Source organism: Antechinus flavipes, chromosome 1 (assembly GCF_016432865.1).
Source record: "Antechinus flavipes isolate AdamAnt ecotype Samford, QLD, Australia chromosome 1, AdamAnt_v2, whole genome shotgun sequence".
NCBI classification, from domain to species: Eukaryota; Metazoa; Chordata; class Mammalia; order Dasyuromorphia; family Dasyuridae; genus Antechinus; species Antechinus flavipes.
The window spans coordinates 677,212,187-677,270,031 of NC_067398.1; the positions used below are offsets into that span (position 1 = coordinate 677,212,187).

A 57,845-nucleotide genomic window follows, 5' to 3' on the forward strand; every position below is an offset into this window, starting at 1 on the left:
GGCTCCAGCCGTCCGATCGCAGCTGCTTCTGGCCTCCCGAACAGATCCCAGAGAAGACTGCGGGGCGCAGGGCACAGGAAGATGGGGACCCCCCGACCCCCTGAGGAGCCGGCACCTGCCTACCTGCCCAGAGGGAAAGGGATGTCCCGGACCTGCAGGCTCCGAGGGCGCAGGGAGAAAAGGAAGGAAGAGGAGAGCGGCTCTCCAGCTGGCACTGGGCTGGCGACCGGACTCGCGGTGGCTTATATACGGGAGGCGGCGGCGGCAGCGCAGACGGACTCATTCACCGCGGCCGCAGGAAGCCGCCCAGCCCGGCCGCCGCCGCCGTAATACTCCGAGTAGAGCCGCCATTGAATCCCCCCCACCCCAAGCCGGGGAGCCCCCGCACCGCCGAAAAGTGGGGACGGGAATCGAGGAGTGGTTCTTGACTTCCGCCCCATCCCCAAATTCACGGTAGGATCCTCCCCCAGAAGGAGCTTTGTGAGGACAGAGAGTCGGTGGGGGCGGCGGGCCAGATTGATGAACTGAGGTGGGCTTGGTGGGAGAGCCCTGTTAACTGGAGTTAATCCGAGACTGCGGCACCAGATTTATCTCCCAAGACCAGGCCTCCTCCCAAGATTTCGAAGGTGGGGGGTGGGGAATGATTCGGGGGTGCACCTCTCTGAGAGGTCAACTCTGTCCCGAGCCACTGACCCTTTGTTTCTGCCCGCCAGAGAGCTCAAAGGCATCCTAGTGGAATATTGGATGTCGTAAATGGAAAAGTGCTTAGAGATCCCGTGCTCGTAGAATGTTAGAGCTGGAAAGGACTTTAAAATATTGAATGTCCACAACTGAAAAGGACTCTAGAAACGATCCAGTCCAACTCCTTTTTACAAATGGGGAAACTAAGGCCCCGGGTGAGAGAAAAGGGTAAAAGCTTTTTCTCTTGCCTTCTGGTTCAGAATCCCCACCTCATAGGTCAAGTAGTTGAAAGAGATGGGAGCCCCTCCCTTCCCCTACCCCACCACCAAGTCCAGGCCCATCTGTAGGTCGACCCCAACCTTACTTCTCCGTCCCCTTCTCCTCCTCTCCCCTCCCCCTACTCTCAAGGATCAGCCTCGTCTCTAGCTAGAGGTGGGGGCCGGGAGGAGGGTGAAGTTGTTCCGTTGGATTGGACCCGCCCCATCCCGGATCCTAGGGCGAGGCTGGAGGATCCGATTTCGGGACATCACAACCTTCCCGTGCCGGACCCCCACCAGACAGCCCCGCCCAGCGCGAGAGGAGCTGGAGTCCATCCGGACTTAGCCCCCAACACCTCTCCGATTTCTCGGAGCGTTCGTTCTGGGAGCCGGGGCATTGGAGAGGGGAGGGAAAAAGGAGGCCGGGTCCTTGAGCTCGAGTACCTGCTGCTGGAGATGTCGAGTGGCTGCCAAGAGGCTGCGTTAAAGGCTAGTTAAAAGGCAGCAGGAGAGGCCCCGAGGGTCATGGGCGGGGGTGGGGGGAGGGAGAGGCCGAAGCTCCCTAGTACCCCTGGGGCAGGCTGGAAGACTGAGGCTGGGGCGGGTGGGAGGAGCACCTTTGGGCGTGGTGATCTGGAAAGAGCCAGAACTTGGAGGCTAGTCCTTTGGACAAATCCCTTTTCTTCTGAACCTCAGTTTCCATCTCTGTAAAAAGCTGATAAAAGGTACTTGCACTCTCTGCTTCGCCTTAAGGCTGCAGGAAAAGCTATAAACTGTAGCGGTCCGTAAAAAGGGAAGTTATTATTTTCACTCTGCCGCCACAGACTTGGGCAAATCAATTTCCCCTGGAAAATGAGTGGGTTAGCCTGATGATCCTTAACACAGTTCCTGGGCAGCTAAGTGGCCCAGTGGATGGCATGGGCCCGGAGTCAGAAAGAGTCCCCTTTCTGAATTCAAATCCAGCCTCAGACACTCACTAGCTGTATGAACTTGGGTAAGCCATCCTGTTTACCCCCGTTCCTCATGGAAAATCATGCCAGTATCTTTGCCAAGAAAACCTCAAATGGGATCACAGGATATGATTGAAAATGGCTAAACATGGAGAAGAAAACAGTCCTTGAGATCCTATATCTCCCAGTGACCCATCTTCAGTGTCCCAGTGCCATCTCTCTCCCCCCCCCCCCCCACCTCACACTACATTTCAGAGTCATAGAGTAGAATCTGACTCAGGGCTTAGAGGGAAGTTAAGAAGAAAAAAGATTGGAAGCCAGAGCCTTAAATGTCCTGAGAATATTGACTATCAAAGCCGGTCTCAGCCCTCCCCTGTTCTGAAACCCTCCTCCTTTGATTTTCTCCAGGAAGCAACAGGTACAAAAGATAGAATAGTTTCAGGACCTGGTCTCCCATGTGGCTTTGTCCACTTATTAGCCGTGTGACCTAGTGAACACTCCTCCCTGGGTCTCAGTTTCCTCTTATAGTTAAATTGGATGACTTCTGCAGCTCCTTCCAGCTGGAGATTTTTGATTCTATGACCCCCAGTGCCTCTGAGATAATGTAGCCAGTCCAGTGGGCCTCAAAAACTTCCTTCTCATCATCTTCCTCTTCCCTCCCTTCAGGGATACAGCGGAATACAGTGAGCTTATGGCCTTTTTCTCACTTTGCTCCCTTCAGGAGCTGGGCTCCAACAACTACCACCAGAGCCAGGATTTGGATCCAAGCCTTTTATACCCAGAACCACCCCTCATAACTTTCCATGGTACCATAGTGTGATTGCTCATCTGACTGAGCTCTGGGAGTCAAGTTCTCCATGAGAGCATGAGGGAGCTCCTAGACCAGTAGCTAAAATAATTCAGGAACCAGAAGGTTTTGTTGACCTCTGGGATCTGCTTTGTTTACCTACTTCACTGAAGCTAACCAGCTAAAAAGAATCAGGCCTTTTTTTTTTTTTTTTTTTTTTTTTTAGAAAAAACCTTCCTTCCTCCTTTCACTCTCAGGCTGTCACCCTGGGGCCCACTCATTACTGGGAACAGGTTTTCTTAGCCCTAATACACTATGTTCAAAGGTCCCTTCCAACTCTGAGGTTCTGAGTGCTAAGATTGTTTCCAGATCTAGTGTTCTATGTTCTAAGGTTCCTTCCTAACACTGTGTTCTAAAGTTCTTCTGAAATGTGACCTGGGGCTGCTCTCATCAGTAGGGCAAGTTTTCTTAGCCCTTATACACAATGTTCAAAGTCCCTTCCAACGCTTAACATTCTGAGTGCTGAGATCCTTTCCAGATCTAGTGTTCTATATTCTAAGGTTCCTTCCTAACACTAAAATTCTAAAGTTCTTCTAAATTTGACATCTTTCTAAAGTTTTTTGCCTCAGGCAGAGAACTGGGGGTGATTACTTCCCTTCATCCATATACTCCAGGATACTGAAACCTGGCCCCAAGATTTCTTTCCCTTTGACAGAGCAATGCTGGGCTGAACCTGATCTCTCCTAATGGTAAGGGGGAGAAGTTCAAAAGTGAAATTTCTATTCAATTTGTTCTCCAAACAGGAGCTAGAGGAGGAGTTGGGGGGAGGGAGGAGTTGTCAAGTTGTACTGATTTGAAACATTGTTCTCTACAAAGGGAAGGGAAAATAAATAGGTCCAACTGATGTGGTTCAATGGTTCCCAAGAACTGTGGCAGGATTCCACATCAGCTGAGCAAATTTCTTCAAGGCTTGGGGTCAGCTGCACAACTCCAGCCTGGACAACTAGCTTAAACCAGACAGGAGCCTAGAATGTGGCAGGGGACACTCTGGACAGGCTTCCAAGAAACTAAAAGGTGGTAAATGAGAGGTCCAGAGAGAGTATCTCAGCCCTTCTAGAGGAACAAAGGAATTCATCAGATCCATCCTGGTATAATTAGGGAAGTTCTGAATTCATGTCATAAGACTTGAGTTAGAGCCCCAGCTTAGTCCTTACTCTGTATGTTTCTTTTTTTAGATGAGCGATTTAAACTGCATTTTCTCCCACATCTCCCTGACTGTATCCCAAGGGGAATCCTTGAGTGAATAAGTTCTACTTAGATGCTTTGGTTTGTTCATCTATCAAATTGCTTTACTGTGACCCAGCCACGGAGGGGCAAATGTTGTGCCATCTCTGCTACTCCTTTCCTAGCTCCCAAGGGGCTTTGGGACTCCATTCTCCTTTTCATTTCACTACCCAGACAGTTGGTTTTTTTAAAAGCAGCTTTAGAACTAAGATTCTCTGGGCAAGTGCTGAGGCTAAGAAACTATTGCTTTGTTAGATTTCTTTCAATAAAATTTCTTCCTCCCATTGCTAGGAGACCGAGCCCACCTTTCCCTCCTTTCTCTGAGCTGATACACTGACAAACTGGGGGACTAGATCTAGGCCTTGGAATTGCAGCATACCTGGGGGAGATGATGGGGAAGGACTCTAATCCAACCAATGCTAGATAATAATTATTAGGGTAAGGGCTCCAGCATACCAAGGTCAGCTGGGCTCAAATAGCCTTGAATAGTGGGAGCTGGGGATGGAGAGGAGAAGGTGGCCTGGTTGATTTCATTCTCAGGTGAGAAAACTCCTTTTACTAATACAGGTGGGCACCTTTTCTCAAAGCTTATAGTCTTAGGGAGCTACCTGTAGCAATGGTATCAACCTCAAATAGAAATACATAAGGATCCCTGCAGCCATATATCAACTTAAGTTTTTAAATGTAATGTTCTCTAGGTTTTATTGTATTTTAATTTATTTGGTTAAATATTTCCCAATTACATTTATATTTGGTTCGAGCAAGAGGAGAATATTGTGGACTACATCCCACTGAAGTGTATTTGACACCTCTAACCCAGGGCATTGAAAGAGTAAGTGAATTACTCATATTTATCAGCCAGGATTTGAATCCAGCTCTCTCTGACTTCTCGTCCAGTTCTCTATTCACCACACCAGCTGCTTTTGTGGAAAAACATAATGAGGGGGAAAGTTGGAGGTAACATTGGGAGAGAATTTGAAATAGCCTTGGGTAAGAAACTGGAGAGCTCTTTGGGAGAAAACTGGGGATGTCCTAGGAGAGAGAATTAGTTACCTTCTGTGAGAAAGTTTTTTAAAAGAGAAATTGAAGTGCCCTTGAGAGAAGTTGGGGAGTCTGAGAGAAAAGTCAAAATGTCTCTGGAGAGAAATAGAACCTTTTTTGAAAGAGAAATTGGAGTATCTTAGAATACGGGGTAGTCCAGGAGAAAAATTGAGGCAGCTGACTCAGTGGATAGAACACTAGGCTTGAAGTCAGGAGGACCTGAGTTCAAATGTGACCTCACATACTTACTGGCTGTATTTTATCTCTGCCAGCCTTTCTGTACTGGAGAAATGACAGACCACTCCAGTATCCTTGCCAAGAAGACCCCATGGACAGTGTTAGTATATTATGGTAAAACAGGGTCATACACAACTGAACAACAACACAGAGAAAAGTTAGTACCTCTTAGAAGTTGGAAAAGATTTTTATGCTTGTTTTCTGTTGGTTTCTTTTGAGAGCAATTGGGGTTAAGTGACTTGCCCAGGGTCACACAGCTAGTAAGTGTTAAGTGTCTGAGGTTGAATCTGAATTTCTCCTGAGTCTAGGGACAATATTTTATCCACTGCACCAACTGGCTGTCCTGGGAAAGGTTTTTTTAAAAGAGAAATTGTGGTATCTCTTGGGGAGAAGTTGGGACAGTCTTTGGGAAGGAAGTTGGGCATGTCAGAACAAAAGTCCAAGGCATCCTTGAGAGAGAAATTAGGCCAAAGGATGATTTCCCCATGAATACTGATTAGGGAGATTTTGGAGGGCCAGTTTCCCCTAAGAAGCCCTCTGTACCAAGATCTCCATAGCTAAAAAGCTCCCAGAACTTTGGAGTCAGAAGATCTGGGGTTCACTGAGATGAGAACAGAGTTTCCGTTATCCCCATCTGTGAAATGGGCATAAAAGTCATTCTCTTACCCTCCCCCCCAGCAATGCTGTAAGGACAGTGATTTGTGAACAGCAAAGCCTGTAGAAGTCGAGACAGCACAGTAAGAAGAAGAGAAAGCCAGTCGTGTGGCCCAGAGAACCCGGTTTCAATCCTGCCTCTGAGACATACTGGCTGTGTAATCCGAGGCACCTTGTTTAGTCTTTCAGTACTCTGGGCCAGAGGGGTGCAGCCCACAGCATTGCGCCGTGAGGTGAAAATGCAATTGGGAAATATTTAACAAAATAATTAAAAGACAACAAAATATAGGTAATGTTCCTATGTGGTTTTCTAAGTCTGTATTCAGTCTGCAGGGATCCCCATGTGCAATTCAGTGGCTCCCATTTCTATTTGAGGTTGACATCATCGGTGCAGGGGATTCTTTGAGCTGAGGATGCAGAGAAAGCATTTCCTCACACCAATGAAACCTTCCCAGCCTGCATTTCTCCTATCAGAGGATGTGGGAGAAATTTCCTCTTAGCTGGCTTAGAGAGGAAGGTTCCTGGACTAGGGTCACCATATCCTGGAACTGGCAGTTCTAGGTTCGAAGGTGGGAAGAGAAGCTTCTTTCCAGACTGGGTAACTCAGTGTAAAAGAAGCCAAGTCATTTGGTCACTCCCAGATTTAATTATAAACAGATTCTGAATGCCAGATCTCGGGAGAGGTACCGGAGGGAGTTGCCTGGAGTACTGGGGAAGGATGAAGTGGTCAGTGATGGAATCCCCAGTCAATCAGTCCCACCTCCTGCTGCCCACTTACTGTGGGACCCATCAGTAAAATAGGGGACTAGATTTCATTACCCCCTTCTTTCAGAAGAGCTCTTCTTGGTGTGGGGATGTGGGGAGACTTTCCCACCTGCATCCCTGGATCCTCTAGTATCTGAACCTCGAATGGGTTAGTAGGGTCTGTAAAGAAGACTGGGAGTGATACAAATGGAGGAGCAGCAGGCCCTAAGTCCCACTTCCCAAATGCCAAGGTTATCAGGACTTCAGATTACTCATTATTAACGTCCATAACAATTCTAGGTTCTATGATATCATATGGCTTCCTTTTCCCTAACGAGCAAAAGAGATTGTTCCATTAAAGTTCAAAGGCTAGTGTTCCTGAGCGTTGAGGGAGGGAAGAGGGGAGAAGAAGGGGATGGTCTGGGCAAGAACAGGGCCAGAGATCTTGGGTCCAGTCTATTCCCATCAGACCTCACCTTTGCTCTGACACTGCCCCCATCCAGGTTGAGGACTCCAAGCACCTTAATCTCACCTCCCAGGAATTGAGCACCTACATTTTACAGCTGAGGAACGTGGGTTCCAGTCAAGAAGTGGGCGGCATTTCATGTCTACATTCCTAGGGAGCCCGGACCCATTTGAGAATGAGTTACCAGCTTGGAAGTTGTCCATCATTTTGTTATTATTATTCGTTTGTTTAAAAAAAAGTCAGAAAAAGTTTCATCTTTGGTATGAACACATTCACGCCAGGTGAATGAAGGCAAGGAAGGGAGGGCTGGGGCTCCCAGAGACCCAGATTGACCTATCCCCCTTGGCCCAGGAGAAGCAGCAGCCGGTCCTTCACTTAGAAGGCGAGTGGTGATGACAGCAATTCCAGGCTCAGTGCTGGGCGGAGACATACCCATCCAAGAAGGATGAGGGAGGGTAGGGCCAGAGCTGGAGCTGTAAGGGCGAGCACAGGCAAGCAGATGGAGAAGGAACCATCTGGGAGCTGGGGACAGTGAAAGGAGAGGACCTGTAGCACTTCAGAACAAGAAGGGACCCAGAACACCGAACACAGAACGTCTAGACTAAAAGGGATCGGAGCACATACACTGTCAGACTGGGGGGAGCCTCCGAATCTAGACTCTTCCTCTTACAAAGGAAAGGAGGGCCAGGGAGGGCAGGAGCAGATGGTTTCTGCCCACCTACATAAGTTGGCATTGGGTTTCTGGTAGAGACACTGAGGCCCTCCAGTTCTGACATTCATGTTCTGAGAACTCTTCCAGTTCTGATAAATTGTTGGAAGAGCCCTTCCATCTCTAAAACCTTATGTTCTATGTTCTATGATGCAGTACATGTGAGGAGGGGGTGAGGGAAAGGACACTTGTAGCCTGGCCTTTTCGTCTCTCTTTAAACGGCCCAGTCCAGGGACCCTGGAAAGCGAACAGCACCCTCTCCCTGGGACACACCCTAGGCCGGGTCAGGGTTCTCGCTTCACCACGTCTCGCAGGTGCAGTTCACTCTCAGCGGCCAGGATGGGCTGCCCGTTTTGCAGATGGTAATCAATAAGGTGGCTGATGCTCTCAAACAGCACATCCTTGGTCCGTACCTGCAGGACAGAGGGAACTGGTCAGGAAAGGCAAAGGTTGGAGGGCAGGTGGGCAGAGGCGAGAAACTGGAAGAGAGAGAGGAACAACTGGTCCAGCCTTTGGAATCTGTCTTCTGGGCTACGGTTCAAAAGGAAACTCCCTTTCTGTCCTGATAGAAAATAGCCACGAATTTCCTCCTCCCACAAACACGCCCCCCACCCACACACACACAACATCCCTTTCAAACCACAGTTCTAAAGCTACCAGCTGGACACCCAACCGATCGGAGCAGACAGGAGGTATCTTTAGGTTCATGGATATAACCCCATAATAATGGCACAAGGTCCAGTCCCGGCTAGACCTGAAAGTGCCTTTGTCTTGTACTTCTGGAAGAAGCGTGGTCAGGCAGACTAAGCCAGGGGCTTCTGGTCCCTCTTCCACCACTGACTCACGGTGTGAGTCTTCCCCCCTCACATTTCCTTTCTTTCACATTTTCTCCATTTGGACAGAATGATCTGTAAAGTCTCTCCCAGCTCTGACATGAAATCGTATGCTGTGTTCTAAGGCATCTCCCACAGAATTTCAGACATGGAAGAAACCTTACGGGTCATTGAGTCTTCTTCCAGCTCCCCCTCCCTCCCTTTTCATCCTGTCCCTTCCTGTGATATTGTCATCTTTATTGTGAATATACTTAAATGTATGTTGTCTGAGATGCTTTTTCTCTGTGTAGCTCTGTCTTTGTACCTCTCTGTCTCTGTCTGTCTCTCTGTCTCTCTCTCTCTCTTTTTGTCTCTTTTTCTCTCTCTCTGTCTTTGTCTGTGTATCTATCTTTCCGCCTGTCTCTTTCTCTCTTTGTTTCTTTGTCTCTGTCTTTGTTTCTCTCTCTGTCTCTCTCTTTCTCTCTATGTCTGTTCTCTCTCTGTGAATCTCTGTGTCTCTATGTCTGTTTCTCTTTCTGTCTCTCTCTCTGTGTCTCTCTCTATATCTGTTTCTCTCTGTCTCTCTTTTTATGTCTTTGTTTCTCTCTCTTTCTGTCTCTGCCTTTGTCTCTCCCACTCTGTCACTCTTTTTATCTCTCTCTGTTTCTCTCTTTCTCTGTGTGTGTCTGTTTCTCTCTTTCTCCCCCTTTCTTTCTCCTTCCTCCTTTTCTCCCCCCATTTTCAACTCTTCCTCTCTTTTCTTAAAATGAGGGACTTTCATATCTTTGTATTTCTAGGGTCTGGGGCAGTATCTGACACACAGTAGGTGCTTAAGAAATGCTTATTGAGGTACTGAACTGGAACAGCCTGGATGGTCTCCATGGTGTCTTTTAACTAAGCTAAGATGTCATGTTCTAAGTTCTGGTGCCTGTCGGTACCAGTCTCTTCCGGCCTCCTTACCACGCCCTCGGGGTCCACCAGGAGCAGGTGCTTGGGCTGACCCCCGTGCATGCCCGTTAGGACATACTGCCCGGGGTTAGTGACGCTGTCCCGCACCAGGAAGTCCCCATCTGTCCTGAGCAATTTCTCGGCTGCCCGCCGGCTCATCTTGCCATGGTACCAGGGTTCTCGGCGGAGCTGCTCCTCTGTTGGGGCAATGGGAGCCCGACGAGTGGGAGGGCTGGGCCACTGGTCCTCGATGGGGATGGGCCCGCTGCTGGCCACGGAACACTCGTGCAGTTTCAGGGCGTCTTCAAAGGGCCCTGCAATCCCAAAGACATGGACTTAACTCCAGACTCTGGCCAACCCCCTGTGTGCCTGGATAAAGGGACCTTAGTTTCCTTATCTAGGAAATAGGAATGGGTAATCTTGGGCTTGCTTCCCTCATGGGATTTTCTGAGACACGGGTGAGAGAAATGATGAGGAAAAGGCTTTATAAATTTGCATCTCCCTTAGACCAGGACATCCAACTATGGAAAATTAAAAGAACACAGGTTTTTAGAGTTCTTAAGGTTCCTTTAGGCCCCCTCTCATTTTATTGAGGAAGGAAATTAGGCCCAGGAAAGGGCAGGACTTCCCCATAGTCACTCAGCTAATAGTAAGAATTAGCCTTTAAACCAGGTCTTCTGCCTTTAGCTCCAGATTCCTCCCATTAGGCCAGGCTGAATACAAAGCCATCCTGTCTTTCCTCCCAGCCCAGCCCAAGGCTTCCTAAACTTTTCCCACTTTTTTCACCCAAGAAATTTTTATGGAACCCTGAATATATAGGTATATAAAATAGGTATATAAAGCAAAATATTTACTGACAATGAATCATATTTTCATGATTCTCACATTCAGCTGGAGACCCCAAAGGGGTCAAAACTACAATTTAAGAAGCTGGTGCTGGCTGGCTGACAGTCACCCAGGTCAAATCAGAGGTCCCCTGAGAACAGAGGCTCTGTGTCCTCAGCCTGAGAGGAGGTATTATTCTTCCCCTTTAGACAGGGGCCTCTCCCTTTCTTTCTCCCTTCCCCTTCCCTCCTCAGAGCAGAGGTTGTATTGACCCTACAGCTAGAGGTTCTCTGAGACCCAGGCCTGGGTTCCCATCATACTCATATCAAAAAGGTCCTTCTTAGGGCTCTCCTCCGGGGCTGCAGGCTCAGTCTCCCAGCTCTCCAGGTTCTGGGTGTTCACATACATGTGCTCCTCATAGTCCCGGGAGCCCAGAGGCCGGCTGTCTGCCTGCAGGTAGCCATCGTCACAGGGCTGGCCTGGGAAAGGGGGATGCAGAGGAGTTTAATGGAGCCGGGCTATCCAGGGAGAGGCAGAAGGGTTGAGGGGTGCGCTGAGAAACACTGAGTTTGGTGGGAAGAATAATCAGGAGAAGTGGGTCCCCTCATTCCCCTGGATAATTGCACTGGCTTTAAGTTCTAATTTTGTCTTCTGCATTTAAGAGGAGGGCAGGAGAAGAAAAATGAAAGTAGAGAGAGAGAGGAGGGCTGAAAGGGACCTTGGTGGTCATCTACACCAGTCCCCTTATTTTATAGAGCTTAAACCTCTCGCTGAAGCTCACAAAGATAGCGGCAGCCCAGAACCCAGCCTAGAACCCAGCCCCTCAGGCTTTGAAGCCAGAAAACTTCTTTGCTTGCTATTCAAGGCTCCACCTGACCTCCACTTTCTGTTTGGAGCATTCTACAAACTGTATAATCATCTATTCCCTAATCTCATCCTACCCTCTCCTAGCTCCACTTTGCATTAGCCCTATCTCATCTAGGAAAGCACTCCCTCCCCACTCTCTCAAAGTCCCAGGTCAGTTATCTCTTGTGTAAATCTTCTATAAATTCTATCTCCTCCTTCTTTCTCCTTACTCGCCTCCACCCCAACCTGAAAGTGAGTTTTCCTTCCTCAAATTTACCTAGAGAGTGTTGTCTGGCTGAGTCTGGTCTTTCTCACATTATATATTACACTTAGTTTATCTACAGCATCTCCCCCAGCATTAGATTGTAAGTTTCATGAGGGCAGGAAATGTTATTTTTCATTTTGTAGCCTTAACAATGAGCACAGCCCCCCAGGTGTATTAGGAACTTACTAAATGTTTTTTGATTTAATTAGAAAATAGAGGGAGGGAGAGAGGGAGAAAGAAAGAGAGGGGGAGGGGAGAAGAAAGGGAGAGAGAAAGAAAAGGAGGGAGGAAGGGAGAGAGGGAAGAAGGAAAAAAGGGAAGGAAGGGAAAAATAGAGAGATGGAGGAAGAAAGGGAGAGGCGGGAGGGAGGAAGAAAGGGGGAAGAGAGAAAGAAAGAAGAGAGGGAGAGAGGAAAAAGAGAAGGAAGGAAAAAAGGAGTGAAGGAAGAAGGAAAGGAGGAAAGGAGGAGGGTAGATAAAAAACAGAAGAGAAGGGTAGGAAACAGTAAGCTCAAAATGTGTCTCAGGGGTAGGGGGGGCAGACTGCTGTCGAGATGGGAGGCAGAAGGGCAGCCATAGCTATTCCTGACTAATCTGAGCACAGCCCATCAGTATCCTCCTCCCCAGTACAGCTTCCTTCCCCTTGCAGAGACTCATACCAGGGAGACCCAGGTCCCAGTGCAGGCCAGCCTGACTCCGTTGCTCTCTCCGGGCCGGGGATCCAATCTGGGAAGCAGAATTGGCCATCAGTATTCCCTTCCTCACTTCTCCTTGCCCCCCCCAGCCCTTTCTTAGCTGGGCCCCTACCCCCCTTCTGCTCTCTCTCCCCCTTCAACCACAGCCACAGACAGATTTCTTGCTGGTTCTGATGGCTTCATCTCTTTGTTGGAATAGAAATTCCCCAAGAACAGGAGCCATATCTTTCCTACAAATCAGTGGCTTCCCAGGGTAGCCTTTCCCCTTCTATAACTCCCCTTGGCCCCAATTAATGGAGAAGATGGGCTCACCATGACTCCCCCCACCCAAATTTTTTTCTGTCACCTTTGGGACCACCGCAGGTTCCTGGAAATGGCAAGGGTCTTTGAAGTCCCTGGCCTTCCGGGAAGACACCCCCTATGGCAGTCCTTTTCCCAGGGGCCCAAGACTCCCTGGAAAGACCGGCAGAGCCTGACCTGGCTGAAAGCCCCTGAGCTGGGGGGCTGGGTGTGGACATAGCTGGGCGCCCAGAGCCGGGAGTCCACCAGGCCGCCCAGGGGGGGCTCCTTCCCAGGGATGCTGTTATAATAATCGTGTTCGTTGACATCCTCCTCCTCACCCCAAGTTGACTCCTCGTTCCCCAACATCCTGGGCCACAGAAACAAAGAGGCAGTGAGTCGGGGGCAGGTCCGGTGCTCAGACTGGGGTCTCTGATTCCCCCCCGGGTCACTTTCCCCTACACCACATCAGACCAGAGCAGGGCCCCTTTACCTTTCGGGGGGAATGGCCACTTTGGGGGGGCTGTAGAGATACTGTTTGAAGCGCAGCTCGAAGGCCTGGCCCACAGTGCTGATGACGTTCTGGGCTAATCCTTCGCAGCACTCCAGGATGTGACAGGCTACGGAGAAGGGAGGGAGGGGAACATGCGACATGAGACAGGACTCCCCCAACCTCCCCCAGCTCTCCCAGGAAGGCACTCGGCCTTCTCCAACAGTGAGGGGAGTCTGCAGTCGTCCTTCAGCCCCCGATGCCCCACTCTCCCTTTCTCCCCACCCGGGAGCTCTCTCACCTCTCTGGTTAATGGGATCCTTTGCCACATAGGCCACGTAATCGGTCATGTCCTGCGGAGAGACGGGAGGACGCTCAGTGAGAGACAGCCCAGACCTTCTACCCCCCACCCCATCCCAGACCCTGGAACCTGAGATTCTGAGACTGGTCCACAGGGCCCAGGGTTGGGAGAGGGGGGCCCGGATGAAGATAATTGGCAGAGAGCAAAGGCAATGGCCAGGGCCAGTGGTAGGGGGAGCTGGTGAGGTGGTTGCCTGGCAACAAGGGGTCCAGCTGGATGCAAAAGCAAAAGGAGGCTGCGGTTGTGGTGGCAGGGATGGGAGACAGGAGAGGGGGGCTGGGCGGGGGGAGGGAGCAGGGGAGCGGAGGAAGGGAGAAGAGTAGGGTGGAGCTGCCCCCCAGAGGAAGGCTCCCAGCTCCCCCCTCAAGGGGAGGGCTTACCGTGTCGCCACCGGAGGCGAAGGAGATGGACTGCATGTGATGGTTAGCGATGATCTGTCCCGGGCAGAGAGGCAGAGATGGGTTACAATGAAGCAGGGAGCTCCGCCCAAGGGGCAAAGCCTGGGGTGGACCTTGGACAGGTGAGGGACCCTCCTCCCTGGACAGGGAAACCAGGAAGCCGGGAAGGAGCCAGGATTCTGAGCTATCAGCCCCGAAGCACCAAGCTTCACCTGGAATACTGTCAGACGCTTGGGCTCGGCTCCTTACTCCTCTCCCTCAGCCTGACCTCCTTCCCCGCTTCAGTTCAGGGACTCTGGGAAGTGCGAGTGCTCACACCGAGAAATATGTAATGGAGCTAAGGAGGGTCAGTGCTTGGAGAACAGGACCTAAGGCCCCTTCCCGGTTAACACACGTGTCCTGCTGCTTAAAATCTGCTCACATTCACACTTGGACTCCAGCTTGAGTTTAGCCTGGCAATTCCTGCTTTTTCCCCATTGGTCTTTATTTCTGCTTTCCCTCACCTCCTTCATTCCTTCCCAGGGGCAATTTCTACTCTCCTGAAGCAAAATTTGCTCCTGCCCTTGCTGAGGACCCTGAGGAAAATTATTAATAATAATTTATATAGCACTTTAAGGTTATAAAGAACTTTACAAATATTATCTCCTGTGATCCTCACAATGACCATGGGAGACAGAGGCTATTTTTATGCCCATTTTAGAGATGAGGAAAATTAAATGATCCGCCCAGGGTCATACAGCTGGAGTCTAGTCAGAATAAGAATTGAATCCGAATCCAGCCCTTTGTGCCTTACTTCACCTACCTGCCCCATGGGGAGAACAGTTCCTAATTTTATCCAATTCAACAAACATTTATTCAAGACACACCATGTGTCAAGTGCCCAGTGCTTAACTAGCCCTAACCACTCCTGGCCACTATTTTCAGTTTCTCTCGGCCCCAAACCTTCTGGGGAACTCAAGAAGGAAGCCTACAATCTGCTATGTCTCCAGTGACACAAATCCTCATGTACACAGAAACCTTCAGATACAGGTCAGGGGATGTGGGGATTCCGAGGAACCCAAGAGATCATGGAACCCAGTGCTTTACTCCAGGAGACCAGAAAACAGCTCCCAAGAAGGGAAGATACACACAGCATGTATGAATCTGGAAAAATGGGCTTGCACCCTCAGATTTGCTGATAAAATAAGGCACTCACAGACAACTCAGATACTCAGAGACACACTCACACTCAAACACACACACAGAGACACACTTAGAGACACAAACTCACATTTAGACACACTCAGCAGCACAGACACTCAGAGACACACTCACACTCAGAGAAACTCAGATACACCCCCAGAGACACACTCACAGAGACTCAGAGACTCAGAGTCACACCCACAGACCCTCATAAACACATTCACAGACACACTCACAGATATTCAGTCACATTCAGATATACTCTGAAAGATATACACTTACACTCAGAGACGCCCTCAGAGAGATGCTAAAAGTCACACCATATTCAGAGACACTCTCAGACCCTCAGAGTCACACTCACAGAGATGTGTATCTGTCCACAGCCACACACTTATCCCCATCTAGTCCCATACTTATGAGAGGCTTGGAGCCTAGGGGACAGAGAGTTGTCTTAAATCCAGGAAAAACATGGGATCGTGTCCTGTTCCTGACACAAACACTGGCTTGTGACCCCAAAGATCCTTTCCCCCCTCATCATCACGCCTTTAAGGCAAAGGAACGTAAATGAAAGAATTTTCCTCAGCCGAGAGAAGCAATTTCCTTACCTGGGAGTTGCCTGTTCCCACATGTAATAAGTGTTTGACTGGCACTGAGTGCTTTCCCATATACATACATACCTGTGCATACACACACCCAGCCCTTATCTCTCTTTCCACCCCCAGGGATCACCGAAGTCACAGGAGAAGAAGGAAATCCACAGGTGAGTTGGAAGGAAGCAGGTGGGCCTGCTCTGGCTCGGCACCCCCCCCCTTCCTCCCCCAGGCCAAGGCCAAGAAATGAGCATGGAGTGGATGGGAATGGGAGGGAGAGGGGGTGGCAGCCAGGTGGCACAGGGCTTACCTGGCGAGTGGTGGGCACCATGAGGTTGAGCCCATCGATGGAGATGTTGATTGTAATACTCATACCAGCAAAACGGAGGTTGCTCTTCCCAAGGATGGAGAAAAGGGCTTTGTTGGGGGCCTGCAGAACAAGGGAAACAATGCCCCTTTGGCCAGGTGCAGATTCTGGCTGCATCAGGGCACGAGACCAAAACATTCGGGAAGTGACCAGGGTGTAGAGTCAGATTTAACCCATAGCAAAGACTAAGTTTGTGGGGAGGGTGGGATGGGAGAGGAAGATTGCATTTTAGAAAACAATCTGGCATATTTAACATATATAGGACTGCTTACCATCTAGGGGAGGGGGTGGAGGGAGGGAGGGGAAAAAATCAGAACAGAAGCGAGTGCAAGGGATAATGTTGTAAAAAAAAAAATTAACCTAGCTATAAAATAAAATAAAAATTAAAAAACAAACAAACAAAAAACAAAAAAAAATAAATTTAAAAAAAAAGAAAACAATTTGGAAGTAGGCAAAAAAAAAAAAAAAAGTTATTGAACTGTTCCTATCCTTTGGCCCAGAGATCCCTGTCTCTAACCCTAAAGAGTCAAAAACAGGAAGGTAATCTCCACATATGCTAAAATATCCACAGTAGCACTTTTTGTGGGTAACAAAGAACTGGAAATGCAGTGATTGCTAGTCATTTGGGAAATGGCAGTTATTTATGGCTAAATAAACTGTGGTTCGTGAATGTAACACCTAAGAAATGATGAATGTGGAGAATTTGGAGAAGCAAGAGAAGACTTATAAACTGAGGCAGAATGAAGTTAGGACAGCAAGGAAGATGACACACACAAAGGCTATACAATATGGGAAGTGAAAATGTCAATAAAACAACACTGAATTTAAAAGAACAATCTCTTCCCTGGAGAAGAGAGGAGAACTTGCACCCCCATCCTTCAGCTGGAGAGAGAGGGGACTATGGATGTGTAACGTTGCATATGTCAGTGACTTTTGTTTTCTTGTATTGTGGATTGTTATTAACAATTGTTTTATAATTTAAAACATTAAGCTATAAAAGGCATTAGCTACGAGGTCTAGTGGATAGAGTGTCAGACTGGGAATCCGAAAGAGTTTGATATTGACTCTGATCAACTACATGCATGACTTTTTCCATGCTCAGTTTTCTCATCTGTAAAATGGAGGAAGGAGCAGTAGGATGGCTCAGTGAACAGAGTGCCAGATTTGAAGTGAGAAAGATTCATCTTCCTGAGTTCAAATCTGGCCTCAGACTTACCAACTATGTGACCCTGGGCAAGGAACTTCACCTTGCTCGCCTCAGTTTCCTCATCTGTAAAATGAGCCGGAGAAAGAAATGGCAAGCCATGCCAGTATCTTCACCAAGAAAACCCCAAATTGGTCACAAAGAATCAGAGAAGATTGAAAAATGACTACAGAATATGGGGGAACTAATAGCAATGACTTCACAGGGTCAATGTGAGGATCATATGAAATAACATTTATAAAGCATATGTTGGCAAATTTGAAAGAACTAAATAAATACTACTATTGTATTTTTTTAAAGAAATAGAGCTGAGGCATTTTGGAAAAAAATTTAGAACTGTTTGAGAAAAAGTCCTAAAAAAAAGATCCAAATATCCCACAATTAGGCATATATTTCACAGAGATCAAAGATAGAATGAAAGAACTCAAACTAGTCCCAGAAAGACCTTTTAAAAAAAACTGTACTAAAAAGTTTTATTGATGCTTTTTTTTAAAGCTAATGCCATTTCCATTTAATTCCTCACATCCAATAAAAGTCTCCTTTTTACATAAAAACAGTAGTTATACAAAGCTAACCAAATGTGTCAACTATTTCTGACAATGTGGGCCCCATTCAGTATTTCTGTCTCCCTATCTCTCTGCTGTGAGAGAGAAAGAACTCAAACTAGTCCCAGAAAGCCCTTTTTAAAAAATCGTACTAAAAAGTTTTATTGATGCTTTTAAAAAAAGCTAATGCCATTTCCATTTAATTCCTCACATCCAATAAAAGCCTCCTTTTTACATAAAAACAGTAGTTATATAAAACTAACCAAATGTGTCAACTTTTTCTGCCAATGTGTGCCCCATTCAGTATTTCTGATCTCTCTGCTGTGAGAGAGAGAGGCACATAACAAGGTCTGGGGGGTAGCAAAAAAAAAAAAAAACTGGGAAACAAAGCTAGTTCCAGTTGCTTGGGGAATGACAAAAGGCAATATGGTCCATGAATGTAACACAATATTATTGCACCATAAGAAAAGACAAATCAGAGGAATTCGGAGAACCATGGGGAAAGTTGTATGAAGTGATGCAAGGCAAAGGAAGTAGAGCCAAGGAAACTATAGAGACAGGGACTATAGTAATGCCATGTGCACTAATTGTCATGATTAATCTGACCCTAGAGAAGGGATGAGAGGGAACCACCATGCTTTGGGAGTGATGTGGGAGATTATGACTGAAGAAGGTAGCAATAGTCAGATCCAGTCACTAATGGGCTTGGGATAATTGCTTTTCTTTATTATCACAGTGTGTGACTCTGTGTTTGACAGAGACAGAGAGACAAAGAGACAAAGACATAGACAGAAGACAGAGAGAAAGAGAGAGACAGAGAAAAAAAAGACAGACAAGCACAGAGAAAGATAGAGAAAAAGAGACTCAGAAAGACACAAAGAGACAAATACAAAGAGACAAGGAGAGAGAGAGACAAAGAGAGACACAGAGACAGGGAGAGAAACAATACACACAGATAGAGATAGAGACACAAAGAGAAAAAGAAAAAAGAAACAGACAGGCAGACATGGAGAGAGACAGGAAGATAGACATACGTAGAGAAAGAGACAGAAAGAGAGATGTAGAAATAACTGATTTAAAACAGAAGATACAACATTTTTCTAAAGAAAATTAAAAGGATTGATGCTTAGAGTTTTCACTTGAAGAATGGGACAAGATTTAGCTTTTAGGATGGGGAAACATGTGAGTTTATGAGAGATTCTAGGTTTCAGACACAACAGGACTTGTAGGCGTGTAACTACTGGGACAATTCTAGGTGTGAATGAGACTAAGGTTTGAGGCTGTTAGATGGGTTCTAGGCTTGGGTTGGAGGGGAGTTAATAATAGCAATTTACATTTCCATAGTGTTTTAAGCTTTCTTCACAACAACCTTGTGAGGTATCCTATATTATTATCCTAATTTATATCGATTAGGGAACTGAGAGTCAAAGAAGAAAGGTAATTTGTAGCTAGTAATTGTAGTGTAAATTCTAGGTGTGAAGTTTTAGGAAGTTCTAGGGTTAAGACTGGAGGTTCTAGGTATGAGGTTGGGAAAGAGTCTAATTTTGAAGCTGGGGCTTTATATGTGACACTGAGAAAGGGTTCAGTTTTAAATCTGACTTCTCTGTGAAAGGCTGGAGAATGATCCAGGTTTGAGAATGGGGATTCTAGTTATGGCATATGAATGTTATGGAATATTATTATTTTGTAAGAAACAACCAACAGGGTGATTTAGAGAAGCCTGGAGAGACTTACATGAACTGATGCTGAGTGAAATGAGCAGAACCAGGAGAGCATTATACACACAACAAGACTATATGATGATCAATTCTGATGGACGTGGCTCTTTTCAACAATGAGATGACTGAAGCCAGTTCCAATTGTTTAATGAAGAAGAGAGCCATCTACACCCAGATAGAAGACTTTAGGAACTGAGTAGGGATCACAACATAGCATTTTCACTCTTTTTGTGGTTGTTTGCTTGCATTTTATTTTGCTTCTAATTTTTTTTCTAGTTTGATTTGATTTTTCTTGTACGGCAAGATAATTGTATAAATATGTATGCATATATTGGATTTAATATATACTTCTACCATGTTTAACATATATTGGACTACTTGCCATCTAAGGGAGGGTGTGGGGGAAGGAGGGAAATTGGAACACAAAGTTTTGCAAGGGCTAATGTTGAAAAATTGTCCACACATATGTTTTGAAAAATAAAAAGCTTTAATAAAAGAAAGACACAGAAAGAGACAGAGAGAGAGAGAGACAGAGAGACACAGAGAGACAGAGAGACAGAAACAGAGAGAGACAGAGAGACACACAGAGAGAGACAGAGACAGAGACAGAGACAGAGAAAGAGAATAGGGATTCTAGGTGTGAGGTTGAAGAAGGACCCGCATTTAATGTTATGGTTCTCGATGTAAAATTTGAAGAAAGGTCCAGATATGAGACTAAAGTTCTAGGTACGAGGTTGGAGAAAAATGCAGTTTTGAGACTCAAGATTCTAAGTATGAAACAGGAAAAGCATCCTGTTTTTAATACAGGGGTTCTAAAGGTTGGGCTGGAGAACAATCCAAGTTGGAAGCTCAGGATTCTAGAGTTGAAATGGAAATTTTTCATATTGCAAAAGCTAACCACAGCTCCTCACCCAAACCCATCAGATTCTCCCTGCTAGTCACTGCATTCTTCTCCAGCTGTGAATGAAGGGAACCTATATCTTCAAAGCATCGCCTCTTTCTTCCTCAGCCCAACTCCTTCCCAGGACCCAGGTAGTATCTGACTCCTTATTTTTCTATCTAGACTCTATACCCTTCGCAGCATCTATTCTTCCACAACAGAGTCTGCTTTTCCCTGAAACTTCACCCACCTTTTTCTTCCAGGCACCTCGGACACCAGGCACTGCTTCATAAAGCCTATTGATCGCCTCCCTGTAGGAGAGAGCATCCTCATGAGAGAGATCATGGGGAGGGGTCAGGGAAGGGGAACGTCATTCCAGCCTGGCTGTGCAGCTGGGAGAGTTATAGGGTTTAAGCTGAGGGCAGTCACTGATGATGAGGATGATGATGATAACTTCCACCTCACATTTTTAGTGTTTGACGTTTTCACAAACCATTTTCACCACAATAACCTAGTGTGTTACAGGAGGGAAGCTGGGAAGTTCACTAGGCAGAGTACTAGCTCTGAAGTCTGAGCTTCTAAATTCAAATCTTACTCTGACACTTGTATCTGTATGACTCTGGGCAAGTCACTTCAACTTATTTAACTGTAAGATAAAGGACTCAGACTAGAAGACTTTGGAATCTAAGCTTTAGGTAGTGGCCGGGTTAGGAAATTCATGGAGGTGAAGGGGTCTCCTACAGAAAAGAATTAGATTTGTTGTTTTTGACCCCAGTGAGCGCAACCAGAAGCAATGAGGGTGGAGAAGTAGATTTAGGATAAATTAAGGGGGGGAACTCCCTAACAATTCAAATTAAATTCAAATTCAGAAGTAGAAGGGGCTTTCTTGAGAAGTGGTGGGTTCTCCTTTACCTGAAGTCATCAAGGAAAGACATTGGTGGAATATGCTGAGTAGGGCTTATTTCATCTGGCATTCTGGGAAGCTCAGTGAGAAGGATGGAGCTCAGTGAAGGGAAAGGTGCCTCAGTGAGGGGGGCTGGGTTAGGGTTAGTGAAGAGGATGGGGGTCATAAAGGGGATGGAAGAGCTCAGTAAAGGGACTGGGTGGTAAGGGTCCTGTGAGATTTAACTCCTTACACAGGGGAACACGGAGGCTTCTAACTACTGGGACAATTCTAGGTATGAGACTAAGTTCTGAGGCTATTAGATGAGTTCTTCCATGTGTCTACACAGTGGTCTCCAAGATAGCCGTGGGCTGGAGCAGAAAGAAGAAAGAGGGACCTCAAGTCTGACAGAGACGCTCCATTTAAAGGAAGAGCTTTAGCATCAGGCTTCCTCCATTCCCAGGGGACATGACCTCAGGCCCTCCCTCTCTGGGCTGACCTCACCAGGCTCCAAAGGCACTCCCACCAGGCCTTCTGGCTCTCTCCCTCCACCCCCAGTAAGTACCACTTCTCCCTGTTTGGCAGCAATGATGATAAATAATAGAAGGCACCCCTCCCCCTGCGGCTCCACCCTCTCCAAGTCTGGGTCACAGCTATTGATCTGAGCCCTTGTCCTCCTTTTCCTGCTGCTGCAATGGGGAGTTTTTCCCAGTCTCCTTCCATTTTCCTCACCTTTTATCTGCAGTATTCTTCCCTTGCTTTACCTCTGCCCTTCTCTGCCTTTCCCCCCTCCCATCATCTCTCTTCTCCTTCCCTTTTTGCCATTAGATCTATGGGCAAGGAACCTCTCTGTCTGGGTGTGCTGGGGCAGGGGGAGAATGAGAGAGAGAGCGAGAGCGAGAGGGAGAGACAGAGAGAGAGAGACAGAGAGAGACAGAGAGAGAGAGAGAGAGAGAGAGAGAGAGAGAGAGAGAGAGACAGAGAGAGAGAGAGAAAGACAGAGAGAGACAGAGAGACAGAGAGAGAGAGAGACAGAGAGAGAGAGAGAGAGAGAGAGAGAGAGAGAGAGAGAGAGAGAGAGAGAGAGAGAGAAGGAGGGAGGGAGAGAGAAAGAGAAAAAGAGACAGAGACAGAGAGAAAAAGAGAGACAGAGACAGACAGAAAGAAACAGAGACAGAAAGAGAAAAAGAGTGAGAAAGAGAGACAAACACAGAGAGAGAGAGAGAGAATAGAGAGAAACAGAAGGAAAGAGGGAAGGGAAGGGAAGGCAAGGGAAGAATTGGGGAAAGAGAGTACATAGGATCACAGTTGTTGAGCTAGAATGATCTCAGAGGCCATTATGTCCAACTTCTTTAGGAAACTAAGAGATTCAAGAAGGACATGATTTTCCCAGCTATTACCTAGGTAATAGCCATCAGATATGGTTGAAATTATATCCCATTTTGGGACAGCACATGCTTTGCGTCAGATGTATCTATCCACCTTCTGGCCCTTGGGGGTCAGATTTGAATTCTATCCTTTGTGACTTTAAGCAAGCTCTTTCCCCTCTTTAAGCCATCTGTAAAAGGGGAAAATTGGTATAGATGGTCTCTAAAGTCTCTTTGCTACCTGTACACGTTCTATGTTTTAAAGGTTCTTTCAGCTCTGACATTTTCTGTTCTTGGCTCCCTTGCAACTCTAAAAACTATTCAATACTTGCTTCTACAAGTGGAATTCAGGACGCTCATATTCTAGTCTGTCCCTGAAGAGCTGTATGGTCCTTTCCTTTCTCACTGAGACTTAATTTCCCCATGTTAAGTCAGAACAATAATCCTAGCTCAGTCTCCATGGAACTACTGTGAAGATCAAATGAGATAATGGATGTGGAAAAAATGCTTTATAAGCTGTAAAGTGCTCTCCAGACTATAAAAGGTCTTCTAAATGGTAACAAACTTAGTACACTGTCAAGTACCAGGTAATTTGAAGCATTGTACAAAATATAAGGGATTACTAGGGGTTCTTGAGGATATAGAATTCTTCAAAGCACAAACTGCCCCTTTTCTGATCCTTGGCTTCAGTCTCTGACTTCATGCAATGGGTTTGTCTACTCCGCCAGCCTTACCCCCAGCCCACTCCCAGGAGAGAGGAGTCCCAACACTCACCGGGTAACCTGGGTCCGGGTGTTAAAATCCAGGGACCTCATGGAACGTAGTACCTCTATGCAGCCCATGTACTAAGGGAGATAGAGTGAGAGAAAGAGTCAATTTCCAGATCCTGAGTCTTTGGATGGGCTGGCAAAACCAAGCATCTTGTCACAATGTCTTCAGCTTTGGGAAGTCTTTGCTCCTGCCACCTTCTACACCTTGAGTTCCTTCCTTGTTTCTGGCTGACAAAATCCTGGTCATTTAAGTCCCACCTCACAGCCTCTCTAACCTGGATAAGGTCCCAACAACCTCACCAACCTGGATTCTCACTCCTCCCTGGGGTTTTGTGACACTAATCTTTCCTTGTCCACCTCCAACTTCTCAGTCTTCTTTGCAGAATCATCATCCAAACCCACTAACTGTGAGTGTCCTCCAAGGCCCTCTTCTCTCTATATACTATCTTGTTTTATGAGCTATCAGCTTCCAAAAGTTTAATGATGCAGAGGATTCTGGGATCTATATATCCAGATGTGTCTCTTTCCTGAGCTTCAGTCCTATATTACCTATGGCCTTTTAGACATATAGAACCAGAGATCTTGCAGGCACCTCAAATTTACTATGTCTAAAACAAAACTCATTATCTTTATTCACCCTGCAAAATAAATAAATAAATAAAGGCTTCCCCCTTCCCCATTTTTCTATTACTATGGAAAACATCATCCACCTCAATCAGCCAGATTCTATATTTTGGTTGTCATCCTCAACACCTAACTTACCTTTTGTATCTAATCTTTTGCCAAGACCTGTCAATTTTCCTTCACATCGTCCCTCACATATACTCCCTTCTAGCACAGGCCCTCATCATCTCACATCTATTGCAATGGACTTCCCTGCTTCAACTCTCTTCCCAGAGACATGGACTCTCTTCATTGGACCAGCAAACTGATCTTCCAAAAATGCAGGTCTGGGTCACCTCATTGGTTCCCTATCAGTTCCAGAATCAAATGTAAAATATTTATAACTTCACATATGCCTTCTTAATGGAGATGGGGAGGAAGGAAGAGAATCTGGAACTCAAAGTTTTAAAAACAAATGTAAAAAATTTGTTTTTCATATAACTGGGGAAGATCAAATAGTAAATAAACAGAATCAAATATAAAAACCTCTCTCTGACTTTTTTTTTGAGGCAGTTGGAGTTAAGTGACTTGTCTAGACTTATACTGCTAGTAAATAAGTATCTGAGTACAAATTCAAACTCAGGTCCTTCTGACTTCAGAACTGGTGCTATATCCACTGAACTACCTAGCTGTCTCTTCTTCTTGATTTTTAAAGTTTATTATAGTCTGCCTCTACCTACCTCCTAGTCTTCTTATCCTTCATTCCCTTTCCAGTACTCTATGATCCAACTACCCTGATTTTTTCTACCCTTTCTACCCTTATACACAACATTCCATCTTCCACCTCCATATCTTTACTTATACTGTTTATACTTCATGTCTAGAATGGTCCCTCTCCTCATCCTCTTAGCTTTCCTGGCTTCTTTTGAGAATCATCTCATATACTGCCTTCTGCAGAACCTTTCCTCATTCTCCTAAGTGCTGTTACCTTCCCCTTCCATCTTGTCTTTTATCAACTCAGTCTGTATTTTCTATATTTCTAGTTATTGATGTCGTCTCTCCTGTCTCTTTGAGGATAGAGGCAATCCCTTTGTTTTTCTTTGTAACCCCAATACTCAGCATGGAGGGTGCTAAGACTAACTCTGCAGGTCATCTCTTTTTTAATCTGTATCAGCATTGTTTGTAAGCGTTTTTTATCTCACAACTGGACTTGAAAGCTCCTTTGAAGCCCACACGGCAGATGGCATAATTGTTCATCTCTCTATCCTCCCCTGACCTTGACACAAAGTTTTGTTCCCAGTATATATTTAATAAATGTTTTATTGACTTCAGCTAATTAGCATAGGACCCTACTATATCATCCACCAAAATCCCTTGTCTTGAGGAGGACAACTAGAGTCTGAGGGAGACCTGGTTTCTAATCCTGATTACTTGTGCCACTTTGGTCAAGTCCCTTTCCCTTACAAGGCCTCAGTTTCCCCACTATGCCCTATCTCCTATCTTCCTTCAAGCTTTCCTTTCCATTTCTGTGCCCCAAACCTGGAATACTCTCTGGCTACACTGCCATTTTGGAATCCCTAGTTTCCTTCAGTTCAACTCAGCTCAAGCAACACTTTCCACAGGAGTTTATTCCCTGTGCCCTATCCCCAGGTGCTATTGCCTTTTCCTCCAAAATTGTCTTGCATTTGATTTGCAAATGTCCATATGAGTACTATAAGCTTCTTGAGGGCAAGAATTGTTTGAAATTTGTCTTTGTATCCCCAGACTACAACATAGGATTTGGTACATGGTGAATTTAATGAATATCTGTTGATTGATTAATGAATTGATTTACCAGATGATTTCTGAGTTTCTTTCAGGCTCAGAAATTACATTTTTAAAATTCCTTTTCAGTTCTGACATTCTGTGTTCTAAGGTTCCTTCCATCTTCTAAGAACACTTCTTTCCGGGGCCATGCTACACTCCCTTGCCCATCAGTCCCTGCCCCAGAAGCTAGGTAGTATAGAGTGATGGGCCTGGAGTCAGGCAGACTTTTCCTGAATTCAAATATGGCCTCAGATCCCTATTAATGGTGTGGCTTTTTTTTTGCCTCAGTTTCCTCATCTATAAAATGAGTGAGAGAAGGAAACGGGAAATTGCTCCAGTATTTTTGCCAAGAAAACCCCAAACGGGGTCATGAAAAAATGGACATGATTGAAATGGCTAAATAATGGCAAAAGGAGTTCCCCAGATCTGATATCCTATGTTATTTGAGCCATCCCAGCACCAACATTCCTTGCATCTAGGACTATGAATACTTCCCCAGAAACATGGGGGATTGTGGATTCTCTCAAGGTTCTTTGGAGAAATCCCAAGGGCTAGAAAGGGTTAAGGCCTTCTGTTTTTCTCTTTCAATTCAGTTAGACTTTGACCCAGGATCCCACACATCCTGTAATTCATCTGGGAAGGGAGCAGTGCCCAGGGGTTCTGACTCTAAATTAATTAAGAATGAAATGAGGAGCCTGGAAGATGTGATTAAAAACCTGCTCACCCCTTGGACTAGCTGGAACTTAGTAAAGGAAAGCACTTCCCCAGATCTCCTTCTCAACCATCCTTTTCCTTCTCCACTATCTGATACAATCCCTCTCTCAACCACAACAAGCAAACAAAAGAACTTCCTGATCACCTAAGATGGGAAAACCTTAGTTCAGGGTATAGCCCTGATCTGAAAATCAGGAGCTCTGGATTTGAGGTCTGACTCCACCTCTGACACCAAGCAAGTTGCAACTATTCTGTGGGACTCAGCTTCCTGATCTGATAAAGTAAAAGACTTAACCAGGTATTTGGGGGAAGAGAAAATCAAATCACAAAAGTACTGAAGAGATGTGGGTTATGACCTTCCCTATTTGCAAAAATTGAGTAATCAAGCCATCCTGAGAGAGCTTAGCTCCGATTCCCAGGATTCAGAATCATTATGACCAAGCAAAGAACCAAGAGTTCTTATTTCCAGGTCCTGCCTTTCAGTAATGACCTGGGACCCCAGAAACCAAGGCTTTCAGAAGTCACCAGGGAGAGCATCCGCCACCCAACTTTTTGTAAGACTGAACGAGCTCCTTAAGGGAAGAGACTGGTTGGTGTTTTGTTTTCATCTACCCAAGTGCTTAGTATAAAGCAGATATCTAATAAATATTTGTTGAAATGAAGTTAAAGGGAGGCAGGTAATTAAAAAAAGGCATGCTGGGAGAATCCCAAATCACATAGGAAGATTCCCAGGGAGAAGAACGATGGAAGCTTCTAAACTAGATTCTTCTGTCTTTTTTCTCCTCTGCCCCATCTCTCACCTTCACAGACAGGTACTCTGGGGTATTTCTGCGGGGAGGAGGGAAGGAGGGGGAATCTGAAATGCCCCAACGAGACTGGTTTGCGGCCACACCCTTCTGATTTTCCCTCTTTCCAGACCTATCTGGGATTAAGAGAGAATGCCTGTAGGGAAGGGAAATCAAAAGACTCCCGGGTGCCCTCTCATCCCACGTGACACCGTGGGAACTTGGGGTGAGTTAGATTTCACTCTGAGGGTCAGACCGTGGGAGAAGAGAAGAGGGGAAGAGAGAAGGGCAAGAGGGAGGGCCTTCTGGGGATCTTGGGTATAGGGGAAGACTCGAATGGGCTGCAAGGCTTGCAGTAACTCGACCCCCACTCCATGGGCCTTAGTTTCTTAATTTTTTTTTTAGGGGAGTTGGACTATGTCTCTAAAGTCTCATTCAGATGTGACAGTTGGCACTCTCCATGATTCTAAGGGTCCAAGCTAGGGAAAGGGGGAGCCGGTCGCCAGGCTGAAGTGTCCTGGAAGAGGGAAAGAAGAGGGTGGGGGCGGCTGCACTCACCCGCACGATGTAGGAGACCCCCGGCCCCAGGACCCTGTCGTCCGGGTGCAGCCAGCCCTGCGGGGGCTTGTGGATAAAACTGCCTTTGCGACTCCATTCGTCGCCGGCCGGCGGTGGTCGCGCCCCGGACCCAACTCCCCGCGCTCCGGCAGCAGCCCCGGCCTGGCGGGCCCCGGCCGTGCCTCGGCAGCGGCTCATCAGCTGCAAGGAGCAGGGGCTGGCGCACACGGGTTCGCAGGCGCCCAGTACTGCGGCCAGGCCGGGCCCAGTCCCGGATCCCGGCGCGGACACCTCCTCCAGGCCGCCGCCCTTGGTGGCCGATGCTGGGGCCAGCTCCTTGCCCGCGCTGGACGGGCTGCGGCTGAGAAAGGCGGCGGGCCCCGCGAACTTCCATGGAGACATCCTGGGCAGGAGCTTACAGAAAGTGGTGGGGGCATCTGGCTCGTCCAGCCCGGTCTCGGACCCGGGCCTCGGGGTGGCCGGGGAGGCGGGCGGGGGAGAAGACGGGGCGCCGGGGCCGGGGCCCGGGCCTGCCCGGCTGCTCATGGCCGGGCCGCCTGCGCCCTAGTGCGCCTCCAGGGCTCCGCTCCCCTCGGCTCCCTCCTCTCCCCCCACACACCTCCCCAGCCTGCCGGCCGCTCCTACCCGGCTCGCCCCCCTCCCGGAAGGCCCCCAGAGCAGGATGATGTCATGCCGAGCAGCGCTGCAAGCCTCAGCGCGCAGCCGCGGGAGGGGGAAGGGGACTGAGTTGGGGGGTACCGCAGCCCCCCTTTCCAGGTCCCCATTCTCCCGGCCCGCTCTGGGATAGGGTGCCCCACCCCCTGCACCGCTGGGACAGAGCAATTCCCAGCTCCTACAGCCAATAGACCCAGGCCCTCTTCAGACTAATCCTCGCCCCAGAGTTCGGTTAGAGGGACTTCACTCAGTTACATTCGGCTCTCTACCCCACAAGTAATCAGGGACGAGAAGAGCCTCCAGAAGACTCTCCTACTCTGCACCCCAGAACTCACAACCTCCCCAGCCTCTTCTGCCTCGTTCAGGGAATATTCCTCCCCCCCCCTCACCTCCCCAATCAACATACTAGCATGGATGTTGGCCCCTCCCAGCATAAAGAACATCTATGCAGAATACCAAAGAGCTGGAACGGTTATGGAGGAGGCTGGGGGAACAGGCTCGACCTTCTCCCCACCCATGAGCATAGAGTCTTCCCCTTTGTATCAGCACTTCCTTCTGGGGGCTTAGAAAAATTCTTTCTCATCTCAGGATGATACTTTCCCTATTTGTAAAAAGAGGAATAAGATCTCTTCCAGCTCTGATATTCAGTGTTCTGAGGGTCCAACTCTGACATTGTGTGTATTAAGTGTCCTTCTAGTTCTGACATTATATACTAAGGGTCCTGGAACAGTTCTGATACTTATTGTTGTAAGGACTTACCTAGCATTGACATTCTCTGTACTGTGTTCCAAGATTGCTTTTAATTCATTCTAAAAAGTCTGTAGAGCTCTGCCTGGGGCCCTGATTTAGGGATGTAGGACTGAATTCCAAGGAATGAGAAAAGAAGAAATGAGCACAGGGCTGATGTGCTAGGAAGGAAAGACAGTGGAAGCTGAGATAAAGGAGGTGGTTAGTAGCTCAGGCTCCAAGCTGGATCAATAAAATGGAGAAACAGGATCATAGACTCAGGTGCCCCGCCCCCTGCTCCCTGGGGAAGTGAGGCTAGGAGAGGGGGAAGCTCCAGAGCAGATGGGAAGGAATGAGGGCAGCACAGGCAGCCAAGATTGACAGCCCCTGGTTGAAAACAGGATAAGGGAGAGGGGAGCTTGGTGAAAATGTGGGCGGGAGTATGTGTCTGCTTGCCTCCATTTGTATATCATGTATGTATATTTTTGTGAGGAGGAAGGAGAGAGAGAGAGAGAGAGAGAGAGAGAGAGAGAGAGAGAGAGAGAGAGAGAGAGAGAGAAAGTTACTACATCTTTCAAAGGATGCTAGATGCCCTGAGTAAGGGAGGCATTTAAGGAGGGTCCCTTTTCTGGGCCCTAGCTTTAGGGATCAAGGTCTAGGTCCTTTAACTTCCTTTTCTTCATCCTTGAATTAATTGGACCAGGCAATTTGAGGGCAGTCTATCTCACCCTTGTAGACCTGATCTGGGCAGGACCAGGGACAGCGTCAATCCTCTGAGCTTGAAGCAGATTTTTAACAGTGTCCAAAGTGTGGGCAGTTGCTGAGGCTCAAGCATCTTATTTGGCAACTAACTCCTCAACTGGGATGCCTTAGGAAATCTACTTTCCTGCAATCCTTTATTTTTGGACCTATGGGATCTATAAACATTCTAGGACTTCACATTGTCCAGAATAGAGAATCTAGCTCAGGGTTACAGGTTTTGTGATTGTTGTTGGGGGAGAGGGGAGAGCAGTAGATCCCAGGACTGACTTTAAGTAATGGGACCCTTTAGCGTATTAGTTTATTATAGACAGGGACTATTTGTGTTCCCAGTGGAACTTAGCTAGGAACTGAGTATACAGTGGGCACTCAGTATGATGCAACAGGAAGAGTATGAAACTGGAAGCCAGCAGACTTGGATCTTAGTCCAGGTTCTACCTTTGCTCACTCTGTTGCCTTAGGAAAGTGTAAAAAGAAAATTCTATCCATCCCCTTCCTTGTGTCTCCTCTTCCTCATCTGTAAGGTCCCTTTCCATTCTGACAATCTAACATCTTCTAAAGGGCAGGTGAAAGAGGAGCAAAGAAAGGAATAGGAATGCCAGGTTAGGAATCAAGAGTTGGGTTCTAGTCCTGAATCTGTAATCAAATTACTGTATCAGCTTGGAGAACTCCCTTCCCTATCTGGATTTCAGTTTACTCACTTTACATCTTCTTGTCCCATACAATCTCTCTCCTCACACGATATATCAGACCATTGAAGAGTTGCCTTAAAATATAGTCTACAATGTCTTGCAATTTCTCCCTGAGGGTCTTTTCATCACCCTGCCTATTTGCAGTCAACTTTCATTAGCTTCCTTGCCCCTCCTTCATCCATTCCCCAGATCTCTTGCCTAGGTACCTGTCTATCTGACCCTCGGATCCATCTGTTTCTCTGACCTATATGCCTCTCTAATCCATCTGCAGACAACTATCTATTTCTTTCAACCCATCTATTTTTAATTGTATTTTTCAATCAGCAAAAAATTTGACTTTTCTTCTCACTAGAATTAAGAATGTTAGAAAAACAAAGCCATTGTTTATAGTCAAGCAAATATAGTCAATATAGTCAAGCAAAACAAATTTCTACATTGACCATGTACAAAAATAATAACAATGATATGTCTCATTTTACACACTGAGTCCCTCACCTCTCTATCCAGAGATCGTTAGAATGTTTCGTAATTAGTCTTTTAGAATTGTGGTTGGTCATTACACCAATCAGAATTGCTAATTCTTTCAAAGTCATTTGGTCTTACAGTATTACTCTTATGATATAAATCATTCTCCTGGTTTTGTTCATTTCATTTTGCATCTGGCCAGATTTTTCTAAAGCCATACCCTTCAAATTTTCTTAAAGCACAATAGTATTCATCATAAATTTTTCAGCTTTTCCTCTCTTTATGGACATACCCTCAGATTCCCATTCTTTGTCACTTCAAAAAAGGGTTATAAATATTTTTGTATATCATTAGTAACTGATTTCATTTTGTTAGGATTAATCCGTCACTTAACAAAACTATGCTCTAATTGACCCTTCTCCCATCTTCCCTTTCCTCTTATTTCCTTGTGAAGTGAAATGCATTTCTATACTCATCTCTCTGTATTTTTCCCTCCTTTGACCAGTTCAAGTGTCAGCTGCTCCCCCACCTTCTTTTCCTTGTTTTTACAGATGTCTGCTTGTGCACTCTGATATTAGAAATAATTTTCCTTAATCTTCTTTATCTTCCTCCCCCTGGTATTTTCTTCTTCTTCCTCATTATTTTTAAAAAATTTTTAATTAAGTTTTCTATTTATTAAAAAAAGGATAGAAAAAGACAGAAAAGGAAAATAAACAAGAACAGAACAGAACATTGTCTTGTGCCTAGCAGAACATCAGGGAGGATTCAAAATATATAGCAATAAATTTCCAATTCAAGCAAGGATATATAATAGCATAAGAACTTATATTCATGAGTGCCCATCTTTTTTTTTTTTTTTGCTTCCTTGTAGGTTGTTCTTTTGTTCTCTGCTGTGCACTTTTTAAACTTTTTTTCCCCCTTTTCATCTTTAACACCTCCCCCAAGCAGGCTATACTTAAGTACAGATATATTTAATAAATACACACACATATATGCACATATATACACATACACTTTCACACCCATCCACAGACCCACACACATATACATATATATATATATATACACACACATACATAGTGACTTGCATACATATCTACATATGCTCAGCCACACACACATACACATACATACACATATATATGTATATACACACACACACATATACTATCCCTATTAACTTTTCTACTTTAATTCTGTTCCTTAACTTGCCTTGCTATTATTTAACTTTCTCCCGCCCATGGATCCCTCCCTTTTCTTCTTCTCCCACCCTTTGTACCTCCCTCCCCCATTCCTCCTCCCTTATTTCTTTATAGATTTTGGAAGGTTTTATACCATTCATGGTATATATATATATAATGTTGTCTATTTAACTCATTCCTGATTTGAATCGGTTTTCAGAACTACAAGCTCTCCTCTCCTCTCTAATGCCTGTGGATCTATCCTTCCTCTGCATCTCATTGTATAAATCTTTCTTTTAAACTACTCAATTATTGATGTCAATATTAAACATACAGTTTACATTTCCATGTAAAAACATAAACAATTTGTCTATGTTAAATTCCTTGAAATAAATCATGGATATTGACTCTTATGTGTTAAATTTTCTATTGAATTTAGGTTTGATTGAAAGAAAGTCCTGAAAATCTGCAAGTTCGCTGAATGTCCATTTTTTTCATTCAATATAGTGGATAATTTTGCTAGATATGATATTTTTGGCTGCAGACCTAGTTCTTTTGATTGCCAATATATATGATTCCAGGACTTGTGGTCTTTTTTGTGGCTGCTGATAAGTTCTGTGTGATTCTAATTGTAGCTCAATATTTAAATTTTATTCTTGTTTCTTGCAAATTTTTCTCTTTGATCTGGGGGTTTTGAAATTTGGCGGTAATATTCCCGTTTTCCACAAAGGGTCTCTCTGAGGTGGTGATTGGTGGACTTTTTCTATTTCTACTTTTCCCTCATGTTCTATCACTCCAGGACAATTTTCTTGGATTATTGCATTATTGTATCAAGATTCTTTTTTTGGGTCACAGTTTTCAGGTAATCCAATTTTCTTATATTTTCTCTTCATGATTTGTTTTCTAGATGTGTTGTTTTTCTTATGTTTCACTCTCTGTTTTATTTTTTCATTCTTTATATTCTATTTTGTTATTCTTGGTCTCTTATAACCTCACTGGCTTCCTCTTGCCCAATTCTAGTTTATAAAGTGTAATGGGCTGAGGCTTGAGTTGATGCACTGAGGTCCCAAGCACATGAGGCTAAATAGTAATTGGACCATACTCTATTAATAGATAAGCTTGGAGAGAGAATGGCCTCCACCCACTCTTTGTGCAAGTCCTGATGTGTTGTATAGGAAATGATGATTTTGGTGGGTGGAGGCAGGGGAGTGGAAAAGGAAGGGGGAGAGAGACTTCTGGGACGGCCATTGCCACGGTTGCCTCCACTCACTTTTTCTGTTTGTTAAGTGTCTGAGGCTGGATTTGAACTCAGGTCCTCTTGACTTCAAGGCTAGTGCTCTATCCACTGAGCCATCTCCTCCCCTTCCATCTCCTCCCCTTAAATGATTTTCAGAAATTGATAGGAGATATCCAATGGATGCGACCAGTATTAGGCTTGACTACCTATCAGTTACAACCATTATATGATATTTTAAGGGGAGACAGTGCTTTAAATTCACCACGCCAGCTTACAAAAGAAGCTCAAGAGGCTTTGAGAGAAGTTGAACTGGCTTTATCCAATGTGGTTGAGAGAGTCACTCAAAAACCTTTGGAAATAACAGTTTTTGCCACACAAGAGGCACCCACAGCAGTCCTTCATCAAGGAGACAGTGTGATAGAATGGGTGAACCTCCCGGCACAACCAGAACAAAGCCTTACTCCTTACCCAGTGCTTGTGGCTAGAATTTTGTTAAAGGCCATTAAGCGAGCAGTACAATTATCTGGGGCAAGACCTGATAAGATATACACCTTTTATACCAATACACAAATTAATGTGTGTTGTGAGACCATCCCAGAGTGGCAAATTTTATTAGCCGTGGCTCCTAATTTTATACATGGGTCTCCATTAAAGATAACCAGACTTTTACATAATTGGCGATGGATTCTTGAAGAAAAAGTTTCTAAAGTTCCTCTTAAAGGACCAACTATCTTTACAGATGCATCCAAACACAATATTTGTGCTGTATACTCTCATGATTTAACCATAAAGAGAGTAGTCAGAACTCCTTTTCAGTCCACTCAGCAGAACGAATTGTATGCAATCATGTTAGCTCTCACTTATTACCCAGGAGACATAAATATAATATCTGATTCAGCCTATTCAGTAGGTGTGGTACAAAGAATTGCCACAGCCCAAATAAAATTTGCAGCTTCTAATATATATCAGCTCTTTAAGGAACTTCAGGAGCAAGTGAGAAAACATCCAGGTAAGATTTATATCTTGCATATTCACTCACATAGTGGACTCCCAGGCCCTATTTTTGATGGGAATTCAAAGGCAGATAGCCTTTTAACTATGTTAGCCAGTACACCTTTATTTCAGGAGGCCCAGGAATCCCATTCTAAGTACCATCAGGCTGCTCGAGCTTTGCGTTTACAATTTGGGATTACAAAAGAGGAAGCTAGGAGCATAGTAAAAAGCTGTACGGCTTGCCTTCCTTTCCATGCTCCTACACTGCCTCCAGGAAGAACCCTCGTGGTTTGAGACCCAATGAAATCTGGCAAATGGATGTGACCCATTATAAATCTTTTGGTCGTCTGTCTTTTATCCATGTTGTGGTAGACACCTTTTCAGGATTCACTTTTGCCATACCAGCAGCAAAAGAGACAGCCCGAGTGGTCACTGAATTCCTCATGCAAGCATTTGCCATTATGGGTGTGCCACAAGCAATAAAAACAGACAATGGTCCTGCATACACCTCCAAACATTTTGCACACTTTTGTGCACAGTATAAGATTTTACACACCACTGGCATACCCTTTAATCCTCAAGGACAGGCAATAGTAGAGAGGAGAAACAGAGATATTAAGACGCTGCTCCAAAAACAAAAGAAAGGGGGAGCCACAGGTAACCCTAGAGAGCTTCTAAATCTAGCACTTTATACTATTAACTTCTTGATTTTTGACAAAGATGCACTGGCTCCGGCAGACAGGTTTTATAACCCACCGGAAGGGCAATGTCCAGTGCGAGCAGCTCCACTATCTTTAGATAATCGCCAGGTGATGTGGAGAGACCCAGAAAGTGGTGAATGGAAGGGACCAGATAGGCTAACTGCTTGGGGGAGAGGGTTTGCTTGTATCTCTACAGGTGAAGAAGGAATCAGATGGGTGCCAACGAGCCGTATTCGCCTTGTCCATCGCAGAGAGACGGAGCAGACCCTTGAAACGAAGGAGAAGACCCAAGAAACATCGGGTGGTTCTGTTGCTGATTGTGCCCACCACTGAAAGAGCGTGGCAGTTATGGCGTTTGACTTATGGACATAGAAAATCATTGGACTTTAAAACCCTCAGGAATCATTGGATTTTCTGAGAAATGATAAGACTGTTACAGGACTTCAAAATCTGCTGGAATCATTGGATTCCCTAAGACATAAAAAGACTTTTGCTGGACTTCAAAAACTTGGGGGATCATTGGATTCCCTGATATGTGAAGCAATGGACAATAGACTGGTTTTGGACTATCTCTTGGCTGCTGAAGAAGTGTATGTGTGACTGCTGTTTACATACTCTCCTTCTAGGACTTTTGGCAATCTTTTACAACACAATGTTGATTTATATTGTTTGTTATACCGTTACTTGGGTGTATAATTCATGTTTGTTACACCACATCAAGCCTGCACTGACTGTGGGGAGAGTCATCACTAATAGCCTTTGCGTTGTTGCTATGTGCTATGTGCTATGTGTTCCCATGCTGATGGGTTTGTGCATAATAAGACCCTTGAGCCCAGAAACCTGCTAGCAAACCCCACTTCCCTTTGGTGCTTTTCATCTCCCTTCCTGAGATGTCAGGGAGGGCGTGATTATCTCCTTTTTAGTGCTTTCACCTCCCTTCCTGAGAAGTCAGGGGGGTCGTGATCACTTCCTTTTCGGTGCTTTCACCTCCTTTCCTGAGAAATCAGGGAGGGTGTGATCACCTCCCCTTGGGGGCTCTGACCTCCCTGAAGAGTCAGGGATGGCATGATCACCTGTGTTCTAAAACAAAAGAAAGCGGGAGATGTAATGGGCTGAGGCTTGAGTTGATGCACTGAGGTCCCAAGCACATGAGGCTAAATAGTAATTGGACCATACTCTATTAATAGATAAGCTTGGAGAGAGAATGGCCTCCACCCACTCTTTGTGCAAGTCCTGATGTGTTGTATAGGAAATGATGATTTTGGTGGGTGGAGGCAGGGGAGTGGAAAAATAAAGTGTTATTTTCATCTTTAAGATTCTGTATTCTCCTTTTCTAATTGGATAACATTTTTTCATTATCTTTTTTTTTCTTGGATGCCTGTCATTTTATTTTAATTTTTTTGAGTTCTTCTATAAATTCTCTCTGGGAGCCATGTAATGTTATTTTTTAGGACAGAATAAGCTTTTTTTAACTTCAGTGTCCTTCTCTGAAGATGAGCCTCCATCTTCCCAATTTCTATAGTAAGTTTCTATGGTTAGGTGTAATGGGCTGAGGCTTGAGTTGATGCACTGAGGTCCCAAGCACATGAGGCTAAATAGTAATTGGACTATACTCTATTAATAGATAAGCTTGGAGAAAGAATGGCCCCCACCCACTCTTTGTGCAAGTCCTGATGTGTTGTATAGGAAATGACGATTTTGGTGGGTGGAGGCAGGGGAGTGGAATAGGAAGGGGAGGAGAGACTTTTGGGACGGCCATTGCCACGGTTGCCTCCACGGTTGCCTCCACGGTTGGCTCCACTGTTGGCTCGGCTCGCGTCGCTCTCTCTTAGCTGGCTTCCTGTCGCAACTGCCTATATTTGCTATCGCAATCTTTCTTGCCTATATTTGCTATAGCAATCTTTATTCACCTCTTCACTTCAATAAATATTGAAGATTTTCCCCTTAACCTGAATTCCTGACTCCGGCTGACTTTAAACACGCGGTCATTACAGTTAGGTCCTTTCTCTTTGCCAGTTCATTTTTTTTTTCAAAAAATGAGAAGTATTAGCTTAAGCACCTCTAATCATGGGGTGGGGAGATGGTGCTTCCAGCTTCACTTCAGCTCTCCCCTCTGACCTGGAACCCAAACCAAAAAAGCCCCTCCTACAAACAAATGCCTACAGTTGGCAGCATCCCTGCCTATTGCTTCTACCCCACTGGATGTTGGTTCCTTCTGGCCCAGGGCTGCAACTCAGAAGCACAGCTGGGCCTGACATAGCTAATCAGCTAAGGTTCCCTCTGTCTTTCTGGACTGAAACCTGGACCAGAAATTAAGGAGGGGAAAGTTTCTTTGGTTCAGATTGAGGCTCCAAACAAATCCAGCTAGCCCCAGAGGTCCTCACTTGTTTCTGTGGAGTTAGCTCAGAGGTGTTTGCACTTCAAGTGGGTTAATCCCCAGTCCCCCAATCCGAGGTCTTTATTCGGGTCTTCTTGGGTTGTACCAGGAAGACCCCTGTTCTGCCCCACGTCTTCTTGATTTTTCACCAGTCTATGTTTGCCTTGTGATGGAAATTTGTTCAGTTTGTGGGGAAAATCTGAAGAGGTTAAAACTTACTGACCTACTGCATCATCTTCCCAGCATCCTCCCAATTCCAATATTCTTTTAAGATCATCATCTATATTTTTTCCTAGAATCTCAGGGATTCTTAACATGGAGTCTATGAACTCATTTTAAAAATATTATGACAACTACATTTAAAAATAATTGGTTTCTTTTGTAATTCTATGTATTTTAGGTATTTAAAAACATTCTTCTAAAAAGAGGTCCATAGGTTTCAACAGACTTCCAAAGAAGTCTATGAAACAAAAACATTTAAGAATCCCTCTTCTAGATTGTCTCTCTGGCCTCTATCTCCCTTTAGTTTTTCATTCACTCTGCTCTGTCTCTCTCTTTTAACTAATTGTCCACATATCCCTCTACCACTCTTCAAAGCAAAAAAAAAAAAAATCAATTGTCACTTATCCAGAACACTCACCATTCGGAGTGAAGGTGAGAAGTGACTCTGCACTGCTGTAATTTGGGTGGGGAGAAGATGTAAAGGACAAAGTGGGCAGGTTAAGACATATAGCTTGGACAGTGGGGCATACAGTCCCTTCCCCACATCTTCATAATCCACTCAAGTGCTTTAACCATCCCAGACTATCCCTACATTTCAGCTTACATGGGCAATTTTTTGGAAGGGAATGGACAGGCTGTTTGCCCCACAAGAAGATTGGACCAGCCATTGAGAGGACCTTTTCGATGTGAAAACAGCAGAAAAGAGTCCAGAAACATTATTCTAGTTCAGGCTCTGCCATCAAATGGCTGGATGAGCTCAGGGAGGTCAGTTACCTTCCATGGATCTCTTTCACTTGCATGAGGGAGAAAGACAAGAGGGAAGATATTTTCTGTGGTCTGCTCTGCTCAATCATCCTAGATGGGATCTGAGAAGCCCAGGAGTGGGGGATAGGGTGTGGAAGGAAGACATGAATGAGGGAATGAATGCGGAAGAGAATGAATGAGTGAATGAACACCTAACAGATTTAATTCTCATCAACCCAACTTTCTGAGGGCATTCCTGAATTGGATGTTCTGCACCTATTGCATTTTCCATCAAAGAGTTACCAAGAGCCATTCCACTAGGCATGAAAAACTGTGCAAAACCCCTGATCTCCCCAGAGCAGAGTAACTACCACTTAACCTCCTCCAGGTACCAATTTATTGAAAGTTCTATTCTTTACAGCATGTTCTTTGCACCTATGGATGTGTTGCCTGGAGGTAAGCGTGGGACTTGCTGGTTAGATATTGTCTCTCTGTGGTTGGGGCCTCCCTCAAAGGTCACAGGAACCCACAGCCTTGGAGGGTCGAGAAATCCTGGGGAAATGGAGCAGAACTAAAAAGACCAGATCCATGGATGCCTCTTTCCCAGTTCCTAGGTGATGGATGGGAAGAGGGGTCACGTCAAAAAGGGGGCAGATCTGAGGCAAATTATTGGCTGATCTCTAGGAACTGTAATTCTAGAACAGACTTTTTGGGGACAGAAGGAGCAATATTAATGGCCAAGAGATGGGGTAGAATCATCATTGCTGAAACCTAGAATCTGATTCTAGGTTTCTGGATGAAGAAGAGGCTTGGGGATTGGTTATAAGGCACTTAGGGCTCTCTTGGGGTGCTCTCCCAGGCATAGTCCTGGGTTCACTGCTTCCCCTCTAGAAGACAGGAGACAATTTAGCTTTGGTACAGCTTTCTCCTAAGTGTGTATCTCTCCACCAATGCCAGGCAAATTCAAGGTGAGGCACATTGGTTCAGGAAGAGAAAGAATCCATAGATAAGAGAATCCTGCCCCTGCCCCTGCCTTGGGTCTCTTGAGACCCTCTCTGGTGGTCTCTTTAAATTCCTTCCAGCCATAGGTCATAGGTCATAAAGCTGGAAGGGACCTTAAAGATCATCTGCCCACCCCTCTCCTGCTACAAATAGAGAAACTGAGGGCCACGACTATCTTCTATTCTTACCAAGCCCTGGAGAAAGAAGAAGCAGACATATTGTCTATCTCACCCATTTCACAGGACAGAAAAATTGAGGCAAAGTACAGAAAAACTAGAGATGAAGGCATCAAACCCAAGCACCAGTCCCTGCCAAATGTGCTCTCTCTCTCTCTCTCTCTTTCTCTCTCTCTCTCTCTCTCTCTCTCTCTCTCTCTCTCTCTCTCTCTCTCTCTTCCCCTTTCTCCTTCCCTCCCTTTTTTTCTCTCCCCTCCTTTCTTGGAAGAGGAACCTTCCAGTTCCTTATCCCCTAGGGATTCAGTCACAGTGATACAGGCCATGCTTAGAGAGAGGGAGGATTGACATGAGAGGATGCTCAAGCTGTGCTGTTTGTGACCAGAGGGGTAATGAACTTGGAGTGGCGAATACCCAGGGAGTAAGCAGGTGACCGGGTCCAGTGTACCGTGACTTGCTCAGGATTGTGGGCCCCAGGCCCTGGTGTCTGGAAAAGGGGGCGAGGAGCACTGGGGCGGCCCAGCATGGTATAGGCAGGCCCCCGGCGTTGCCTATAAGCATCTGGGTCTGTGCACTCATATTGGCCTGGCCCAGGGAGCTGGGATGGATCCTCAGTGAAGCGGGCCTGGGCCGTTCGACCCGACACTGAGTAGCTAGGACTGCAGGGTTTGGTAAAGATCTGGGAGCCCCACAGAGAAGGCAGGGTATAGCTGTTGGGGGCCGGGATGGAGTTCACCAGGCGGCAACGGGGAGTGCGTAAGCCCAGGCTATAAGCAGGAGGTCTTGGTTGGTTGATGGGAGGCACCTTCTCCGGGCTGTAGGCACCAGGACCAGGCGTCACCTCCAGATCTGTGGAATACAAGTGCCTAGAGTCACCCATAGAAACTGTGTCACCTCCTTGCTGCTAAACCTTCAGTTTAGGCTCCCACTGGATTTGGGATAAAATTCTATCCTTTATCTTGACAATAAAAGCCTGAGTCCACCCAACATTCTCTACTCTCATTTCTGCACTCCTCTGTTAGAGAGACAGTATTGGGGTAGCGGACAGAATGTTGGAAGCAGGAGACTCTGAACCCTGCCTCAGACACTTACTAACTGTGTGTCCCTTGGCAATTGCTTACTCTCTCTGTGCCTCAGTTTCCTCATTTGTAAAAATGAAGAAGTAGGTTTGACTCTCGACTTTGTGATCCTCCTCCTGACAAATAATTGATTCTCTGTCCCTTCACCTTGTCCCACCCACTTCTTTCATGCCTTTGTCTTCTCTACCTAGAACGAACATAGACCTAGTTCAGATGCTACCTTCTCTACAGTCACCCAGGGGAAAGTATCATTTCCTTCTTCAAATATTCGTAGGACTTTTTAATGGGAATATATCATTAGTGTCTCTCATTACTTTCCTTGTAATCTAGAATTATGGCTCCTGGGGTCATTGTCCTTTTTAGTTTTGGCATAATGATAAATTAACTAATCAATAATAGCAATGCATACAGCACTTTAGGTTTACATAGTGCTTTACATATGCTATCTCATTTGATCCTCACAGTAACTCTGTGAGGTAGGTGCTATTATTATCACTGTTTTACAGATAAGGAAACTAAGGCAGGCAGAGGTGAAGTGCTAGCATCCTCAGCTTAATTAAACCCAAGGATCCTGCAGAGTAGAAACAGCATTTGTTGAATCAAATGACAACCAGATTGTGTCATAGCAACTGAGAGTCTCAGGGTTGGAAATATCCTCAGAGGATATTTAGCTGAACTTGAACTTGAACAGGATTCCCTCTCCATCAGAGGTTCTCACTTGGATGTGGGGGCAATGGGAGTTAAGTGATTTGGCTAGGGTCACACAGCTAGCAAGTATCTGCAGTCACTTTTGAACTTAAGTTCTCCTAACTCGAGGGCTAGATCTCTATCTATCGTCACATCTAGCTGCCTTCTCCTTCAAAGGTTTTTAATCTGGCATCATGAATTTGGATGGGGAAAAAAGTGACATCTTAACTTATTCCTTAGTCTTTCCTTAATAACTCGATTATGAAAAGGGATTTATCAGATTCAAGGATGACAAAATTTATGAACCCTACCCCTGCATCTACCACCTAGGAACATTTATCCAGATTCCCCTAGTTTCATTTCTGACAAATGGCTTTCCCCAGTGACCCATTCCATTTGTTCAAAACATTTTCCTTATATATTTTTGGGAATGTCTCCATAAAATTTCCATCAGCTGGTCCTATGTCTTTGTTCTGGAGTTAAGCATTTTCAGGCTGATTTCTCTTCCTCATGACTCTTCCTCATGACATCCTTAAAGACAAGCTACCATATCTCCCTTTCCTCAGTCACTTCTCTAGGCTAAACATCAACAGATCTTCCAATTCAATATTCATTAATACAGATGAATTTTCAGAGCTTATTCCCTTCAATTAGTTCTGATTGTCAATATTAATCTTAAGTTATGGCACCCAAAAATGGTATTCTGCAAATGATCTGACCAGATCGTACAAGATCCAGTAAAGCCATCACTTCCTTCAATCTGGACATGATGCTGGTAAGCTTGTTTAATCATCATGTCACACTGCTGACTCATCTTGAACTTTTTGTCTCTAAACATGTCCTGCTCTTCTCTTGGACACATCATCATCTGGCTATCCATCTGGTTTCCCCATTTTAATGCTTATTTTTTTTATCCACATGTAAGATTTGACATTTGAGTCATGAGTTCAAGGTTCTGTGATTTCATCCCTACGGATTCACCCTCCTCCAGTGCAGACCACGACATATGTACAACTTGGAAAGTTGTGGTGGCTGACAAATTCACTACCCTGTAGTAAATCTGGTGATAAGTTGCTCCAAGTTTAATTAAGCAAGTCCTGGAACAACAGATGTATAGCATAGTTGGTTAGCAGGCCTATATGTAGAGATATTCCCATCTTGTGGAGACTCTCTGGAGTTTGCACTTGGCTGTTGACAACTTTTGAATACATACCACCGTAAAGCAGCAGAGTCATGAGTATTTGTATTTAAATGCATCTTAGAAAATTTAACTCATTATTTTAGCTTTGGCTAAATGGCTCTCTCCATTCCTGTTTAGATTCCCTGCCCCCTTGACCCCTTTCTGGGCTGATGTCTCATCTCACTTCTAGACCGAGGTCCTCAAAAGAATTTTAGTTATTTCTGTACCTAAACTCAGCCCAACTCAATCGCCTGCCCAACAAACCCAGACCTATTTGTCTATTAGTCACATTGGGCAAAGTGGGAGAGGGGGTCTCCAGAAGCACCAGGGCTTGCCAGGAGTCTGTAGGAAAAACAGGAGCCAGAAGCCCCGGTAACTTACCTTTGGGCTTGGTGCGGGACTGCAGGGAGTAGGCAGGGGCACTGCTCCGGCCAAAGCGGGTAATGTTGGGCTGCACAAAATAGCAGGGCCCAGGACTGGAGTCTCGTCGAGGTGCTGGAGAGAAGTGGGGAGAGAGGCCAAAGCCCCGGATACCAACGCCCTTGGCAACTCCTGGTCAGAACAGCCCCTCTGTCCTGCCCTGCCTTCCCTTGCCCTGTCCAGGAGTCCTTGGGTTCATCTTAGTCTGGGGAGTTTTTGTAACAATTACCCCATCTTAAGCATAGTACATTCCATATACAATCTGACCTTCTTGTTGCTCCTCATGTAAAAATAAATCTCATCTCCCACCCAAGGAATTGGTTCCGGCCGTCAGGAAGCTTATATTCTACCTGGGTCAGTTGGGAATACATGTACATAGCTAAGAAAATACAAAGGATACTCAATGTAAATGCAAAGTAATTGGAGTGGGGGTGAGATGGAGCACGGGTCATATAAGAGATGGCCCTGGGTGGGAGGAGAGTCTTGCTTCCCTTCTATCTGAAGACATAGTTGTACATATCTGGCTTTTTGCCTCTCCCATGAGAATGTAAACATACTATTTTTTTGCCTTTCTATCTCTAGTTCTTAACACCGTGGGTTTTTGTTGTTATTATTTGTTTTGTTTTGTTTTTATTCTATGCTCCACTCCTAGTATAGTTTTTGGCACATAAAAGCATTTAACAGATCCTTATTAAATTGAATTGAATTAATACAGGCTTCTCTCTCCAACTATTCCTCAATCAAAATGTCTTCCTCTGCCATCCACACCAAGACCTCCTCCAAATAACAGCAGTCCCTCCTTCTAGAGAGATTCCCAGTTTCTAAAGTATTTTTCTCTCAATAGCCCCATGGGGGTAGAAGATGAACCTGTCCTCATACCCATTTTACAGAAAAGGAAACTGAGATTCAGAGAGGTCAAACTTGTTAAAGGTCATAAATGACAGGTGGGAATAATAATAATAGCTAGCATTTATACAACACTTTAAAGTTTGAAAGAGTTTTATCTCATTTTGTTCTCACCACAGCCCTAGGAGGTAACTGCTATAATTATCCCTCATTTTATTTAACTATGTACATATATTCCTTACTATTCCCCATTTTACAGGGGATAAAACTGAGGTATATAGGAACTGAGGGACTTGTCTATTGGCACCTGTGTCTAAGGTCACTGAGCTAAGTATCCAGATATAGACTCAGACCCAGTGCGCCATCTGATGTACCATCTTGCCACCTTTGTGAGGATAGGAGGATAGAGACAGTGAAGAGGTTTCTTAACTTGTAGGTAGGAGATCTGGTAGATCCCTAACTTGCTTTGTAACCTAGCCTAAGTGCTTCTCTGAGCCTCAGCTTCCCCACTTATGAAATAAGGATAGAAATGCTTGCAGTTTCTATCTCACAGAGATGCTTCCAGGAAAACTTTTTAAAGCTTTGATTCTCTGTGTCTACAAGAGATGATGATGAAGATGATGATGATGATAAATCTATCTGCATGCTGTATCCCCCAGAAGATATAAATTCTTTTGCTGCAGGTACTATTTATTTCAATTTTTATTGCTATCCTCAAAACTTAATATAGTGCCCAGCACACAGCAGTTGCTTAATAAATGCTTGTTGACTGACTGAATGATGATAAGGATGAGAATAGAATTTTGAAGTCATTATTATTAACCATTATTAAATAGTTAACTTTTGCATGATGCTCTCAGGTCTGCAAAAAGCTTTACACATATGATCTCAATTGTTTGCACGTTCACTTGCATCTTATACACACATTCGTATACACATGGAAGCAAACTCTGTAAGGGCAAATCTTGCCCATCTCTATGACGTTGTCTCCCAAGCCCAGAAAGCAATACTAGGTGTGATGTGAGTGTCAGATTCCATATGAAGTAAGCCCTTATGTCCCATGTTTCTAACCAGAGGAATTTGCACACCCACCAAAAAACATCCAGGTCTGTAGTCTCTAGACAGACTCACTTGGATAGAGATACACTATATGGACATACACATGTTCAAAAAACTTTGTACACAGAACAAAGCACAGAGAAACATGTAAAGGTCATCCATGTTGATGCTTTAGGTGCTTGCAATGTGTGGCCAGGATAGGACAGGAGGGATTGACTCCAATTCACAGATGAAGTAACCAAGACCCAAGAAAGACTGAAGGTTTCTAATCCAAGGTCAGTGTTTTTCTCTGATGATTTTTCTAGATGCACACATGTTGTTTGAACATATAACACACAGGTGAATACATACATAGATAAAACATGCAGCTATGCTCGCAAATACACACAAGGCAGTTATATGCATTAATGTATGCATCTACAGACAAATAATGACTCGTGTACATATGTACATAAACACAAGTAACAGATGCATGTATGTACACATGTACATTTACACACAGAGACATGCAGCTGTGTTTGCAAATGTGCATGAAGCAGATACATGCATTGCACTATACATACACAGACAAGTATCAAGTGCATGTATGTATAATGTATGTGTGTACATATAACATAGAGATGGACACATGCATAGATTAAACATGCAGCTATGTTTGCAAATACACACGAGGCAGTTATATGAATTAATGCATGAATCTGCAGACAAATAATGAATTGCGTACACATATACACAAACACAAATAACAAACTTATGCACATATAGATGTATGTTCACATAACATGCAGATGAACACATAAATATATGAAACATGCAGCTATGCTTGCAAATACACACAGGCAGTTATATGCATTGCATGCATGCACCTAGAGACAAATAACAAGTGTATGTACATACATACATAAAAACAAGTAACAAATGCATGTATACATGTATATGTGTGAACATAACAGAGATGTACAGATACACACAGACATGCAGCTGTGTTTGCAAATGTGCATGCATGTAACACAGAGATGGACATATACATAGATAAAACATGCAGCTATGCTTGCAAACACACACAAGGCAGTTATATGCATTAATGCATGCATCTGCAGACAAATAATGAATGTGTGTACATACGTACCAAACACAAGTAACAAATGCATGCATGTATATGTGCACACATAACAGAGATGTACAGCTACACACAGAGACATGCACGAAGCAGATGAAACATTACATTGTACATATACAGACACGTATCCAGTGCATGCATGCACACTCACACATGTATGCACGTATATGTTAGAGATGTACAGACAGACACGCAGGTATGCAAATGTGCACGAGGCAGATACATTGCATTGTGCATACACAGGCACAAATAATGAATGCATACGTGCACATACACAGGTTAATGCATACATACACAATGTATCAATTTATGTCTGTCTGGCTAACTCTCTGCATGCGTGGGCAGTGTATACAGAAATACACACGTAAACATACATAGTATCAGGCAGAGTTTGCGCAGCTCCTCAGGGGAAGACAAGAAAGGGCTCTGGGCTTGGGCCGGGCCCAGAAGCTGAGAGGCCCCGGGGAAGGGTAGGATAAAGTTGGATGTGTGGCCCTGGGGCCTGTGACTGTGCCCAGCAGGGCATTCAAGCACTCCTGAAGGCCGGCCAGAGCCCAAAGCCACATCTGCCCCAGATCTGAGCAACACAAAGAGCGCAGACCTGAGAGTGAGTAAGATCCGGCCCAGGAGTGACCTGGCCCACCTCAATCTCCTTCCACCCTCTCACCCCCGCCCCTCGGACAAGAGGCAAGCTGCCAGCTCTTCTCATGCCCCATAGTCCTCTCCTCTTAAAAAAATAAAATAAAATAAAAAACTTAGGGTCTGCAGAGCAGAGGATGGTCCTTCCCTCTCACAGAGTCCAAGTCCATTAGAAATCTGCCCACTTCTCTTTCTTCTCTCATTGGGCACCCTAGAGGGGCTGGGTCTCCCCACTCCCGCACCCCTCCCCCTAGTGTACTGAGAAGTGGGCGGAGTCCCCGCCGGGTGCCCGCAGGGAGATGAGAAAACCTCAGCCTTCCTAGCCCCACGTCTGACCCGTCCTCTCATCTTATCAGCCCCTTTCCTCCTCCCTTTCTTCTCCCCTTCCTTCCCTGTTCTTTCCCCTTGTCTGACCTCTCTTCTCGCCTCTCTCCTTACCTGCCTTTTCCCTTCTTCTCTCACTGATGTTTGTGGGCTCTTTTTTCTCTCTGTCCGCCCCCTCCCCCATCTCTCCACTGCCCATCCTTGAATTCCCTCCTCAGATCTCTCCCTTCCCGCTCCCCAAATCTCTCCTGTCTCCGGTAGCTTCTCTGTCCCCCTTCTTACCGTCGCAGGGCCTGCTGAGGAGGGAGTACGCAGGACTAGCCTTCTTGGTGAAGTCATGGCTGATATAGCCCACGGTCGAGGGAAGCCAGAACAGGTCGGGACCCGGACCTACAACCCCATGAAGGGGCCCCTCAATTCGATTCCAAAAGCCCCGAGAAGGTGGGGCTCAGCCCCAGGTGGGAGCCACCATAGCCCGCCCATCCGCGAGGATCCCCATTTTGTTAGCCCTTACTTGGCTTGTTCCTCGTAGGTCAGCTTTGGGGAAGGGGAGGGAGTGGAAAGGATTTTGAAAATCTCAGTCAGACATTTCCTGCTCACTCTCTTTTCCCTTCATCCTTCCTGTTCATACCCTCCCTCTTATCAAGACCGTTAGGACCCCTTAGGAGGAGCAAGCCAGCCACTTAGGGAGACACGGCCTGGGAAGTCCTTTTCACCGAGAGGAGCTGTCAGGTTAGGGGGATGGTGACACTTTCTGGGACTCAGTCATGGGAACCCAAGAGGGTGTGGTTTTAACCTATTCTGGGGGTCGGGATCTCTTGTCTACCCCCTTCCCTCACCTACTGAAGGGCTAAAGCAGCTAGAGGGCCCACATACCGGTCTCACACATAGTGATCCCCGATGTCTTCTTCTGGCCTTTCTCAGCCTCCTGACACACGGTGGCCCGTCGGGCTAAAAGAGCACCAGGCAGACGGGGAGGAGGGGGTCCGCAGGTCAGGGTGCCCATGGTAGAGGCAATCCCCTAGGGATGAAGAGAATCAGGGAGGGAGCAGGGCTCTAAACCCACTGGTTCAGGGTGGTAAAGGCTGGAGGGGGGGCAGGGAAAGGGGAGGGGGTCGGAGCTATGTCCAACCATCCACCCCGAAAGCCTGCCCGTGTCTGTCACACTGCCCTAGGTTCTACTGGAACAAGATTCCCACTCAGGCAATGACTAGCAGTAAGCTGATCCCTGCTTTGCTCCCTCTGCTGCCACCTCCCATCCCCACCTGCAGCCCCAAATCTGCTATTAGCAAAGGGAGGGGACCACACAGGGAGCTCCTTGTCCCCTAGGAGTGTCTGTTCCCTCCAGGAGGGAGAAGAGGGGGGCTAAAGGATCAGATCCTGGGAGCCTGGCAGCCTAGGCTTCCTAAGGGCAGGAAGCTTACCCATCCCAAGGGAACAGGGAGCAGGGATTGAGTTTCTGGCAAAATAGTGTGTCCTCCCAGAAGAATTGGGTGTTGCTGCAACTTAGGAGGAGGCAGCATAGATGGGTGAGCAGAAACCCTAAGGATCTGGGTGCTGCAAACTTCCCAAGAAGCTGCTAGATACCCCCTGCTGTAGGACAGGGAAGTAAAATTTCCTGAAGGGGGATGAAAATTCCATCCCCAAACTTTTATATATATATATATATATATATATATATATATATATATAATATATATATAATATATATATATATATATATGTATATATGTGTATATATATGTATATATGTGTATATATGTATGTGTATATATATGTATATATATATTTAGAATTTGGAAATGCCCTTAGATTGTCATAGATTGTCAGAGCTTGATGAAAGTTTAGAATATAGGCTATCAATGCTGGGAGGGCCCTTAGAGCACGATGTTAGAGTCCTGAGGGCCCTTAGAACACACAGTCACAGCTGGGAACCCTTAAACCACAGTATGTCAGAGCTGGAAATATTTAGAACGCAGGATATCAGAGCTGGGAAGGCCCTTAGAACATATCATGTTAGGGCTAGGAAGGCTTTTTCAATCAAATTTAATTCAATTCAATGAATATTAATTTAGCATCTACTATGTGTGCTTAATTACAAAGAGAAAAAGAGCCTGCCCTCAAGGAGTTTATATTCTACTATAGAGAAATGACATGTCCCCAAGATAAATGACCATCTTTTTTTGGATAGGTCCTGTAATTTCATTGGTATTGGGAAATTTCAGCATTATCAAAGCAAGTGAAAATCTCATAAGCTATTTCTGGTCCTGATGTCACCTGAGTCAGAGTCTGAGTCATGATTCCATGTTGGCCAGACTGAGGTACCAAAGCAGATTTGACCCAATTTTTGTAGCAACTTTTATGGTGGCAAGGAATTGGAGATTGAATGGATGGCTGAATAAATTAAAGCATATGAATATAATGGAATACTATTGTGCCATAAGAGATGATGAGAAGGCTGATTTCAGAAAAGCCTGGAAAAACTTACATGAACTGAAGCTGAGTGAAGTGAGCAGGACCAGGAGAACATTGTACATAGTAACAGCAAGACTGTGTGATCATCAACTACGATGATCATCAACTTCTCAGCAATACAATGATCCAAGACAACTCCAATAGTGTTCGGATGGGAAATGCCATCTGCATCCAGAGAAAGAACTAGGAGACTGAATGAGGATTGAAGCATACTATTTTCACCTTTTGTTTTTGTTTCCTTTTTTTTGTTCGGATTTTTCTTCCACAACATGAATAATATATTTAAAATAATTGTACATCAATCATCCACAACTACTCTGAATGACTTATACTGAAAAATCCTATCCATACCCAGAGAAGGAACTGATTATGTCTGAATACAGATTGAAGCATTGTCTATTTCTCTCTTTTTTTAAAACTTAATTTTTCTTGAGGTTTTTTATTTTTATTAGGAGGGAAGATCTATGTTTTCTTTCTGTTTTGCATAACTTCACATGTGGTTTTTTAATTGTGAGTGGAGATAAGGGAGAGAACCTAGAATGCAAAAATCTTAAAAACAAATGTTAAAAAAAAGTTTTGAATGTAACTGGGAAAAAATAAAATTTTTAAATAAAATAAAATAATTGTATATGTATAACCTATTCCAGATTGCTTCTTGTCTTGGGAAGGGAAGAAGGAAGAAAGAGAGAAAAATTTGAAACTCAAAATCTTATAAAAATTAATGTTGAAAAGTATCCTTACATGTAATTAGAACAATAAAATACTATTGAGAAAAAAAAAAGAAATTCTATTCCTTGTTAAAAGTCCTCCTCCCTTCTCACTCTTTCCTCTCTGCTGGAAATGTCTTTTTTTCTCCTGCCTTCTTCCTTTATTTCCCCCTCCCCCATCTCCACCACAAGGTTATCTTGAATATTTTATGTATGTAGATACTTTTATGTGAGCATTTTGGGTCCCTTGTTAGAAAGGTAGGTACTTAATGCAGAGAAACCATTAGGGGGATATATTGCTAGTTCAGGTGAAAGATGATTGTGTGAATTGTGAGAAGCAGACCTATATGAGATAGAGTATAGAATTTGAAATGACAAGAACAAGTAATTGAATAGATATGTGGGGTGAATTCAAATGAGGAGTTAAGGATCCCAAGGCACCAAAGAATTGTAGGCAATTAGTTGTGGACAATTAGCAAAAATGGATCAGAACAGAAATAGATTTTGAAGAAGGGTCTTTAGGATATCTAATTTGAAATGTCTAAGAAACAGATGATATGGAGAAATGGGATTCAGGACAGAAACTAGGCTTAGAGATATAAATGTGGGAATTATCAGCATAGAGATGCTAGTAGAACCCATAGGGGATAATGAGATTACCATTTGAGTCACTATAAAGACAGTCTTTTAAGGGATGTGACAGGGGTGTTTTCTTGTGTCTAATGCATTTTAATGTTTTATTTTGTATCCTGTTTATCTCTGTTATTGTGTTAGTCCTCTACTAGACCATAAGCTACAGGACAACAGGCTTTAGATCTTTATCTAAATTTTGTGTCTCTTGATTGCTTATCTCCAATTTGCCTTATAAAATAATCCTTGTTTCATATAGTTGTTTGCCCATTATCCCCTTTGCTTTTTGCAAAAAAATATTGTATTCTCAGAGCTTGGCAGAGTTTCTGGAACATAGCAGGTGCTTAATAAATGTTTGTTGATTGACTGTGTCTCTTTCACTCTCTCCCCACCCCCATACACGATCAACATAGGATTTATACTCAGTGGTTTGTTGAATGGACATTCTGCATTTTCCAAGTGAGGTGGTTGGACTAAATGTTCTTTAAGGTCTCTTCTAGCTTTAAACCTTAACATCCTTTCAAAAGAAGTTAATTGAATTAGCTCTGGGTTTCCTGTCAAATTCAAAACACAAATTCAATTCAAACACACAAAAGAGCTCCTATGCAAGATTCAGGACCTTTTCAGCCTTTTAGGACATTCAGATGACATGTATGCTCAAAGGAATTCTTCACTGCTCTTAATTAATCCATCTTCAATCCTCCCAGGTCACTGTTCCCTGATCCCATTCATTCTCTGGGGAGCCAAATCTAAGACTTAGTTAATGGGTTGATTGGTCTATGTGTCAGAACTCTAGAGGAAAGGCGCCTTGAACATTAATTTCAGGGAGCCATCTCCGACAGGATCCACAGGAACCAGAACATTCGGGTCCATGGAAGAATGAACTCTTCTCTAGGGAAAGTTGGAGAGAGAGGGTTGGGTTCCAGAGAGCTTTGGAAGTTTTGCTTAAGCTTCCCACCCTCTGCAAATCAATCCTGCTGGATAGCATCAGCTCAGGAGAATATCAGCCAGTGAAAATGTAAGATTAACTCACACTAAGCCCCTCAGACTCTACTAACTGGACCCCCACACACACAGCTCCCTTGCAGAAAAATGTTAATTGAATTTATAGAATGGAACTCTACCTACCTGGTCCAGTCCCCTTCCCTAGGAGGAGAGGGTGCTCAAGGGCGAAACATTTATTTATTCATCCTATTTGCAAGCTATTAATAACTTCAGAAGAGTTGAGGAAAGCCACCAGAATCGGGAAAGAATTTGAGTTAATGAGAGCATAGTGGTGGGGTGGGAGTTAGCTCATCGAAAAAAAGATGGGGGGAATGACTGTTGGCTACAAATATCTGACTACTAATATGAGAAAAGATAGATTGTTATTGCTCCTCCCATGACCACATTAAAAGCCCTCTCCTGCCATCTCTCTGGCTCAGGATGGCCAAACCCACTTTGGTCCCAGGAAATGAGTTGTATGAGGTAGCATCTTCCATGGAGAAGCTTAGGGCTGCCTGGCCAGGCGCTTTTCCTTCTGCCTGTCCCCCTCCCAACTGCCCCAAAAATGTATCACTTTTTCATGTTCCTTGTCTGCTACAGACATGGATAATTTGGTCTTGGAATGATGGTGAGAGTAATGAAATTCCCACTTAATCAGACAGAGTGAGAGGGAAGGAGGAGGCAGGCAGTGCAGAGGAGGCCTGAGAAAGGATTGTTTTTCCCCTACAACAAGGCTGGCACAGAGCTTCAGCTCCAGAAAGGTTATTAGTCATTTATTAGAATATCCTCAATCCCTGAGTCCATTGCTCATTCCCTACTCTCCCTGAAGGACTAGAGTCCATATTTCAGGTATGGAAGCATGGCAGAAGGAGGTTCAGACCCTGGACAGGGACATTGCAGTGAAAAAATGGGACCCAGAAAAAAACCTTACTTCATTTAATAACTGTCTCATTCACAGGACTGGCCCAAAGAATTATGCTTAGGATTGCCATGTTACATCTTACAAGTTAGAAATAAATCAGTGAATCATGACTATTTTTTCCCTCTCAATTAATCTGCAATACTATGGCTAACTTTGAGTCCAGTGAGGGGAATAGAGAATGTGTTGGGTCAAGAGAGAGCTTTTGTGGTAGTTACAGCATATGAGCTTGAAGAAATCTTGGAACACAGAATCCAAAATGTTAGCCCAGGAAGAACCTTAGAACAGGGTTATTAAACTTTTGGGGGTCTTAGACACCCCTTCAGCAGTCTGGGGAAACCTATGAACCTCTTCTTAGAATAAGGTTTTTCAATACATAAAATAAAATCCATAGGATTACAAAAGAAATAAAATGTATTGAAATAAAGATGTAATTATTTTTTCATGTAAATTCACAGAACTTCTGAATTCTATCTGTCTTGTCCATGGACTTTAGGTTAAAAATTTCTGCCTTAGCCCTTTTTGTAGTGGCCAGAAACTGGAAACTGAGTGGATGCCCATCAATTGGAGAATGGCTGAATAAATTGTGGTATATGAATATAATGGAATATTATTGTTCTGTAAGAAACTACCAGCAGGATGATTTCAGAAAGGCCTGGAGAGACTTACATGAACTGATGTTGAGTGAAATGAGCAGGACCAGGAGATCATTATATACTTCAACAACAATACTATTTGATGATCAATTCTGACGGACATGGTCATCTCCAGCAATGAGAAGAACCAAATCAGTTCCAATAGAGCAGCAATGAATTGAACCAGCTACACCCAGTGAAAGAACTCTGGGAGATGACTATGAACCATTACATAGAATTCCCAATCCCTATATTTTTGTCCGCCTGCATTTTTGATTTCCTTCACAGGCTAATTGTACACTATTTCAAAGTCCGATTCTTTTTGTACAGCAAAATAATTGTTTGGATATATATACTTATATTGTATTTAATTTATACTTTAACACGTTTAACATGTGTTGGTCAACCTTCCATCTGGGGGAGGAGACAGGGGGAAGGAGGGGAAAAATTGGAACAAAAGGTTTGGCAATTGTTAATGCTGTAAAATTACCCATGCATATAACTTGTAAATAAAAAGCTATAATTTAAAAAAAAAAAAGAATTTCTACCTTGGGGCAGCTAGGTAGCACAATGGATAGAGCACCAACCCTGAAGTCAGGAAGACCTGAGTTCAAATTTGACTTCAGACACTTAACACTTCCTGGTTGTGTGACCCTAGGCAAGTCATTTAACCCCAATTGCCTCAGCAAAAAAAAAAAAGAATCTCTACCTTAAGATATAGTGTCAGTGCTCAGAGAGATCTTAGAATACACAATGTCAGAGTAGAGAAGGCTCTTAGGAAACAGAATGTCAGAGTCAGGAAAGTATTTAGAGCAGAGAATGTCAATGCTAAATATGATCTTTTTTAAAAATTATATTTTTTCTGTTATATTAATTTTAAAAAAAACACATTTTCTTATGAATCATGTTGGGAGAGAAAAAAATCAGGACAAAAAAGGAAAAACCATGAGAGAGAGAAAAAAGAAAAAAAAGTAACACAGCATGTGTTGATTTACATTTAGTCTCCATATTTCCCTCTCTGGATGCTGAGGGTGTTTTCCATCCAAAGTTTATTGGAACTGCTTGGGATTCCTGAACTGCTGAGATCAAAATTGATCAATGTACAATCTTGCTATCACTGTGTACAATGTATTCTTGGTTCTGCTTGTTTCACTTAGCATCAGTGCATGTAAATCTTTCCAGATCTTTCTAAAATCAACTTGTTCATTATTTTTATAGAATAATATTCCATTACTTTCCTATACCATAACTTGTGCAGCCATTCCCCAATTGCTGGGTATCTACTCATTTTCCAATTCTTTGTCATTACAAAAAAAAAAACCCTGCTACAAACATTTTTGCACATGTGGGTCTTTTTACATTTTTTATGATCTCTTTGGGATATAGACTTAGTAGTGATATTGCTGGATAAAAGGGCATGAACAGTTTTATACCCCTTTGGGCATAGTCCCAAAGTACTCTCCAGAATGGTTGATTTTATATTTCTTTTAGATCCCTTTAGTCCTTGCATGGCCTCTCTCTCTCCTTTTTCCCCCCATAAAACCAACTTTTAGTTTTATTAATTAGTTCAATAGTTTTCTTAGTTTCAGTTTTGTCAATCTCTCCTTTGAGTTTCATAATTTCTAATTTGGTATTTAATTAGGGTTTTTAAATTTGTTCTTTTTCTAGATTTTTAAATTGCATGTCCAATTCATTGATCTCCTCTTTCTCTATTTTATTCATGTAACTATTTAGAGATATAATAGATAGAGATATGCTTTAGTTGCATCCCTTAGGTTTTGATATGTTGTCTCATTATTATCATTCTCCAGGATGAAATTATCGATTGTTTTGATCATTTATCATTTGATCCACTCATTCTTTTGAATTAGATTATTTGATTTCCAATTGGTTTTTAGACTATCTTTCCCTGTCTCTTTATTGAATGTAATTTTTACTACATCATGGTCTGAAAAGGAATCAGTTACTATTTTTGCCTTTTTGCATTTGATTGTGAAGTTTTTGTATCCTAATATATGTTTTGTTTTTATGTAGGTGCCATGTACTACTGAGAAAAAAAATTTTCTTTCTGTCTCTGTTCATTTTCTTCAGATATATATCTAAATTTTCTAAGATTCTATTAAGCTGCCTAATTTCTTTCTTGCTTATTTTATGGTTAGATTTATCTAATTCTGAGAGGGGGAAGTTGAGGTCTCCCACTAGTATAGTTTTGCTGTCTTTTTCTTCCTGTAACTGGCTTAACTTCTCTAAAAATTTGGATGATGTATCACTTAGTGCATATATATTTAATGATATAATCTTTAGAACACAGAATAGAAAGACCCTCAGAATCATTCTAGTCTACCACATTATATTATTTTATTTCTCAATAGCATTTTATTTTTCTAAATATATGTAAAGATAGTTTTCAACATTCGTTTTTGTAAATTTTTGTTTCCAAATTTTTCTCTCTCCTTTCCTTACCTCCCTCCTCCCCAAGACAACAAACAATCTGATATAGGTTAAATGTGTGCAATTCTTTTAAACATATTTCCATATTTGTCAACCTCAGACCAAAAGAGAAAAAAAAAACATGAGAAATAAGCAAATAAATAAGCAAAAGGTGGAAATACTATACTTCGATCCACATGCAATCTCCATAGTTCTTTCTCTGGATGCAGATGACTCTTTTCATCACAAATCTATTGGAATTGCCTCAAATTATCACATTGTTGAGAAGAGCCTAGTCCATCATAATTGATAATCACATGATCTTGTTATTACTGTATACAATGTTCTCTTGGTTCTACTCATTTCACTCATCATCAGTTTATATAAATCTTTCCAGGCTTTCCTAAAATCAGCTTGCTCTTCATCTCTTGGAGAATAATAACATTCTATTACATTCATATACCATAACTTATTCAGTCATTTTCCACTGATGAGCATGCACTCAGTTTCCAGTTCCTTGCCATTACAAAAAAGAGTTGCTACAAACATTTTTGCACATAGGGTCCTTTTCCGTCTTTAATGCTCTCTTTCTACCACATCATTTTAGAGAGGGAAAGTTAAGACTCAGTTCTGATAAGAAGTATTTCTAAATTATCTTGTTGGCACTTGTCCTGGCCTATCCCACTTGAACTAAAATTCTCCCACTTCAGCTTTGGGATGGGAGGAAGTATAGCTATTTTTGGAGAAGGGCAATGGGCAGTGATGGACCAGAGTTTGAAGAACAATGTCTATAATCCTCCTGCAAACCTTTACCCCTCCATCTCCTCCTTTCATCTTTCCCATTGCTGCCCCTTTGAGGTTGATGAATCTTTGCAGGCTTAATAAAAATAGTTCTACTTAAAAGTCAGGAAGACCTGGTTAGAAATAAGCCACATACATTTGTGATCCTGGTAAATCACTTACTCATTGTCTACCCCAGTTTTCTCAACTGTCAAATAGCACCTATTTTTCAGGTTGTGGGCAGTTAGGTGGCACAGTGTAGTACTAGGCTTGGAATCAAGGAGACTCATCTTCCTGAGTTCAAATCTGATCTCAGACACTTATCAGTTGTGTGACCCTGAGAAAGTTATTTAACCCTGTTGGTCTCAGTTTCCTTATAAATAAAAAAATGAACCAGAAAAAAATGGCAAAGTATTCTAGTATCTCTGCCAAAAACTCTAAATGGGGTCATGAAGTGAAATGACTGAGCAACAAAAACTCATGGGTGTTGGAAGGATCAAATGAGATAATATTTGTAAAGTGCTTAGCACAGTGACTTTTGAGTGGTTTTTCAGTTGTGTCCCACTTTTGTGACCCCATTTGGGGTTTTCTTGGCAAAGATACTGGAGTGGTTTGCAATTTCTTTCTTTAACTCATTTTACAGATGGGAAAACTGAGGCAAGCAGGGTTAAATAACTTGCTTAGCTAATATGTGTCTGAGTTATTTTCCAGGAATACTGTGCCTCCTCTCCTTTGCTTTTCCTGGATTCCTTCAAAACTCAATTCAAATCTCACCTTCTATAGGGGATTTTTTCCAAAAGACCCAGCTTTTCATGCATTCACTGAGATTTCTTGCTCTCCAGCACCCATACCAAAGGGATTATTGTTGTTTTTGAAGGGATACAATGACAAAATGGGGATTTTGACTTGTTCATGAATTAGATTTAAATGAGTCAGAGCTGCACAAAGTCATCAGCCTCGCTCTGCTCCAGAGCTGTGGAAGTCCAGTGGCAGAAAAAAAGTCAGGATTACCAGCAATGGCCTAGGATGCAAGAGATGACCTTGGATCTTCTCTGTGTGACCAAGATTGACCTGCTTCAACTGCCTTTGAGGCTTTTGGAGCAAATTGTCCTCATCCTCCCATTCCTCTGGGGAAAATCTTCACATACATTCCCTTAATCCAGCAGTGAGTATGAGAAATATTGGTTATCCTCAACTTGGTTGAGCCCATCTTCCCAAGATGGTTTTGCTGGGGTGTGGCCGTTGTGGATGCTACAAATTAAAAATCTCATTCTGGAACATGG

At 44.1% G+C, this 57,845-nt stretch overlaps 3 protein-coding genes across 5 annotated transcripts in view; all 3 read right to left on the minus strand.

Moving 5' to 3' along the window:
- Positions 1-452, minus strand: part of C2CD4C (C2 calcium dependent domain containing 4C) — a 6,744-nt gene extending 6,292 nt beyond the window's left edge. The window contains 1 exon segment of the mRNA XM_051972421.1: positions 124-452. Coding sequence (XP_051828381.1) covers positions 124-283 — 160 coding nt within the window. The 5' untranslated portion in view covers positions 284-452.
- A 5,991-nt stretch (positions 453-6,443) lies between these two features.
- SHC2 (SHC adaptor protein 2) lies at positions 6,444-28,279 on the minus strand. 3 transcript variants are annotated; one of them, XM_051972423.1, is made up of 13 exons: positions 27,702-28,279; positions 23,240-23,310; positions 20,466-20,526; positions 15,812-15,931; positions 13,712-13,765; positions 13,272-13,323; positions 12,974-13,100; positions 12,679-12,850; positions 12,166-12,232; positions 10,716-10,874; positions 9,583-9,884; positions 8,084-8,223; positions 6,444-6,815 (listed from the first exon to the last, which is right to left on the minus strand). In XM_051972423.1, exons 1-12 carry the CDS (start codon positions 28,245-28,247, stop codon positions 8,095-8,097), a joined length of 1,860 nt encoding a protein of 619 aa, XP_051828383.1. In that variant the 5' UTR covers positions 28,248-28,279; the 3' UTR covers positions 6,444-6,815; positions 8,084-8,094. The 3 variants fall into 3 exon arrangements, with proteins under 3 accessions (XP_051828383.1, XP_051828382.1, XP_051828384.1); XM_051972422.1 differs by lacking the exon at positions 6,444-6,815 and having other exon boundaries at positions 7,290-8,223; positions 27,702-28,278; XM_051972424.1 differs by lacking the exons at positions 6,444-6,815; positions 13,712-13,765 and having other exon boundaries at positions 7,290-8,223; positions 27,702-28,278.
- Positions 28,280-39,841: 11,562 nt separating this feature from the next.
- On the minus strand, positions 39,842-48,008 carry ODF3L2 (outer dense fiber of sperm tails 3 like 2). Its single transcript, XM_051975810.1, has 4 exons — positions 47,879-48,008; positions 47,285-47,449; positions 42,976-43,089; positions 39,842-40,497 (listed from the first exon to the last, which is right to left on the minus strand). Exons 1-4 carry the CDS (start codon positions 48,006-48,008, stop codon positions 40,010-40,012), a joined length of 897 nt encoding a protein of 298 aa, XP_051831770.1. The 3' UTR covers positions 39,842-40,009.
- Positions 48,009-57,845: the final 9,837 nt, after the last annotated feature.

Excerpts from the sequence above, each read along its gene's own strand:
- SHC2 (XM_051972423.1), bottom strand. The coding sequence starts at position 28,247 with ATGAGCAGCCGGGCAGGCCCGGGCCCCGGCCCCGGCGCCCCGTCTTCT. Across the intron at positions 12,851-12,973 it reads GTGGCCATTCCCCCCGAAAG|GATGTTGGGGAACGAGGAGT; the intron begins GTAAAGGGGCCC and ends TCTGTGGCCCAG. Across the intron at positions 12,233-12,678 it reads GCTCAGGGGCTTTCAGCCAG|ATTGGATCCCCGGCCCGGAG; the intron begins GTCAGGCTCTGC and ends TCTGCTTCCCAG.
- ODF3L2 (XM_051975810.1), bottom strand. The coding sequence starts at position 48,008 with ATGGGCACCCTGACCTGCGGACCCCCTCCTCCCCGTCTGCCTGGTGCT. Across the intron at positions 43,090-47,284 it reads CCTCAGCAGGCCCTGCGACG|CACCTCGACGAGACTCCAGT; the intron begins GTAAGAAGGGGG and ends ACTTCTCTCCAG. Across the intron at positions 40,498-42,975 it reads GTCCCGCACCAAGCCCAAAG|ATCTGGAGGTGACGCCTGGT; the intron begins GTAAGTTACCGG and ends TGTATTCCACAG.